Source organism: Capra hircus, chromosome 5 (genome assembly GCF_001704415.2).
Source record: "Capra hircus breed San Clemente chromosome 5, ASM170441v1, whole genome shotgun sequence".
Taxonomy (NCBI): Eukaryota; Metazoa; Chordata; class Mammalia; order Artiodactyla; family Bovidae; genus Capra; species Capra hircus.
In genome coordinates, this window is record NC_030812.1 from 57,042,969 (window position 1) to 57,115,057 (window position 72,089).

Consider the following 72,089-nt stretch of genomic DNA (forward strand, 5'->3'; position numbering starts at 1 on the left):
GACAAACAGCCTAGTTGGAACCATTTGCAGGTCATGAATGTCCTGAAAACTCCCACTTTCTAAGCAACATCAGCCTGGTTGTAATTGGCCTAGTTATAGACACTACTGGGTAAAGACAATAAGCAGTAATTTTCATTTTTTGGAGTGTATGCATAAACCAAATGTAAAACAGATAAAAATGGAGTGCTCAGACTGAGGGAGCGCAGAGCCCACATTGACCTGTGGGTTGCTTCTGAGAACACACTTGCAAATGTTCAGTTTAAGGAGAGGAACTTGGGAAAATATGTATATTACCTGGGAGGGATAAACCTTTGCCACTCAAAGACACTTTCATAGCAGTTAATTCATCAGATTAATCACCTATTTAATATCAGTATACAAACAGGGAGGCCTGGCGTGCTGCGATTCATGGGGTTGCAAAGAGTCGGACACGACTGACAGACTGAACTGAACTGAAGTGAACAAACACCAGAAAAAACAAAGCTAGTCTTGGGAACAAAATGCCAGAATTAGGGACAAGTTACCCATTACGCATATGACTTACACATGGCTGCTTGTATTGGGTTGTGTATAATTCTCACAAAAATGTGGGGCCAAGAGAAGGAATGTGGTCTCACCAACTCTAACACAATAATCAACTCGATCTTGATTATTATAATCAACATAAGAAACTTCATTCTCTGATTCTCACTTTCCTCTGCTATAAAATGGGGATCATAAAGCCCATTAAATAGGATGATCATTGTTAAGTATCTGTTACATAGTATTTGTTCAGTCCCTAAGTTGTGTCTGACTCTTTGCAACCCCATGGACTGCAGCCTGCCAAGCTTCCTTGTCCTTCACTATCTCCCAGAGTCTGCTCAAACTCATGTCCATTGAGTCTATGATGCTATCCAACCACATTACATAGTATGTCTCACATATGGCCTTCTCTAGTAGCTCAGATCGGAGAAGGCAATGGCACTCTGCTCTAGTAGTACTCTTGCCTGGAAAGTCCCATGGGCAGAGGAGCCTGGAAGGCTGCAGTCCATGGGGTCGCTGAAGGTTGGACATGACTGAGCGACTTCACTTTCACTTTCATGCATTGGAGAAGGAAATGGCAACCCACTCCAGTGTTCTTGCCTGGGGAATCCCAGGGATGGCAGAGCCTGGTGGACTGCCATCTATGGGGTCACACAGAGTTGGGCATGACTGAAGTGACTTAGCAGCAGCAGCAGCAGCAGCAGCAGTAGCTCAGATAGTAAAGCATCCACCTGCAATGCAAGAGACCTTGGTTCAGTCCCTGGGTGGGGAAGATCCCTTGGAGAATGAAATGGCAACCCACTCCAGTATTCTTGCCTAGAGAATCCCGTGGACAGAGGAGCATGGTGGCTCACAGTTCATGGAGTTGCAAAGAGTCGGAGTGACAAAACACATGCACACAGGTCTCATGAATATTTCTTGTTTTCTTTTCTCTGATGAGGAAATTACTATATAACTCTATTTGGCAACAGTTCAGTTGCTTCTTTCAAATGTGTTTAAAGAGAAGAAATCCAAAGTTATCACTGGAAACTCACTGGACCTGACAGATTTCAACTACTCTTAGATTAGAGGGAATCTCCTAGGGGAGTTTAGGGGAGAATGGATACATGTATATGTATGGCTGAGTCCCTTCTGCTGTTCACCTAAAACTGTTGCCACATTGTTAATTGGCTATACCCCAATACAAAATAAAATGTTAAAAAAAATAAGAAAGGAATCTCTTCCCTAGATACTCATTCTTAGCTAGAAAGCAGAGGGAGAGGAAGTTAAGCTGAGGGCCAGGTTCTAGCTCATTGATGTGTCAGTCTAGGCTGCAGACTGTGCAGGCTTGGGATTTGAGAACAACAATCAGCATAAAGAAAGACAAGGAGAGCAAGAGGTGGAGATCTGCTTGGGAAGTGATCCATGAAGGAAATTATTTGATAAGAATTATTTGGAAAGGCTATACTTCTTTCTTAAGTTTAAGACGTACCTAGATTGTGTGATAAAGAAGTGATTGAGGTAAATGTGACTGATGGAAGACAGTTATTTTGGAAATGATAACTCTTTTTTTCAGGAAGCATTTTAATGTCAGAAGTTTCTGTTTGCATGAGAAGCTGTAAGAAGAATCAAAACATTTGGTCATTTCTAACTTGATGTTGGAATATTTTAATTTTTTAAATATAAATTTATTTATTTTAATTGGAGGTTAATTACTTTACAGATTAGTTCATACTGTAACTAAGCGTTTAAAGCACTTGAACTTAAAGTGATTAGTGTCTTGTATCTTTTTGTTGTTGTTGATTTTTATTTTTTATTTATTTGTTTTTTAAATTTAAATTTATTGATTTTAATTGGAGGCTAATTACTTTAAAATATTGTATTGGTTTTGTCATACATCAACATTAATCAGCCGTGGGTATACACGTGTTCCCAATCCTGAACCCCCCTCCCACCTCTCTCCCCATCCCATCCCTCTGGGTCATCCCAGTGCACCAGCCCCAAGCATCCTGTATCCTGCATCGAACCTAGACTGGCAATTCATTTCTTATATGATATTATACATTTGAATCAGTTCTAATGAGGTGGATGAAACTGGAGCCAATTATACAGAGTGAGGTAAGCCAGAAAGTGCCTTGTATCTTAAAGACAGATCTCAATAGATAATAAGCTAACCCTTTTATTCATTCAACAAATATTTGTTGAGTACTTACCATGTCAGTTAGTTCAGTTGCTCAGTTGTGTCCGACTTTTTGTGATCCCATGGACTGAAGCACGCCACGCTTCCCTGTCCATCACCAACTCCCTGAGCTTGCTCAAACTCATGTCCATCAAGTCAATGATGCCATCCAACCATTTCATCCTCTGTCGTCCCCTTCTCCTTCTACCTTCAATCTTTCCCAGCATCAGGGTCTTTTCCAATGAGTCAGTTCTTCACATCAGGTGGCCAAAGTGTTGGAGCTGCAGCTTCAATACCATGTGAAACTAACATTTTAGGCACTGGATATACAGCTATAATGGAGAAGGAAATCACAACCCACTCCAGTATTCTTGCCTGGGAAATTCCATGGACAGAGGAGCCTAGCAGGTTATAATCCTTGGGATCGCAAAGAGTCAGAATGACTTAGCTACTAAACAACAACATGCAGCTATCAACAAAGCCACTGAAGTCCCTGCCTAGATGTAGCATAGGGACAATAAATGAATCCACAGGTAAATATAAAATAAGTGAAAGTGAAAGTCACCCAGTCATGTATGACTCTTTGCAGTCCCATGGACTGTAGCCCACCAGGCTCCTCTGTCTGTGGAATTCCCCATGCCAGGACACTGGAGTGGGTAGCCTTTCCCTTCTCCAGTGGATCTTCCGAACCCAGGGATCAAACCCAGGTCTTCTGCATTGCAGGCAGATTCTTTACCATCTGAGCCACCGGGAAGCCCATAAAATAAGTGAGATGGTGATAAATGCAATAATAGATAAAGCAAGGTGGATTGGTGGATTGATTCCTGGTGGATTGATGCTTTTATCATTATGTAATTTCCCTTTAATTCCCATTTGTAATTTTATTTGCTTCTACTTTACCTAATATTAATATAGCCATGTCAGTTTTTTCTTGATTTTTTCATGATATATTTTTCTTTATCCTTTACTTTCAATCTATGCATATTGTTGAGTTTCTAATAACATTATGTATTTGGGTAATTTTTAGGAATAAATCCACCTGCCAATTGCTTCTTTTCAAGTGATGTATTTAAACCATTTATATTTAAGATAATTATGTATTCAGATTTATCTGTCTTTTATTTGTTTCTATTTATTTCCTTTGCTTCTTGTCTTTTTTCTGCACTTATGTAGATTGTCTGAACACATTTTAAGATTCTATTTTGACTAATTCAAGGTTTTTGATCATATCATTTTGTATAATTTTCTCAGTGGTTACTTTGGGCATTACAATGCACATATGTTACTTATGACAATCTACTGGTATCAAGAGCTTCCCTGGTGGCTCAAAGGCAAAAGAATCTGCCTGCCAGTATCAGGTCTTACATTTAGGTCTTTAATCCATTTTGAGTTTACTTTTGTGCAGGGTATTAGGGAGTGTTTCAATATCATTCTTCTACATGAACCTGTCCGGTTTTCCCAGCACCATTTATTGAAGAGACTGTCTTTTCTCCATGGAATTCTTATTTTTATTCTTGAACTGAGTTTGTTACTATTATATTATGCTTTTCTCTCTACAGAAATTGTCCTCATTGGTGCTTAGCTTGGGATTTTTTTTGGCAGAGTAAGTTATATTTTAAATTCACTTGAGTGAATTCACTAGTGCCTTGAGTCAGGGCCTCTAAGGACTTTTAATTTAGTTGTTTTATGCACTCCTGTTGCTGATGAAGGAAATAAGAGTCACCTGTTTGTCCAGTGAAAATCAGAGTACCAATTTTTGCAGAACAAGAGAGGCTTCTTAACTCCTCCTTGCTCTTTGAACTTTAGCATCCTTTCAGCTAACTATAATGCACAGAAATATATCCAAGTTTTAAAATAGGATGGTATTTCTTTACAATTTTAGAAAGATGTGTATATACAGTGAGGATAGGTTCTGGGGGTAAGGGACTAGGAATGCATTTAGATGACCCTGCTAGTATGTTTTTGTTAAACCATGAAGTTCACAAATATCATTTGTCATTTGTGGTGTAGTTTTCTGGTGAAACAATAAAGAATATCAAAGTTAAGTACTGGGATGTTTTCAAGCCAGGCATGTTTCCATGGGTAATTTATAGAGAAGATGCTTGTGATTATTTATATATATAAAAAAAGGTAATTACTAGTTTCAGTATTTGTTTCTGATTCATTATTAAGAGAACTAGTTATTTCCGGGATTATCTATAGAATTCATGACCTTTTCCCAGTTGAAAATGTAGGCAGGATTCATTTATGGTTCATTGAGTTGGTGCAATCCCATGTGCAATGATTTGATTGACACATGGGGAAAAGTTCCTACTTTCTTTCTCTCTACCTCTCCTTCTCTTTCTTTGTCTGTCTCTCTCCCATTTATCTATATGTTTAAATGTGTCTGTCTATATGTTTAAATCATTTATCTCAATTACCACTGGTAAACACTCCATTTAAAAAAATATCTTCCCTCTTCCAGTGCCTGTATCATCTATTTTCACTATTTGCTTCATAAATCCAGGTTAATGTTCTTTTTTCCTGTTATGATACCTGGCAATGCCTGCCAGCAAATCTGTATTTGGTGAGAGTTGATACTATTCACCTCACAAAGACTAAAAAGAGCTTCATTTGCTCAGACTCAGGGAGCATACACTTCAAACATAGTTGAGGGTTTTATTGAAAAGAGAGTGAAAGATGTTTAGAAAAGGAATTAATTTGTCTCATGAGTAGTTCCCTTTTTTTTTCTAGAATTCCCCAATGTGAAAAAAATTGAAAACCTAAAACAGTACAGTGCAACAAAAATTTATGTGAGCCACATTTATAATTTAAAAATTTCTGGTTGTCAATTCGTTTCATATATGATATTATACATGTTTCAATGCCATTCTCCCAAATCATCCCACCCTCTCCCTCTCCCACAGAGTCCAAAAGACTTTTCTATACATCTGTGTCTCTTTTGCTGTCTAGCATACAGGGTTATTGTTGCCATCTTTCTAAATTCCATATATATGCGTTAGTATACTGTATTGGTGTTTTGATGTTGATGTATGGCAAAATCAATACAATATTGTAAAGTAATTAACCTCCAATAAAAATAAATAAAATTTTTTTCAACATAAATAAATTTATATTAAAAAATAAAAATGGTTGTACCATTCAGAATATAAAAACAAACAGGTGAGCTTAATTTTTATAATGTATTTTATTTAACTCCATATATCAAAAATATTAACATTTAAACATGCATTCAGTATAAAATAGGAGTAGTATATTTTACCTATTGTTTTCCTAAGTCTTGAAATCTGATGTGCATTTTACAGCTATGGCACAACTCAGTTTGGACTAACCACATCTCAGGTGGTCAATGGCCATACATGGCTGGTAGCTACTCTATTGAGTAGTGGAGGCCTGGAACATTAAATGAAGATAAATAGCTGAATAGACCAATATAATTAATTAGCTTATTTCAAGAACAACTATTTAGTATGGCTATTTCTCAGACCCTGAGTGGTCATGTAATACTTGGGCATTGGTCTTAATATTACATTGAAAGAAAAGCTGAGTAAAAATAGAAATGATATTAATAAAAAGAGGGTAAATTATTTGCTTGGCAGATATGATATTTTATTTTTAAATATGTAGATTTACATGTTTCTTAAAGTCAAAACTATATAAAGTGTATACTGATGGAAGTGGCACTCCTTAATAATACTTTTACTCTTTTTTTAAAAATAGGAGAATACCAGAAAATGTTTTTATGCTCATGAAATAAATCTAGAAAAGTGGAAGAAACTGATGATGCAGAGAGGGTGTGTGTGTGTGAGAGAGCGAGAGATGCTTCTTGTAGAGCAATGTGCCTTCTTGAGATGAGAGAGATTCAGAAATAAAAAAAAGTCAAATATATGTATAATATTAATTATATGAAAATTACAATTATAATTATATTATAAAATTATAATATTAATTATATTAAACTATTAATTATACAAGTATATATATTATGTGAAAAAAGTTAAATTAATAGTCAGTCAGTCATATCTGACTCTTTGTGACCCCGTGGACTGTAGCTTGCCAGACTCCTCTGTCCATGGGATTCCCCAGGTGAGGATACTGGAGTAGGTTTCCACTTCCTTCTCCAGGGAGTCTTCGAACCCAGGGATTGAACTAGGATTCTCCACATTGCAGACAAATTCCTTACCCTCTGAACCACCAGGGAAGCCCAATTATGTGCTAAGTGCGATTGTTGCATAGTTTATTTCATTTAACCTTACAGTAGGGATTCCCTCATAGCTCAGTTGGTAAAGAATCTGCCTGCCATGCAGGAGATCCGAGTTTGATTCCTGGGTTGGGAAGATTACCTGGAGAAGAAAATGGCAATCCACTCCAATATTCTTGCCTGGGAAATCCCATGGACAGAGGAGACTGCCCATGGTGTTGCAAGAGTTGGACACGACTTAGCGACTAAAGGCAACCTTACAGTATTCCTATGATGTAGTCATTTCTGTTGACTTTACTTTAGAAATTAGTTGAGTTAATTAATTAATTTTTGTTGCACCATCTTTGTTTGCATTCGATCTTTCTCTAGTTGCAGTGAGGGCTACTCTTAGTTGTGGTGTGTGGGCTTCTAGTTGTCATGGCTACTTCTGTTGTGGAGCAGAGGCTCTAGAGCACATGGGCTCAGTAATTGTGCTGCAGGAGCTTAGTTGCCTGGTGGCAAGTGGATCTTCCCAGACCATGGATGGAACCCTGTCCCCTGCATTGCCAGGCAGATTCTTAACCACGGGACCACAAGGGAGGTGTTACTTTACACATCAGGAAACAGGGAGTACAGAGATATTAAATGACTTGCCCAAGGTCACTCAAATAGATGAGAGAGCTATGACTTGATCTCAGACAAGCTGTTCCAAGGTCCATACACTTATACCCTGGGCATTACTGAAACATGTATCACATTCTGTTGCCATGAATGGGGGAAAACAAAGTGTGTCTTCATATCCTTCAGTTATTTAAACTTTTACCCCATGTTTTTCCAGTTATATTAAAATAATCATATATTAAAGGCTTCTCTCCTGAGAACAGAAATGGAAAATAAGGGAAGAATAGAGGAAGTCAGGAGAAATGAATGACAATTTTCTGGTAGAAATCTAACTTGATCTCTAAAGTGTAAATGCTTAGTTCACTGGAGGAGGGATGTGGAGAGATTATGCACCTATGGCATTATCACCATCCTTCATGTATTTGCATTTTATCATGGACCGCAACTTTAAGCACAGGAATTTAAGAATTTAACTTTTCAGTACAGGTGTTTTGGAATAACAATCTATGATACACCAATAAATTCTCCTTATTCCAAAACACCTGTACTGAAAAATTAAATTCTAAAATTCCTGTGCTTAAAGTTGTAGACCATGACGCATCAAGGAGAAAGCAATGGCAACCCACTCCAGTCCTCTTGCCTGGAAAACCCCATGGATGGAGGAGCCTGGTAGGCTGTAGTCCATGGGGTCACTAAGAGTTGGACATGACTGAGCAACTTCACTTTCACTTTTCACTTTCACTTTCCATTTTCATGCATTGGAGAAGGAAATGGCAACCCACTCCAGTGTTCTTGCCTGGAGAATCCCAGGGAAAAGGGAGCTTGGTGGGCTGCTGTCTCTGGGATCGCACAGAGTCGGACATGACTGAAGCGACTTAGCGGCAGCAGCAGCAGCATGATGCATCAAAGTATAGCTCAAAAGTGGCCAACTCCCGATCCAATAGGAGTAATCCCAACTAAAGAATAGACTTGAAAAAAAGTGAATTTAAAACAGTTACAAGACCTTCTAGAACTAACACTAAAAAAGTTGTCCTTTTCATCATAGGGGACTGGAATGCAAAAGTAGGAAGCCAAGAGAAACCTGGAGTAACAGGCAAGTTTGGCTTTAGACTACAAAATGAAGCAGGACAGAAATGGTATGGATCCAACAGAAGCAGAAGATATTAAGAAGAGGGGGCAAGAATACATAGAAGATCTTAATACAAAAAAGATATTCATGACCCAGATAACCATGATGGTGTGATCACTCACCTAGAGCCAGACATCTTGGAGTGTAAAGTCAAGTGGGCCTTAGGAAGCATCACCACGAACAAAGCTAGTGGAGGTGATAGAATTTCAGTTGAGCTATTTCAAATCCTAAAAGACGATGCTGTTAAAGTGCTGCACTCAATATGCTAGCAAAATTGGAAGACTCAGCAGTGGCCACAGGACTGGAAAATGTCAGTTTTCATTCCAATCCCAAAGAAAGGCAATGCCAAAGAATGTTCAAACTACTGCACAATGTACTCATCTGACATGCTAGCAAAATAATGCTCAAAATTCTCCAAGCAAGGTTCAACAGTACATGAACTGAGAATTTCCAAATGTTCAAGGTGGATCCAGAGATCAAATTGCCAACATGTGTTAGATTACAGAAAAAGCAATAGAATTCCAGAAAAACATCTACAGCTTTATTGACTACGTTAAAGCCTTTGTGTGGATCACAACAAACTGTGGAAAGTTCTTCAAGAGATGGGAATACCAGGCTGCATTATCTGCCTCCTGAGAAATCTGTATGCAGGTCAAGAAGCAACAGTTAGATCTGGACTGGAACAGCAGACTGGTTCAAAATTGGGAAAGAATATGTCAAGGCTGTATATTGTTACTTTGCTTAGTTAACTTATATCAGTATCCAAAAAACTAATATCATGGTATCTGATCCCATCACTTTATGGCACATAGATGGGGAAAAAGTGGAAATGGTGACAGACTTAATCTTCTTGGGCTCTAAAATCACTGTAGACAGTGACTGCAGACATGAAATTTAAGGACACTTGCTCCTTGGAATTATGACAAACCTAAACAGTGTATTAAAAGGCAGAGACATCACTTTTCTGACAAAGGTCTGTCTATTCAAATTAAGGTTTTTCCAGTAGTAATGTGTGGATGTGAGAGTTGGACCAAAAAGAAAACTGAGCACAGAAGAATTGATGCTTTTGAACTGTGGTGCTGAAGAAGACTCTTGAGAGTCCCTTGGACTGCAAGGAGACCAAACTAGTCATTCCTGAAGGAAATCAACCCTGAATATTCATTGAAAGGACTGATGCTGAAGCTGAAACTCCAATACTTTGGTCACCTGATGCAAAGAGCTGACTCATTTGAAAAGACCCTGATGCTGGGAGAAATTGAAGGCAGGAGGAGAAGGGGACGACAGAGGATGAGATGGTTGGATGGCATTACTGACTCAATGGACATGAGTTTGAGCAAACTCCAGGAGAGATGAAGGATAGGAAAGCCTGGTGTGCTGCAGTTCATGGGGTTGCAAAGAGTTGGACACGACCGAGCAACTAAAAAAAGCAGCAACAAAACCGTCTTGGTTCCTCTTCTGGTGATATACATGACAATGTGACATACATCTTTGAGTTGTTCTGCAGCAACTAAGCCACTCCCCTCATCCCTCTCAGGGGGGATCATGTCTACTTGCTGAGCACAAGTGTGAGGACCCCAGACTGGCTGGAACTAGGAGTTTGAGGATCAAGATTCTGAAACATCAGCATGTTACCTCACCAAAAATAGTCAGAAGAAAGTCCATGAACTTCAGCCCTCACCCCTATGAGGCCTTTAAAAGCCTTTCACTGAAGTCGTTCTTGCCTTGAGAACCCCATGAACAGTATGAAAAGGCAAAATGATAGGATACTGAAAGAGAAACTCCCCAGGTCGGTAGGTGCCCAAATTGCTACTGGAGATCAGTGGAGAAATAACTCCAGAAAGAATGAAGGGATGGAGCCAAAGCAAAAACAATACCCAGTTGTGGATGTGACTGGTGACAGAAGCAAGGTCCAATGCTGTAAAGAGCAATATTGCATAGGAACCTGGAATGTTAGGTCCATGAATCAAGGCAAATTGGAAGTAGTCAAACAGGAGATGGCAAGAGTGAACGCCGACATTCTAGGAATCAGCGAACTAAAATGGACTGGAATGGGTGAGTTTAACTCAGATGACAATTATATCTACTACTGTGGGCAGGAATCCCTTAGAGGAAATGGAGTAGCCATCATGGTCAACAAAAGAGTCCGAACTACAGTACTTGGATGCAATCTCAAAAATGACAGAATGATCTCTGTTCATTTCCAAGGCAACCATTCAATATCACAGTAATCCAAGCCTATGCCCCAACCAGTAACGCTGAAGAAGCTGAAGTTGAACAGCTCTATGAAGACCTACAAGACCTTTTAGAACTAACACCCAAAGAAGATGTCCTTTTCATTATAGGAGACTGGAATGCAAAAGTATGAAGCCAAGAAACACCTGGGGTAACAGGCAAATTTGGCCTTGGAATACGGAATGAAGCAGGACAAAGGCTAATAGAGTTTTGCCAAGAGAACGCATTGGTCATAGCAAACACCCTCTTCCAACAACACAAGAGAAGGCTCTACACATGGCCATCACCAGATGGTCAACACTGAAATCAGATTGATTATATTCTTTGCAGCCAAAGATGGAGAAGCTCTATACAGTCAGCAAAATCAAGACTGGGAGCTGACTGTGGCTCAGATAATGAACTCCTTATTGCCAAATTCAGACTTAAATTGAAGAAAGTAGGGAAAACCACTAGACCATTCAGGTATGACCTAAATCAAATCCCTTATGATTATACAGTGCAAGTGAGAAATAGATTTAAGGGCCTAGATCTGATAGATAGAGTGCCTGATGAACTATGGACGGAGGTTAGTGACATTGTACAGGAGACGGGGATCAAGACCATCCCCATGGAAAAGAAATGCAAAAAAGCCAAATGGCTGTCTGGGGAGGCCTTACAAATAGCTATGAAAAGAAGAGAAGTGAAAAGCAAAGGAGAAAAAGAAAGACATATGTATCTGAATGTAGAATTCCAAAGAATAGCAAGGAGAGATAAGAAAGCCTTCCTCAGGTATCAATGCAAAGAAATAGAGGAAAACAAAAGAATGGGAAAGACTACAGATCTCTTCAAGAAAATTAGAGATACCAAGGGAACATTTCATGCAAAGATGAGCTCGATAAAGGACAGAAATGGTATGGACCTAACAGAAGCAGAAGATATTAAGATGAAGTGGCAAGATTTAAGATTTCTTTAAATCAGAACCTACAGCAAATATTGACTAAGGTCCATGTGGTCAAGGCTATGGTTTTTTCTGTGGTCATGTATGGATGTGAGAGTTGGACTGTGAAGAAGGCTGAGTGCCGAAGAATTGCTGCTTTTGAACTGTGGTGTTGGAGAAGACTCTTGAGAGTCCCTTGGACTGCAAGGAGATCCAACCAGTCCATTTTGAAGGAGATCAGCCCTGGGATTTCTTTGGAAGGAAGGATGCTAAAGCTGAAACTCCAGTACTTTGGCCACCTCATGCGAAGAGTTGACTCATTGGAAAAGACTCTGATGCTGGGAGGGATTGGGGGCACAAGGAGAAGGGGATGACCGAGGATGAGATGGCTGGATGGTGTCATTGACTCGATGGACGTGAGTCTGAGTGAACTCTGGGAGTTGGTGATGGACAGGGAGGCCTGGCGTGCTGCAATTCATGGGGTCACAAAGAGTCAGACACGACTGAGCAACTGAACTGAACTGAACTGAACAGCAAATATCATAGTGAAATATAAAATTGTAGCTTACATCTCTTTTTAACTAAATAGGAAGAAATATGTTTATCATTACTATTAACAAATAATAAAGAATAGATTCTGATTTATAAATAGTATCTTAGTTTCTATGTTTGGACTGAATTTGTTATTATTGCATCTTATTCTCTCGAAGGACATTAATCCCATTGGTGCTGGATTGAGAGTCTTTTGACAAAATGAATTGTATTAGATATATTAGAGACTTTTGAATCAGGTCCTTCAAGGACCTTCACCTCCACCCCTTTTTTCCCCTGGGAATCTGTTGCAGATGGAGGTTATAAAGGAGGTCTTTAATGTAAAAATCTGTTTGCTTGAAAGCATCTCAATTTCTCTTTGTTTTGAATTTTTAATCTTTCCTTCAGTTCCTCAGTGTGCAGAGAAATGTTTCTTAATTTAAAAATAAGACAGTCTATGTTGTATTTTAGAAGCCAATATATATTAGCAATGAGTGTGTATGTGTTTGTAACAACAAGGGGCTAGTAATGCATTTAGATGCTCCTACTGGAATGTATTTTTTCAAATGGAGGTTCACTTCTGTCATTAGAGGTACAGCTTCCAGACAAAACAATGAAGAATGTCAAAGGTAAGAACTAAGTATTTTATTAGTTGAGTAACTTTCCATTTGTAACTAACAGATAAGATATTTATGTTTTACTTATATAAACATTTTACTCTGTATGTTTTACTGTAGAAAAGGAAATAAAATTTATACTAGTTTCAAAATTTGACTTTGATATTTCACTAGGAAAACCACTAATTTCTCAGATTATTTCTAGAGTGATGAACTTTCATTTGCTTGAAAATATGGGTAGTTTTCACTTATGCATCATTAACTTGGCAGAGTCCCAGGTACAGGGACTAATATCTTATTTAGGGCTTCTTCTCATTTTTTGATTGGGTAATATTTTTTGGATATTGACCTCCCATGAACTGGTTATATATTTTGGAGATTAATTTCTTGCCAGTTGCTTCATTTTCAAATATTTTCTCCCATTTTGAGATTGTGTTTTCATCTAGTTTACGGATTCTTTTGCTGTGCAAAAATTTTAAGGTATTATTAGGTCTTATTTGTTCACTTTTGTTTTTATTTTCATTACTCTAGAAGGTGGATCAAAAAAGGTCTTGCTGCATTATGTCACAGAGAGTTCTGCCTATGCCTCCCTCTAACAGTTGTGTAGTATCCAGCCTTGTGACTGATTCCTTTGATAAAAGTCTATTTGATGGTACAGTATGGTGGAGGCAAGACTGATGCAGAAAGACTAATGAAATGGAGAGTCACTATTTGATGGGTATGGTTTCAGACATGCAAAAAGAATATAATCTAGAGATCTGTGTGCAATATAGTGCCTATAATGAGCAAGAAAGTGAAAGTGAAAGTGTTCATCGAACAGTCGTGTCTGATTCTTTGCAACCCCAAGGGCTGTGGCTCGGCAGGCTCCTCTGTCCATGGGATTTCCATGGCAAGAATACTGGAGTGGGTAACCATTCCCTTCTTCAGGAGACTTTCCAATGTAGGGATAGAAGCCAAGTCTCTCACACTGCAGGCAGATTCTTCACTGTATGAGCCATCAGGGAAGCCCTAATACCACACGTTGGGAAAGTGTGTTAGTTGCTCAGTTGTGTCAGACTCTTTGTGACCCCATGGACTATAGCTTACCAGACTCCTCTGTCCATGGAATTCTCCATGCAAGAATACTGGAGTGGGTTGCCATTCTCTTCTCTGGGGATCTTCCCTACCCAAGGATCAAACCCAGATCTCTTGCATTGCAGGTGGATGCTTTACTATCTGAGACACTTAGAGACATGGTACACTCAAAAGTTTAAGAGAGCAACTCTCATGTTAAGTGTACTTTGTTGCTGTTGTTCAGTAGCTCAGTTGTGTCTGACTCTTCGTGACCCCATGGGCTGCAGCACGCCAGGTTTCCCTGTCCTTCACCATCTCCTGAAGCTTGCTCAAACTCATGTCCATTGAGTTCGTAATGCCATCCAACCATCTCATCTTCTGTCGTCCCGTTCTCCTCCTGCCTTCAATCTTTCCCAGCATCAGGGTCTTTTCTAATGAGTCAGCTCTTTACATCAGGTGGCCAAAGTATTGGAGCTTCGGGTTCAGCATCAGTCCTTCTGATGAATTTTTCTGCTGTATCCCTAGACAGAGTAGTCATGTGTGGCTGTGAGAGTTGAACCATAAAGAAAGCAGAGGGCTGAAGAATTGATGCTTTTGAACTGTGGTGTTGGAGAAGACCCTTGAGAGTCCCTTGGACAGCAAGGAGATCAAGCTAGTCAATCCTAAAGGAAATCAGTCCTGAATATTCATTGGAAGGACTGATGTTGAAGCTGAAGCTCCAATACTTCAGCCACCTGATGCAAAGAACTGACTCATTGGAAAAGACCTTGATGCTGGGAAAGATTGAAGGCAGGAGGAGAAGGGGATGACAGAGGATGAGATGGTTTGATGGTATCACCAACTGGACATGAATTTCAGCACGCTCCGAAAGTGGTGATAGAGAGGGATGCCCGGTGTGCTACAGCCCATGGGGTCGAAAGGACTTGGACACATCTGAGCGACTGAACTAAAGGGGTCCTTAGCAATTCATTGTGTATGTCCAAAGAATTGAGATATTTACTTGGAAAACTATAGTATTGTTCAGTAAATTTAACACTGATAAAATAATTTTATCTAATTCGTTATCCACATTTCCATTTGTCACTGACACAGTAATGTAATTTTCTCCTTCCTTTTACCAAGTATCCAAATTTGATAAAATATTGCATTTATTTGTCATGATTCGTTATTCTCTTTTATTTGGAACATCATATGTGTGTGTGTATATATATATATATTTTTTTTTTTTTAAGATAGGCATTTTTTCAGAATTCAGTCTCTCTTCATCTTCTTTTTCCAATAGAATTTCCTCAGTTTGATTTTCTCTGATGGTCCATCACAGTTAAGCTCAGGTTATTTATACTTGGCCAGAGTATGAAACAGATGATATTATATTATTCTCACAGAGACAAGTCTGATCACTAGGTCTGATCATAATTCCATTTATCCATTATGTAATCATTCCAGTTTCCTTGGCTAATAAATGTCTTTGAGAATATACCTTAAGACCATGCAAGTATTCTGCTTCTCAACAAAAAACACCCCTTAATTTTGCATTCTTGGTGTTTTTTGTTTGCCTGTTCCATCTTTCAGTTCAGTTCAGTTCAGCCACTCAGTCATGTCTGACTCTTTGCGACCCCATGAATTGCAGCAGGCCAGGCCTCCCTGTCCATCACCAATACCTGGAGTTGACTCAAACTCATGTCCATTGAGTCTGTGATGCCATCCAGTCATCTCATCCTCGGGCATCCCCTTCTCCTCCTGCCCCCAATCCCTCCCAGCATCAGAGTCTTTTCCAATGAGTCAGCTCTTTGCATGAGGTGGCCAAAGTATTGGAGCTTCAGCTTCAGCATCAGTCCTTCCAATGAACACCCAGGACTGATCTCCTCTAGGATGGACCGATTGGATCTCCTTGTAGTTCAAGGGACTCTCAAGAGTCTTCTCCAACACCACAGTCCAAAAGCATCAATTCTTCAGTGCTCAGCTTTCTTCACAGTCCAACTCTCACATCCATACATGACTACTGGAAAAACCATAGCCTTGACTAGACAGACCTTTGTTGACAAAGTAATGTCTCTGCTTTTGAATACGCAATCTAGCTTGATCATAACTTTCCTTCCAAGGAGTAAACATCTTTTAATTTCATGGCTGCAATCACCATTGGCAGTGATTTTGGAGCCCAGAAAAATAAAGTCTGACACTGTTTCCATTGTTTCCCCATCTATTTCCCATGAAATGATGGGATCGGATGCCATGATCTTAGTTTTCTGAATGTTGAACTTAAGCCAACCTTTTCACTCTCCTCTTTCACTCTCATCAAGAGGCTTCTTAGTTCCTCTTCACTTTCTGCCATAAGGGTGGTGTCATCTGCATATTTGAGGTTACTGATATTTCTCCCAGCAATCTTGATTCCAGTTTGTGCTTCATCCAGCCCAGCATTTCTCATGATGTACTCTGTATATAAGTTAAATAAGCAGGGTGACAATATACAGCCTTGATGTACTCCTTTTCCTATTTGGAACCAGTCTGTTGTTCCATGTCCAGTTCTAACTGTTGCTTCCTGACCTGCATACAGGTTTCTTAAGAGGCAAGTCAGGTGGTCTGGTATTCCCATCTCTTTCAGAATTTTCCACAGTTTATTGTGATCCACACATTCAAAGGCTTTGGCATAGTCAAGAAAGCACAAATAGATGTTTTCCTGGAACTCTCTTGCTTTTTTGATGATCCAGAAGATGTTGGCAATTTGATCCTTGGTTCCTCTGCCTTTTCTAAAACCAGCTTGAACATCTGGAAGTTCACTGTTCACGTATTGCTGAAGTCTGGCTTGGAGAATTTTGAGCATTACTTTACTAGCGTGTGAGATGGGTGCAATCGTGCAGTAGTTTGAGCATTCTTTGGCATTATCTTTCTTTGGGATTGGAATGAAAACTGACCTTTTCCAGTCCTGTGGCCACTGTTGAGTTTTCCAAATGTTCTGGCATTTCGAGTGCAGCACTTTTACAGCATCATCTTTCAGGATTTGAAATAGCTCAACTGGAATTCCATCACCTCTGCTTGCTTTGTTCGTAGTGATGCTTTCATCTTTAGTGATTGAAAAAGACTGATTTCCAATGCCAGCCCTCTTTCTCATCTACCAGCTTGTCTTTGGCATTCTACTATAAGCAAGAGCTTTTCCTTTTCATTGACTTTTACTTGATCCATTGATTGTTTATTTGTATAGACTCATGCATTCCAAGTTTTCAGTGGGTTATAATTCATTGTTGTATTTAATAATCATGATGCTCCAAAGGTCTCCCATTTTGTCAATTAGACATCTTTAAGCTGAGTTCTGTAGGCCTTGAGACAAGTTTCCATTTATTATCTAAGGATTTCCTTATCTTCTGGCATAACAAGATGTTACATGTTCACTTTTTACCTCCTCCACTTAGCCCTAGTTGGCCAGATTTTTAGGGAGTCTTGATTCATTTTAATGAGACACAAATATGGACTGTAGGTGAGCTCAGTGAACTGTGGTATCTTTCTTCTCAGCCATTTTAGTTGCCTGAAGAAATATATGGAAGAATATACACATATACTATACTACAGTATAAAAATATCCCCAGATATAAGCATGCAAGGGCCTCTTGATGAAAATGCAAGAGGAGAGTGAAAAAGCTGGCTTAAAACTTAACATTCAAAAAACTAAGATCATGGCATCCAGTCCCATCACTTCACAGCAAATAGATGGGGAAACAATGGAAACAGTGACAGACTTTATTTTCTTGGGCTCTAAAATCATTTTAGATGGTGACTGCAGCCATGAAATTAAGACATACTTGCTCCTTGGAAGAAAAGTTATGACCAACCTAGATAGCATATTAAAAAGCAGAAACACTACTTTGCTAAGAAAGGTCCATCTAGTCAAAGCTATGGTTTTTCCAGTAGTCGTGTATGGATATGAGTGTTGGACCATGAAGAGAGCTGAGCACCGAAGAACTGATGCTTTTGAACTGTGATGTTGAAGAAGACTCTTGAGAGTCCCTTGGATGGCAAGGAGATCAAATCAGTCAATCCTAAAGGAAATCAGTCCTGAATATTCATTGGAAGGACTGATGCTGAAGCTGAAACTCCGACACTTTGGCCACCTGAAGAGAAGAACTGACTCATTAGAAAAGACCCTGATGCTGGGAAAGAGCGAAGGCAGGAGGAGAAGGGGATTAGGTCTTCTTTTCTCTTGGTCATTGTATGGTTATATGTCTTTTGAGGTAAAAAGGGGTTGTTTTTTTTCAACAATTGCTTTCAGCTTTAAGTCCTCCCACTCATCTTTCTTGATATAAATTGCTTTTATTTTTGGATATTCAGATTAATGTGTTTCTATAAGTCAAAACTATATGAAAGCTATAGGAAACATTAAAATTAAAACATTAAAAGGATAGAAATGTTACTCCCCAATGGGAAACATTTAAAATATGTGGAATACCAGAGAGAGTTTGTATGCTGATGAAATTAATCTAGAGATGAGGAAGAAAATAATGAGAGAGGGAGAGATGCTACCTAAGAAACTAACTGTGTGTTAAAAAAATTTTTTTTGAGATTATGAGAGATTGGCATCAGAAAATAACATTTATACAGAGATTATTATCTCTTAGTTACTATTATAAGGATGTTATATGGTATAGCATATTTAACTCTCAGAATAACACTATGATGTAGTATTATCATTAAAGCCATCTTATTAAGGAAGAAAGGGGGAGCACAGATCAGTTCAATGACCTTCCCAAGGTTTCTCATGCAGTAGAGGACAGAGATATGATTGAACCTACACAAAATGCTGTTGGGAGCCATGTTAGGCATTACTGACAAAATGGAGGCATGGTCCCAGGCCCCCTCCCCTCATTCCGCAGGCACGGACCCAGGATGAAGGATTTAGGCCCTGTAATTCTGACTTGTTTTTCCTCTCCTCAGCTGAGTTGACTGAAAAGGAATATTAAGGTGTTTACTGTTCTTGAGAGGAGCATGAGAAGGCATAAAGTCTTCTGCAGCATTGCTCAGAAAATAATTCATAAAGTTAATCACTGACATTTGTTCGAGGATTTTACAAAAGAGTGTTCCAGGATGAGCATACAGGCCGTAGCTTGAAGCCATGGGAGGGATTGCTATCTGAAGCCTATTTGTGAGGAAAATGTTTACGACAAAGGAGTTTACTGAATTTAGGGCTTAGAAATAATTAAAATAGTTAGAAGTTAAAGATTTAAGGAATGTAGTAAAGTTAGCATATTTTACTATAGCTTATAGAAGTTAGGAGTTTTTAGAGACACTATAGCTAGAAGCCTTGTTAAGAGATAGTGAGCTCAGGATGTTGGGGGCAAACAAGATTTAGGAAGATAAGTAGTAAACTGAGGAATGTAGCATGAGTTACAATGTAATCACAAGTTAACTATAGGACACATTAGAGGAGGTAGATAATAGAGGATAAGGCTGATTCTGAGAGAATCACTGAAACAGGAGCTCTGTTTGAAGAGCAACAATGATTTATGGAGATAATAAATCTGGGAGAGGGGGAACTGAAAATGTCAAACCTCTGACCTAATGTTTTTGTAAAAGTATAAAAGAGAATCTTAAACTTGAAATAAATAGGCAGTCCAAGAAAACTGAGAGGCTGTCTCATTCTCTGACACTGTTCATCTCTTCAAGTTGAATCCCTGGCTGCTGGAGCTGGACTCCGGAAAAATGCTTCTATCTTCCCTGTGGTACATTCACTGGCTTTTGAGGGCATCATTTCACGAAAGATGGATCATCAAGTTATAGAAAGAAATGTATGTGACTGATTTAATTGTCATTTAAAGGCATCATTTGATCCTATCTTATTTTGAAATTGTTCTTCAAATCCAATTTCTGTGACTTTCATGTGAAGATCAGACAATACTACCAAGTCAGTGATGAGAAACCATTCAGCAATAACAGCATTCATCATAATGGGTTTGACAAATGACACACAACTGGAGATTTTGATTTTTGTCTTTTTGTTGGTCACATATATGTTAAGCGTAATTGGGAATCTGACCATAATTTCTCTCATCTTTGTGGATCCTCATTTAAAAATAGCTATGTATTTTTTTCTTCAAAATTTCTCTTTCTTAGAAATCTCATTCACAACGGCCTGTGTGCCCACATACCTCTACATCATATCAAGTGGGGACAAAATTATCACCATCAATGCCTGCTTCAGCCAAATCTTTTTTATTGTCCTTTTTGCCGCTACAGAATTTTTCCTCTTGACTGTGATGTCTTATGACCGCTACGTGGCCATCTGCAAACCCCTTCACTACATGACCATCATGAACAGCAGAGTCTGCAGGAGCCTCATTCTCTCTTGTTGGGTATCTGGCTTCTTGATTATCCTTCCACCCCTTGGCCTGAGTGTCCACCTGGAATTCTGTGACTCTTTTATTGACCATTTTTTCTGTGATGCTTCTCCAATACTGAAGAATGCATGTTCGGATACATGGTTCATAGAGCAGCTGGTTATATTCTGTGCTGTGTTGACCTTTATAGCGACCCTTGTGTGCATAGTTCTGTCCTACATGTACATTATTAGGACAGTTCTAAGATTACCCTCTGCTCAGGAAAGGAAAAAAGCCTTTTCCACATGTTCTTCCCACATGATTGTGGTTTCCATCACCTATGGCAGCTGCATTTTTATGTATGTGAAACCTTCAGCTAAGGATGAAGTGGCCCTTAATAAGGGAGTTTCTCTGCTGACTACATCTATTGCCCCTATGTTGAACCCTTTCATTTATACCCTGAGGAATAAACAAGTGAAGCGATCTTTCCATGACATTCTTGAAAGGTTAATATTTTATTCAAAAAAGTAGCAGAACAGTGCACTGGAAACTCTAAAGTAACATATCTGTCATTGGTATGTGGGTGGCAATTTGTGCCACGAGAGTGACATATTTGGGCAAGCATTAAAGAAAATTGAGAACATCTAAGAAAGAATCCTGAAGGGACTAACGTTATGTAGATGAGCATTTTTCTAATCCTCTGAAACTGCTAACCCTTTTCATATCTGCCCAATCTGCAATTTAACAATTCCACTTAGCATTCTCAAATTCATTAGTTTTGCATGTGGAACCTATTCTGGACATATCACTGCTTTTTCCTCTTTGCAATAAACTCTGCTTTCAAGTGCCTTTATTTTTTAAGAGAAGTATGTCAATTTTCAGGAAATGTTATTTAGTTAGTTAGTTAGTTCAGTCGCTCAGTCGTGTCCGACTCTTTGCGACCCCATGAATCGCAGCATGCCAGGCCTCTCTGTCCATCACCATCTTCTGGAGTTCACTCAGACTCACGTCCATTGAGTCCGTGATGCCATCCAGCCATCTCATCCTCGGGCATCCCCTTCTCCTCCTGCCCACAGTCCCTCCCAGCATCAGAGTCTTTTCCAATGAGTCAACTCTTCGCATGAGGTGGCCAAAGTACTGGAGCTTCAGCTTTAGCATCATTCCTTCCAAAGAAATCCCAGGGTTGATCTCCTTCAGAATGGACTGGTTGGATCTGCTTGCAGTCCAAGGGACTCTCAAGAGTCTTATGTAAGCAGCCTTAATTTTAACTTTAAGCCTGTCTATGTTGCTTCACAATAAATAATATGTTAATTTGTATAACATAATATTTTAATATCTCTTCCTATCTGAATGTACTAAAATGAAGATAGAAACAACTGGCCACCCCCTTGGCAATACATAAAAATTGTAACTACGTAGTCTTTAGAGTTTATGGGTATATTTCCTCCTCCTCTAGTAACTTGTGTAAGAACACTTAAAAAAGGCAGATACCAAGCAAAAATCATTGGGTTAAAGCATCAGATGGTGGTGAAACAGTAAGTATCTGAAAGTCCAGGAATTTGCAAAGGGCAGAACTGTTGAAGGGTGAGCTGAATGTATGCAGCTACTTTTGGCCTTTAGAGGTCTTTTCAGAGTCATGGCTGTGGTGGGTTAATGGTTGTTTCATATTCTTCAATCTCATTTCCTCATCATGAGATGTAATTTACTTCCTCTCCCCTTTAACCTGCCTGGGTCTATGTTTTTGATCATGAGAGTGTGGTAGAAGTGAAGTTGTATGACTTAAGAGATAAGAAGCTTTGCAACTTCTACCTTCTTTTTTGGGAACACCCTCCCTGGGGGGGATCCAGGTGCCAAATGAAAAGTCTGAAAACCTTAATCTTGCCAAGCAGTGAGAAAACCTAAGCTAGCTTAATGGAAAGACCATAAAAAGATGCCCGGGCAGCCCATCTCTTCCAGGCCTCTCAGCTGCTGTGTCAGACACCGGAATGAGGATGCCATTTTAGATAAACAGTCCACTGCAGGCCTCTTGTCATTCCAACCCAACTTATTGTCTGATTACAACTCAATGACAGACTCAAGTGAGATCTGAGACTGTGTCCCCCTAAAACTGAGTTCCCTTGTCAAGTTAATGATTAAACTCTCTATCCAAAACTTTATTTCCTTTCTCTTCTCACCCTTGTTCACTTTGGGATTGAAAAGGAGCAGAGAAGAGGTGACAAGCAGGACCCCAAGGGGGCACTCCAGGGTCAAAGCCTTTCTGTGTTCCATGTTTCTTGTTTGTAGAAAAAGGCATTGATCTAGAGCTTCACTGAGCTCCAAAGAGCAGACTTGAGAAGTTACTAATTAGGGAGTGAGGGAATGGGCAAAGAGAAGTGTTGCAGGAAGGGGGATCATTTCCAGGGCCTAAATACGGGCTCTTGTCTAACACTCGGAAATAAATTGTCTGAGGAGACACAGGCACTAGCAAAGCAAGGGACTTTATTGGGAAGGGATGCTCAGGTGGAGAGCAAGAGGGGAAAGGAACCCAGGAGAACTGCTCTTCCATGTGGCTTGTGGTCTCAAGTTTTATGGAGGTGGGATTAGTTTTTGGGTTGTCTTTGGCCAATCATTCTGGCTCAGAGTGCTTCCTGGTGGCACATGCATTGTTTAGCCAAGATGTATTCCAGCAAGGAGGATTCTGGGAGGTGGCAGGACACATGGTATCTCCTTTTGACCTTTCCTGAACTCTTCTGGTGTGCGGTGGCTTGTTAGTTCTGTTTTCCTTATTAGGACTCCTATCATAAAATAACTCATGCAAATGATTACTCAGTCATCCCCTCAGTGCACAAATGCCTCCCGTAGAAGTCCTAAAGGTAGCTCTGGAGAATCCCCCTGCTCCCCATATCCCTGCCTGCTATTTTGTTTGCTTTCCTGCCACACAACTCTCCACCCGCTGCCATCAGGCAGCCCATTCTCAGTCCCTGCTGGCCTCAGATTGCCACCAGCCCACACCTTCAGAGAAGATGATGAGAGAATATACAGCCATATCATAGGTTCAGGAACTGCTAAGGATCTTCTATTTCTGTTTTGTATATAAGCTCATTTGTATTATTATTATTATTTTTTAGATTCCACATGTAAGTGATATTACTTGAAATTTGTCTTTCTCTGTCTGGCTTACTTCACTTAGTATAATAATCTCTAGGTCCACCCATGTTGCTGCAAATAGCAGTATTTCATTCTTTTTTTAATGGCTGAGTTATATTCCATTTTCTATATATATATATGTCTTCTTAGACCAATTGTCTGTAGATGGACACTTGGGATGCTTCCTTTGTCTTGCTGCTAAGTCACTTCAGTCGTGTCCAACTCTGTGTGACCCCATAGACGGCAGCCCACCAGGCTCCCCCGTCCCTGGGATTCTCCAGGCAAGAACACTGGATCGGGTTGCCATTTCCTTTTCCAATGCATGAAAGTAAAAAGTGAAAGTGAAGTCACTCAGTCGTGTCTGACTCTTAGCGACCCCATGGACTGCAGCCTACCAGGATTTTCCAGGCAAGAGTACTGGAGTGGGATGCCTTGTCTTAGCTGTTGTAAATAGTCATGCTCTGAACATCAGGGAACGTGTGTTTTTTCAAATTATGGTCTTCTCTGGGTATATGTTGAGGAGTGGAATTGCAGGATCATATGATAATTTTTTAAATGTTTTCTGAAGAAATAATTCTTATGGTTATTTCAGATGTATATATACATATATATATATATATATATATATATATGTATATACGGGTTTCCAGTAAAGAACCTGCCTGCCAATGCAGGAGATGTCAGAGACATGGGTTGGATCCCTGTGTTGGGAAGATCCCCTGGAGGAGGGCATGGCAACCCACTGCAGTATTCTTGCCTGAGGAATCCCCTGGACAGAGGAGCCTGGCAGGCTACAGTTGATGGGGTCGCAAAGAGTCAGACACACCTTAGTGACCGAACGGCAGCAACAACACCACCTCTTTGCATGTCATCTGTCTCAGAAACCCAGGTTAATGTCTCCTTGTTTTATTTTTCATGATTTGGCAAACTTGGTGCTATGCTGGGGGACTCCACCTGGTGGGATCTAAACACTTCACAAGGAGAAAGGATAGCTTCATATCCTTGGTGCAAGGAACTTACCCTTCAGGGATGTTCGTGGGAATGATTAAAAGTGGAAAAGCTAATTAGGAAACAATGTAATCAGTTCCTGTGAGGTTTTAAAAAATCATCTAATAGAAAGGATTTGGAATTTCTCACAACTCTAGTCAATAGGAGTAAAATGGAGCCAAGTTTGGAATTTAAAGCTTTCTAGTAGTACTTACAAAAACTGGAATAAAATAAGAAAAGTGAATTTAAATTGCATATTTTCTTTATATCAATATATTTAGCATAATATATTCATAATAATGATGTTAATAAATGATAATAAAGAGTATAGAAAAGAAATGTATATATATTCATAACTGAATCACTTTGCTGTGTACCTGAAACTAATATGATGTTGTAAATCAACTGTACCCCAATTAGAAAATAAAGAAAAGAAACATCAATTATCTGCTTGGAAGTTATGGCAGGGAGGAGAAATCCAGAACACTTGATTATTTTTTCTCTTCATTAGCATGAATATGAAAACATTACTTAATGTTCATCATTATTATTATTATAAAATATTATTTAATAGATACTGGCAAAAAGCATCTCATGAAATGCTTTCCTTTTCCAAGTAGCTCCTAAAAATGTTCTCAGAGTTTCTGTTGTAATTTCTTTGCTTACATTATAATGTCTGTTTAAATGATTCTCTTTGTAAAAGTATAAAAGTCGGTATTTCAGCAAAAGTTGTCATGCAAATCTCTATGCCTGACACTGTCCTCAGAGATGGGTATACGGGAGAGTGCCAGGTATTTGAGTTCCTTTCCCAAGTGGAACTTATAGTTGGTGTCAAGTGAGGGGAAGACAGATAACTTCAGAATTTGTTGATTATTAGGAAGAAGATGAAAAACAGCTGGGGCAAATTTTAGTAACTAAATGATGAAGGGCCTCACTAAATCTGATAATCAGGGGAGGACCTAGAAATAGGTGACCTCTGAGCCAAGTCCACAGTGACAAGAGGCATCCAGGAGCATGCAGACAGAAGAATAATCTAGAAAGATGGCTCAGTGTGTGCAATGGCTCAGAGCAGGGCTTCCTTGAGGATCAGAGAGAAAACCAGATGATTAGGGAGTAGTCAGAGAGACAATGATTGGAGATGGTTAGGAAGCGATGGCTCAGGAGTAATAAGAAGGTACTGCTGCATTTTAATAGGGAGAGACATAGACTAATCTACCTTTTAAAAATGTCTCTCCAGCTTCCACAAAGGAAAATGTTTAGAGAGGGGATGAAAGGGTACACTGAAGATCAGTTGACAGAGAGGATGGGGATTTTGCTCCGTGTGTTGGTGCTGGTAAGCTGTTGTTGGATTATAGATTTAATTTAATGTAGAAAATACAGTATTTGCTGATGTACTGGTGTCAGGAAGACGGAAAATAGGGAGCCAAATATATTTCTTAAACTGAGTATCTGGTTGACAGTGTTGCTAAAACTGAGATCAAGGGGAGGAAAATGGGTGGGAAACTGAAGAATTTCATTTTGTGAATGTTAAAGGAGGCATTTGACATACAAAAGGAATTCATATATATATTCTATCTATTGCATCACCATCATCATTATCATCACCTGAGCATCAATAAGAATTAGATGTCACTGAAATAATGTGATTAGTAAGGTCACCTTGGGACAGTATGTAATATAAATGCAAGAGGGCAGTATGGTCCTTTATTTTTTGATAATTTGTATAAGGGAAGTGGTGGCTCCTCTGGTGGCTCAGAGGTTAAAGTGTCTGCCTGCAATGCAGGAGACCCAGGTTCAATCCCTGGGTTGGGAAGATCCCCTGAAGGAAATGGCAATCCACTCCACGGAGAAGGAGGGAGCACTGAGCTAAGGATTTCAAGGGTGTGGTAATAAAGAAGCTAGGAGTAAAAAGAGTTTTTGAGAACCTGTTTAAGAGTAATTGAGTTTGAAATAAGTGAAGATTAATGAGTGGTTATTGCATTTGATATCAAGAAAGTGACTTTCTTTTGATAAAAGAATATTTGATGATATAGGACTGTGAAGGCGAGATTGATGTAGAAAGAATAGTGAAAGGAAGGGTCACTATTTAACAGATATAGTTTCAGTTATGCAACATGAATATGATCTAGAGCTGTGCTGTTAAATATAGTGTCTGTAGTCAGCAATACTTAAAAATTTAAGAGAGCAGATCTCATCTTGTGTTCTTACCAGAATATAAAATCTAAATAGAGGAGTAGGAGACATTAATTTATAAAAACAATCCAAGTACTTTCTGTGAGAAAAAAAGAGCAAGTAATCAGCAAAGAGATGAAAACAGACTGAAAATTCTTTGGAGGAAATTTGCTGTTAAATGGAGGAAAGAAAAGTACGGAGCGATAGATAGGCAGTAAGGTGGTATGAGGGCTTTTCTTTAAATTCTTATATGGAAATAATTTTAAATTTACAGAAAACTTGCAAAATTAGCAATTATGTCAAGAATATGTGAATATCCAAGTGTACTCATTGTTAATATTTTCCCCATTTACTTTGCTATTTGCTGTCTAATTTTCTTCATAATTCTCTTCCCTGATGGCTCAGATGGTAAAGAATCTGCCTGCAATGCGGGAGACCCAGGTTCAATCCCTGGGTCAGGAAGATCCCCTGGAGAAGGGAATGGCAATCCACTCCAGTATTCTTGCCTGAAGAATCCCATGGACAGAAGAGTCTGGTGGCCTACAGTCCATGGGGTTACAAAGAGTTGGACATGACTGAGTGCCTAATACTTTTGCTTTTTCTCTTCATAACAATTTTTTCATAGTATATTTGAAGGAAAAATATTTTCATCATCGCTGTTTACTTCTGTATCCCTAGACAATTTACTGTGTAAGTCCAAAGAATTGAGATATTTACTTGCAAAGTCATAGTACTGTTCAGTAAATTTAACACTGATAAAGTAATTTTACCTAATTCGTTACCCACATTTCCATTTTGCACTAACCCAATATTATAATTTTTTGTTCTCTTTTACCTAGTATCCACATTGGATAAAATATTGGATTTAGTTGTCATAATTGGCTGCTTATATTTGGCGCATCATGTGTGTATATATTTTAAAGATGTACATTTTTATAGAAGGCAGTCTCTCGTCACTTCCTTTTTTCAATAGAATTTCCTCAGTTTGCTTTTCTCTGATGATCCTTCCTAGTTATATTCAGGTTATTTACCCTTGGCCAGAGTACTACCAGTTCAGTTCAGTCGCTCAGTTGTGTCTGACTCTTTGTGACCTCGTGGGCTGCAGCATGCCAGGCTTCTCTGTCCGTCGCCATCACTTGTCTATCACCATTAGAGTACTATACCCATGGTATTTTATTGTTCTCAAGGAGACACTTCTGATCACTATGTCTGATTCCTATCTGCCTTTTCCATTGTACAATCGTAACAGTTCCCTCAACTAATAAGCAGTCTATGAGAATATACCTTATGACCATGCAAGTATTCTACTTCTCAACAAAAATTTCCCCTAAATTTTGCATTTATTGATGTTTTTTGCCTGATTCAGTCTTAAGTGATTCTAAAAGACTGATGACCAACTCTGACAATCAACGTGTATTAATTTACTTTTTCCTATAATAGATATAAAGTAATGTCAGCCTAACTTTGCCCAAAAGTTTGATTTTACCACCAAAATCTCAAACTTAGAACTTTTTTTTTAAACTAAAAATAGTTCAGGATTTATTTACAGTTCTTCCTGCTCTCCTTTTAGACTGAGATTGAAGATGTATGGTTAAGTAATTTCTCTCTCTCTCTCATCTCAGTTTTATTGAGATATAATTGACATATAACATTGTATTAGTTTTAGGTATATAATGTAGTGATGATATTTTGAATATTTGATATTATAAATGATTGTCATAAGTTTAGTCAAGTTTACCACTTCACAATTTTTCCATATTTCATTGTGGTTAGAAAAGATATTTGATATGATTTCAATGTGCTGAAGTTTATTAATAATTGTGGCCTAACATATGATCTTTCCTAAGGAATATTCTAGTTTTGCTTGAAAAGAATGTGTATTCTGCCCCTTTGGAATGGAAGCTTCAGTAAGTATTAAGTCCATCTGGTCTAATGTGTAGTTTGAGTTTAATGTTTCAGTATTGACTTTCTGCCATGATGATCTATCCATCCATGATTGATAGTGGGGAATTAAAATCTCCTACTATCATTGTATTGCTGTCTATTTCTCCCTTTAGGTCTATTATTTGTTGGGTCCCAAGTTGGGTGCATAAATATTTACAAATGCTATATTCTTTTATTTGATTGACTTTGTAGTCGATATATAAACATCTATCTCTTATTACAGACTTTTAATTAATGTCTGTTTGATATAAGTGTAGATACCTCTGCTTTCTTTTGATTTCCATTTTAATGAAGTATCATTTTCTAATATTTTCAGGCTGTATATGACTTTAAAACTGAAGTGAAAATTTTGTAGGCCTCATACATACAATTAGGGCTTTTTGTTTTTAAGATGTATTCAGTCACTTTATTTTTTAAATTGAACTGTGTGGATCACAATAAATTGTGGAAAATTCTTCAAGAGATGGAAGTACCAGACCACCTGACCTTCCTCTTGAGAAACCTATATGCAGGTCAGGAAGCAACAGTTAGAACTGGACATGGAACAACAGACTGGTTCCAAATAGGACAAGGAGTACGTCAAGGCTGTGTATTGTCACCCTGCTTATTTAACTTCTATGCAGAGTACATCGTGAGAAATGCTGGGCTGGAAGAAGCACAAGCTGGAATCAAGATTGCCGGGAGAAATATCAATAACCTCAGATATGCAGATGACACCACCCTTATGGCAGAAAGTGAAGAGGAACTCAAAAGCCTCTTGATGAAAGTGAAAGAGGAGAGTGAAAAAGTTGGCTTAAAGCTCAACATTCAGAAAACGAAGATCATGGCATCTGGTCCCATCACTTCATGGGAAATGGATGGGGAAACAGTGTCAGCCTTTATTTTTCTGGGCTCCAAAATCACTGCAGATGGTGACTGCAGCCATGAAATTAAAAAATGTTTACTCCTTGGAAGAAAAGTTATGACCAACCTAGACAGCATATTGAAAAGCAGAGACATTACTTTACCAACAAAGGTCCATCTAGTCAAGGCTATGGTTTTTCCAGTAGTCATGTATGGGTGTGAGAGTTGGACTGTGAAGAAAGCTGAGTGCCAAAGAATTGATGGTTTTGAACTGCGGTGTTGGAGAAGACTCTTGAGAGTCCCTTGGACTGCAAGGAGATCCAACCAGTCCATTCTAAAGGAGATTAGCCCTGGGTGTTCTTTGGAAGGAATGATGTTAAAGCTAAACTCCAGTACTTTGGCCACCTCATGTGAAGAAATGACTCATTGGAAAAGACTCTGATGCTGAGAGGGATTGGGGACAGGAGGAGAAGAGGATGACAGAAGATGAGATGGCTGGATGGCATCACTGACTTGATGGACGTGAGTCTGAGTGAACTCCGGGAGTTGGTGATGGACAGGGAGGCCTGGCGTGCTGCGATTCATGGGGTCGCAAAGAGTCGGACGCGACTAAGTGACTGAACTGAACTGAACTAATAGTTGATATATACCACGTCTATATAGTTGATATACCACTCTACTTTGTTTTTGTTTTGTTTTTTGACTCTGTTTTTTGACTGGAGAAATGTCCACTGACAGTCAAACTAATTGTTGATAAGTATCAACTTAATATTACCATTTTGTTATATGTTTCCTTCTGTTTTGTAATTTTTTTTTTCTTTTGTCTTTTGTTCGCTCACTTTGTGACTGGATGATTTTCTGTAGTGATATACTTGGATTTCTTTCTTTTTCTCTTTTGTGTATCTATTACAGGTTTTTGCTTTCTGTTTACTCTAAGACTTATAAAAAAACTTACATTTGTAATAGTCTATTTTAAGTGAATAACAACATAAATTTGAAGGCATAATCTCAGTTTTATTCTTCCTCCAAAACAATATGTTGATAAGTTTGGATTAGTTCTTTTTCTTCTCTGTCATTGTAACAGTTAAGGTATTTATTTGAGATAGAAATGGGTTAATTTTTTTCAAATTGCTTTCAGTTTTATGTACTTCCTTCCATCTTTCTTGACTGAAATTGTTTTTGTTTCTGAATGTCTAAATTAACATGTTTCTAAGTAGCAAATCTCTGTGAAAATTGTATGAAACATTATGATAGAAATGTATGATAAATGTATGATAAAAATTGTATGTGGAAAACCATAAAAAATTTTATGTTGATGAAATTAATCCTGAGGTGTGGAAGAAAATACTGATGGAACAAATCTACCTGAAAAGCTAAAGGCATTTTTTATTTCTTGTGAAGTCTGAGTTTGCATGTATATTCACCAATGAACATAATTAATAAACAATGTTAAGATTCTAGTACCAATGTTATGCAATGAATCTAGCAATGCAAGGAGTAAAGGCTAACTTTTTAAAAAAAGAATTACAATGTATGTGTGAGAGAATCTGATCCATGAGTTTCTCATGCAGGAAAATTTTGCTGCTTGTTTTTAGATTTATTTTAATTAACAGTATTTAAAATTTCTATTTCTAAAGACATTTAGATATCTACTTTTTTACAGGCCATAGACCATTTCTAATCATCAAATTTATTAACCAAGAATTATAATGTATAAAAAAGCTAAATACATTTTTGAGATTATCAAATTGGCTTTAGAAAATAAAAAATTCCACTTATACAGTGCCCTTAAGGATGAAGTGGCCCTTAATAAGGGAGTTTCTCTGCTCACTATATTGTTGCCCCTGAGAAATGATATATCTCCTATGTATCATTGTAAGATTGTTATGCCTTATCTCGTTTAACTCTCACAATAATGCTACAATGTAGTATTATCGTTAAACTCATCTTATTAAGGAGGAAATTGGGAGCACTGATTGGTTAAGTGACTTTCCCAATGTTGCTCATATAGTAGATGACAGAGATATGATTTGAAACCACAAAAAATGCTGCTAGCTTCCATGTGGTGTATTAGCTCTTCTGTGGTCCATTCAGTGGAGTTTGAGGTCATCATATGATGAAAGATGAATTATCAGGTTATAGAAGGAAATGCATGTGATTGGTTAATTGTTATTTGTAGTTATTTTGATCCTATGATATTTTGAAATTGTTCCTCATATCCAATTTCTGTGTTTTTTATCTGAAGATTGGGCAATATACAGAGTCAGTGATGAGAAACCATTTAGCAATAACAATATTCATCATATTGGGTTTGACAAATGACCTACAACTAGAGATTTTGGTTTCTATCTTCCTGTTGGTAACATATATGTTTAGTGTCTTTGGGAATCTGACCGTAATTTCTCTCATCTTTGTGGATTCTTGTTTTAAAACAGCTATGTATTTTTTTCTTCAAAATTTCTTTTTCTTAGAAATCTCATTCACAATGGCCTGTGTGCCCAAATACCTCTGCATCATATCAAGTGGGAACAAAACCATCACCACCAACACCTGCTCCAGCCAGATTTAATTTTTTCTCTTGGCTGTGATGTCCTATGACCACTATGTAGCCATCTGCAAACCTCTGCATTATATGACCATCATGAGAGTAGAGTCTTGAGAATCTTATCCTCTGTTGTTGGGTATCTGGCTTCTTGATTATCCTTCTACCCCTTGGCCTGAGCCCCTACCTGGAATTCTGTGACTCTGTTATTGACCATTTTTTCTGTGATGCTTCTCCAATACTGAAGAATTTATATTCTGATACATGGTCCTTAGAGCAGCTAGTTATATTCTGTGCTGTGTTGACTTTTATAGTGACCCTTGTGTGTATAGTTCTGTCTTACATATGTATCATTGGATGATTCTAAGTTTATCTTCTGCCCAGGAAAGGAAAAAAAGCCTTTTTCCACACATTCTTCCCACATGATTGTGGTTTCCATTATCAATGGCAGTTGCATTTTTATGTATGTGAAACCTTCAGATAAGGATGAAGTGGCCCTTAATAAGGGAGATTCTCTGCTCACTATATTGTTGCCCCTGAGAAATAAATTTCTCATTTATCCTCTGAGAAATAAACAAGTAAAGTGCTCTTTCTATGGCATTCTTAAAATATTTACATTTCATTCAAAGAAGTAGTAGAACAGCATACTGGGAATTCAGTCATGTACACCCCTGCTGCAGCAGGGTCCCTAATAGAGCCTTGCCTGAAAAAAAAAAGAAAATTAAACATTTGTCATGAGAATATAGATGGAAATTGAAGTCATGAGAATGACACATTTTGATAGGCATGAAACAGAGTTGAGAAGAAAGAATGCTGAAGGACCCAGCATAAAGGCATGAGCATTTCTCCTCTTCTCTGAAACTGCTAAAACCTCTCTCTTCTTAATTTGGAATTCAGCCAGTTCTTCTTAGTCATTTCAAATATGCATCTGTCATGAGACTTGTGTGTCACTTTTGGTATTTATCACTTCTTTCTCAGTTTTTGCTGCACATTCTGTTTCAAGGAGTCTTCCCTTTTCAAGAGGAAAATACATGAATTTTCAGGAAATGTAAAGCTCTCTTCCTCAGACCAGCCTTGTCAATATGTTGCAATATAGCCTTTGAACGTTATTGATAGATGCCCTCCTTGAGTAACTGCTCAAAGAACAACTAGAAAAGCCAAAATAAAACACAAAAACCATTGGCTTAAAGTAATCAGGTTGCTGCTGAAACAAGATTTTGCAAATGGTGGAACTGTTGAAGAGGCAGTTGATTGTATGCAGCTGCTTCTGCCCTTAGAGGCATTTTCAGGTTCATGGCTGTGATGGATTAAAGATTGCTTCACATTATTTAATGTCAGCTTCTCCATCAGGGCACAAAAGCTTTCTTTTCTCTGTTTTGGCTTGGCTGGTTTTATACTCTGCTAGTCTATAATCTGTGATAAGAGTGTAGTGGAGGTGATGCAACAATGGTTGGTCAGCCTACAATAGCCCCAGAACTGGGATCCTTGAGATTAACTGTCATTTTGTCAGGATTTTGGACCACCTCAGATGACATTTGTGCACCTGTTGACACAAAGCCACCCAGTAATCAGCTGGTAATAAAAATATATGATGGACATTTTACATACTCAAGTGTTTATAGCTGATACTCTGAATGTCTTTTGGAACTAAATGTTTTAAGTAGGTGAAATATTTCTACTGTTTATATGGAATGTTCCCAGTAAGCAACTCCCATCATTTGGATAATGGTATATCAATAACCTCAGATATGCAGATGACACCACCCTTATGGCAGAAAGTGAAGAGGAACTAAAAAGCCTCTTGATGAAAGTGAAAGAAGAGAGTGAAAAAGTTGGCTTAAAGCTCAACATTCAGAAAACGAAGATCATGGCATCTGGTCCCATCACTTCATGGGAAATGGATGGGGAAACAGTGTCAGACTTTATTTTTTGGGGCTCCAGAATCACTGCAGATGGTGACTGCAGCCATGAAATTAAAAGATGCTTACTCCTTGGAACAAAAGCTATGACCAACCTAGATAGCATATTGAAAAGCAGAGACATTACTTTGCCAACAAAGGTCCGTCTAGTGAAGGCTATGGTTTTTCCAGTGGTCATGTATGGATGTGAGGGTTGGACTGTGAAGAAAGCTGAGCACCAAAGAATTGATGCTTTTTTTTTTTTAAAAATTTTTATTTTACTTTATTTTACTTTACAATACTGTATTGGTTTTGCCATACATTGACATGAATCCACCACGGGTGTACATGAGTTCCCAATCCTGAGCCCCACTCCCACCTCCCACCCCATATCATCTCTCTGAATCATCTCAGTGCACCAGCCCCAAGCATCCTGTATCCTGTATCGAACATAGACTGAGGATTAGTTTCTTACATGATAGTATACATGTTTCAGTGCCATTCTCCCAAATCATCCCACCCTCTTTTTCTCCCTCAGAGTCCAAAAGTCTGTTCTATAAATCTGTGTCTCTTTTGCTATCTTGCATACAGGGTTATCATTACCATCTTTCTAAATTCCATATACATGTGTTAGTATACTGTATTGGTGTTTTTCTTTTTGGCTTACTTCACTCTGTATAATCGGCTCCAGTTTTATCCATCTCATCAGAACGGATTCAAATGTATTCTTTTTAATGCCTGAGTAATACTCCATTGTGTATATGTACCACAGCTTTCTTATCCATTCATCTGCTGATGGACATCTAGGTTGTTTCCATGTCCTGGCTATTATAAACAGTGCTGTGATGAACATTGGGGTACATGTGTCTCTTTCAATTCTGGTTTCCTCGGTGTGTATGCCCAGCAGTGGGATTGCTGTGTCATAAGGTAGTTCTATTTGCAATTTTTAAAGGAATCTCCAAACTGTTTTCCATAGTGGTTGTACTAGTTTGAATTCCCACCAACAGTGTAAGAGGGTTCCCTTTTCTCCACACCCTCTCTAGCATTTATTGCTGGCAGAGTTTTGGATCACAGCCATTCTGACTGGCCTGAAATGGTACCTCACTGTGGTCTTGATTTGCATTTCTCTGATAATGAGTGATGTTGAGCATCTTTTCATGTGTTTGTTAGCCATCTGTATGTCTTCTTTGGAGAAATGGCTATTTAGTTCATTGGCCCATTTTTTGATTGGGTCGTTTAATTTTCTGGAATTGAGATGCATAAGTTGCTTGTATATTTTTGAGATTAGTTGTTTGTCAGTTGCTTCATTTGCTATTATTTTCTCCCATTCAGAAGGCTGTCTTTTCACCTTGCTTATAGTTTCCTTTGTTGTGCAGAAGCTTTTAATTTTAATTAGATCCCATTTGTTTATTTTTGCTTTTATTCCCAGAATTCTGGGAGGTGGATCATAGAGGATCCTGCTGTGATTTATGTCTGAGAGTGTTTTGCCTATGTTTTCCTCTAGGAGTTTTTTTTTTTTTTTAAGAGTTTCATATGGTAAAGGATTTTATTTTTATTTATCTATTTTTTACCACATTATATATATATATTTAATTTTAATTTTTACTTTATTTTTCTTTACAATACTGTATTGGTTTTGCCATACATTGACATGAATCCACCACAGGTGTACATGTACATCCTCTAGTTTTATAGTTTCTGGTCTTACATTTAGATCTTTAATCCATTTTGAGTTTATTTTTGTGTGTGGTGTTAGAAAGAGATCTAATTTCATTCTGTTACAAGTGGTTGACCAGTTTTCCCAGCACCACTTGTTAAAGAGATTGTCTTTACTCCATTGTATATTCTTGCCTCCTTTGTCGAAGATAAGGTGTCCATAGGTGTGTGGGTTTATCTCTGGGCTTTCTATTTTGTTCCACTGATCTATATTTCTGTCTCTGTGCCAGTACCGTACTGTCTTGATGACTGTGGCTTTGTAGTAGAGCCTGAAGTTAGGCAGGTTGATTCCTCTAGTTCCATTCTTCTTTCTCAAGATTGCTTTGGCTATTTGAGGTTTTTTGTATTTCCATACAAATCTTGAAATTATTAGTTCTAGTTCTGTGAAAAATACCGTTGGTAGCTTGATAGGGATTGCATTGAATCTGTAGATTGCTTTGGGTAGTATACTCATTTTCATGATATTGATTCTTCCGATCCATGAACATGGTATATTTCTCCATTAGTGTCCTCTTTGATTTCTTTCATCAGTGTTTTATAGTTCTCTATATAAAGTCTCTCTCTATATATAGGTCTTTAGTTTCTTTAGGTAGATATATTCCTAAGTATTTTATTCTTTTCATTGCAATGGTGAATGGAATTGTTTCCTTAATTTCTTTTTCTACTTTCTCATTATTAGTGTATAGGAATGCAAGGGATTTCTGCGTGTTGATTTTATATCCTGCAGCTTTACTATATTCATTGATTAGCTCTAGTAATTTTCTGGTGGAGTCTTTAGGGTTTTCTATGTAGAGGAACATGTCATCTGCAAACAGTGAGTTTTACTTCTTCTTTTCCAATTTGGATTCCTTTTATTTCTTTTTCTGCTCTGATTGCTGTGGCCAAAACTTTCAGAACTATGTTGAATAGTAGCGGTGAAAGTGGGCACCCTTGTCTTGTTTCTGACTTTAGAGAAAATGCTTTCAATTTTTCACCATTGAGGATAATGTTTGCTGTGGGTTTGTTATATATAGCTTTTATTATGTTGAGGTATGTTCCTTCTATTCCTGCTTTCTGGAGAGTTTTTATCATAAATGGATATTGAATTTTGTCAAAGGCCTTCTCTGCATCTATTGAGATAATCATATGGCTTTTATTTTTCAATTTGTTAATGTGGTGAATTACATTGATTGATTTGCGGATATTGAGGAATCCTTGCATCCCTGGGATAAAGCCCACTTGGTCATGGTGTATGATCTTTTTAATGCGCTGTTGGATTCTGATTGCTAGAATTTTGTTGAAGATTTTTGCATCTATGTTCATCAGTGATATTGGCCTGTAGTTTTCTTTTTTTGTAGCATCTTTGTCAGATTTTGGTATTAGGGTGACGGTGCCCTCATAGAATGAGTTTGGAAGTTTATCTTCCTCTGCAATTTTCTGGAAGAGTTTGAGTAGGATAGGTGTTAGCTCTTCTCAAAATTTTTGGTAGAATTCAGCTGTGAAGCCGTCTGGGCCTGGGCTTTTGTTTGCTGGAAGATTTCTGATTACCGTTTCAATTTCCGTGCTTGTGATGGGTCTGTTAAGATTTTCTATTTCTTCCTGGTTCAGTTTTGGAAAGTTGTACTTTTCTAAGAATTTGTCCATTTCTTCCACGTTGTCCATTTTATTGGCATATAATTGCTGATAGTAGTTTCTTATGATCCTTGTATTTCTGTGTTGTCCGTTGTGATCTCTCCATTTTCATTTCTAATTTTATTGATTTGATTTTTCTCTCTTTGTTTCTTGATGAGTCTGGCTAATGGTTTGTCAATTTTATTTATCCTTTCAAGGAACCAGCTTTTGGCTTTGTTGATTTTTGCTATGGTCTCTTTTGTTTCTTTTGCATTTATTTCTGCCCTAATTTTTATGATTTCTTTCCTTCTACTAACTCTGGGGTCCTCTATTTCTTCCTTTTCTAGTTGCTTTAGGTGTAGAGTTAGGTTATTTATTTGACTTTTTTCTTGTTTCTTGAGGTATGCCTGTATTGCTATGAACTTTCCTCTTAGCACTGCTTTTACAGTGTCCCACAGGTTTTGGGTTGTTGTGTTTTCATTTTCATTTGTTTCTACACATATTTTGATTTCTTTTTTGATTTCTTCTGTGATTTGTTGGTTATTCAGAAGCGTGTTGTTCAGCCTCCATATGTCGGAATTTTTAATAGTTTTTCTCCTGTAATTGAGATCTAATCTTAATGCATTATGTCAGAAAAGATGCTTGGAATGATTTCGATTTTTTTGAATTTATCAAGTTTAGATTTATGGCCCAGGATGTGATCTATCCTGGAGAAGGTTCCGCGAGCACTTGAGAAAAAGGTGAAATTCATTGTTTTGGTATGAAATGTCCTATAGATATCAATTAGGTCTAACTGGTCTATTGTATCATTTAAAGTTTGCATTTCTTTGTTAATTTTCTGTTTAGTTCATCTGTCCATAGGTGTGAGTGGGGTTTTATTTATTTTTTTTTAAATTTTTTATTTTTTTTAAATTTTAAAATCTTTAATTCTTACATGCGTTCCCAAACATGAACCCCCCTCCCACCTCCCTCCCCACAACATCTCTCTGGGTCATCCCCATGCACCAGCCCCAAGCAAGCTGCACCCTACGTCAGACATGGACTGGCGATTCAATTCTTACATGACAGTATACATGTTAGAATTCCCATTCTCCCAAATCATCCCACCCTCTCCCTCTCCCTCTGAGTCCAAAAGTCCGATATACACATGTGTGTCTTTTTTCCTGTCTTGCATACAGGGTCGTCATTGCCATCTTCCTAAATTCCATATATATGTGTTAGTATACTGTATTGGTGTTTTTCTTTCTGGCTTACTTCACTCTGTATAATTGGCTCCAGTTTCATCCATCTCATCAGAACTGATTCAAATGAATTCTTTTTAATGGCTGAGTAATACTCCATTGTGTATATGTACCACAGCTTTCTTATCCATTCATCTGCTGATGGACATCTAGGTTGTTTCCATGTCCTGGCTATTATAAACAGTGCTGCGATGAACATTGGGGTACATGTGTCTCTTTCAATTCTGGTTTCCTCGGTGTGTATGCCCAGAAGTGGGATTGCTGGGTCATAAGGTAGTTCTATTTGCAATTTTTTAAGGAATCTCCACACTGTTCTCCATAGTGGCTGTACTAGTTTGCATTCCCACCAACAGTGTAGGAGGGTTCCCTTTTCTCCACACCCTCTCCAGCATTTATTGCTTGCAGATTTTTGGATCGCAGCCATTCTGACTGGTGTGAAGTGGTACCTCATTGTGGTTTTGATTTGCATTTCTCTAATAATGAGTGATGTTGAGCATCTTTTCATGTGTTTGTTAGCCATCCGTATGTATTCTTTGGAGAAATGTCTATTTAGTTCTTTGGCCCATTTTTTGATTGGGTCGTTTATTTTTCTGGAATTGAGCTGCAGAAGTTGTTTGTATATTTTTGAGATTAGTTGTTTGTCAGTTGCTTCATTTGCTATTATTTTCTCCCATTCAGAAGGCTGTCTTTTCACCTTGCTTATATTTTCCTTTGTTGTGCAGAAGCTTTTAATTTTAATTAGATCCCATTTGTTTATGTTTGCTTTTATTTCCAGAATTCTGGGAGGTGGATCATAGAGGATCTTGCTGTGATTTATGTCAGAGAGTGTTTTGCCTATGTTCTCCTCTAGGAGTTTTATAGTTTCTGGTCTTACATTTAGATCTTTAATCCATTTTGAGTTTATTTTTGTGTGTGGTGTTAGAAAGTGATCTAGTTTCATTCTTTTACAAGTGGTTGACCAGTTTTCCCAGCACCACTTGTTAAAGAGATTGTCTTTACTCCATTGTATATTCTTGCCTCCTTTGTCAAAGATAAGGTGTCCATATGTGTGTGGATTTATCTCTGGGCTTTCTATTTTGTTCCATTGATCTATATGTCTGTCTTTGTGCCAGTACCATACTGTCTTGATGACTGTGGCTTTGTAGTAGAGCCTGAAGTCAGGCAAGTTGATTCCTCCAGTTCCATTCTTCTTTCTCAAGATTGCTTTGGCTATTCGAGGTTTTTTGTATTTCCATACAATTCTTGAAATTATTTGTTCTAGTTCTGTGAAAAATGTGGCAGGTAGCTTGACAGGGATTGCATTGAATTTGTAAATTGCTTTGGGTAGTATACTCATTTTCGTTATATTGATTCTTCCGATCCATGAACATGGTATATTTCTCCATCTATTAGTGTCCTCTTTGATTTCTTTCATCAGTGTTTTATAGTTTTCTATGTATAGGTCTTTAGTTTCTTTAGGTAGATATATTCCTAAGTATTTTATTCTTTTCATTGCAATGGTGAATGGAATTGTTTCCTTAATTTCTTTTTCTACTTTCTCATTATTCGTGTATAGGAATGCAAGGGATTTCTGTGTGTTGATTTTATATCCTGCAACTTTACTATATTCATTGGTTAGCTCTAGTAATTTTCTGGTGGAGTCTTTAGGGTTTTCCATGTAGAGGATCATGTCATCTGCAAACAGTGAGAGTTTTACTTCTTCTTTTCCAATTTGGATTCCTTTGATTTCTTTTTCTGCTCTGATTGCTTTGGCCAAAACTTCCAGAACTATGTTGAATAGTAGCGGTGAAAGTGGACACCCTTATCTTGTTCCTGACTTTAGGGGAAATGCTTTCAATTTTTCACCATTGAGGATAATGTTTGCTGTGGGTTTGTCATAGATAGCTTTTATTATGTTGAGGTATGTTCCTTCTATTCCTACTTTCTGGAGAGTTTTTATCATAAATGGATGTTGAATTTTGTCAAAGGCCTTCTCTGCATCTATTGAGATAATCATATGGTTTTTATGTTTCAATTTGTTAATGTGGTGAATTACATTGATTGATTTGCAGATATTGAAGAATCCTTGCATCCCTGGGATAAAGCCCACTTGGTCATGGTGTATGATCTTTTTAATGTGTTGTTGGATTCTGATTGCTAGAATTTTGTTAAGGATTTTTGCATCTATGTTCATCAGTGATATTGGCCTGTAGTTTTCCTTTTTTGTGACATCTTTGTCAGGTTTTGGTATTAGGGTGATGGTGGCCTCATAGAATGAGTTTGGAAGTTTCCCTTCCTCTGCAATTTTCTGGAAGAGTTTGAGGAGGATAGGTGTTAGCTCTTCTCGAAAGTTTTGGTAGAATTCAGCTGTGAAGCCGTCTGGACCTGGGCTTTTGTTTGCTGGAAGATTTCTGATTACCGTTTCAATTTCCGTGCTTGTGATGGGTCTGTTAAGATTTTCTATTTCTTCCTGGTTCAGTTTTGGAAAGTTGTACTTTTCTAAGAATTTGTCCATTTCTTCCACGTTGTCCATTTTATTGGCATACAACTGCTGATAGTAGTCTCTTATGATCCTTTGTATTTCTGTGTTGTCTGTTGTGATCTCTCCATTTTCATTTCTAATTTTATTGATTTGATTTTTCTCTCTTTGCTTCTTGATGAGTCTGGCTAATGGTTTGTCAATTTTATTTATCCTTTCAAAGAACCAGCTTTTGGCTTTGTTGATTTTTGCTATGGTCTCTTTTGTTTCTTTTGCATTTATTTCTGCCCTAATTTTTAAGATTTCTTTCCTTCTACTAACTCTGGGGTTCTCCAACTCTTCCTTTTCTAGTTGCTTTAGTTGCAGAGTTAGGTTATTTATTTGACTTTTTTCTTGTTTCTTGAGGTATGCCTGTATTGCTATGAACTTTCCTCTTAGCACTGCTTTTATAGTGTCCCACAGGTTTTGGGTTGTTGTGTCTTCATTTTCATTAGTTTCTATGCATATTTTGATTTCTTTTTTGATTTCTTCTGTGATTTGTTGGTTATTCAGAAGTGTGTTGTTCAACCTCCATATGTTGGAATTTTTAATAGTTTTTCTCCTGTAATTGAGATCTAATCTTAATGCATTATGTCAGAAAAGATGCTTGGAATGATTTCGATTTTTTTGAATTTATCAAGTTTAGATTTATGGCCCAGGATGTGATCTATCCTGGAGAAGGTTCCGCGAGCACTTGAGAAAAAGGTGAAATTCATTGTTTTGGGGTGAAATGTCCTATAGATATCAATTAGGTCTAACTGGTCTATTGTATCATTTAAAGTTTGCGTTTCTTTGTTAATTTTCTGTTTAGTTCATCTGTCCATAGGTGTGAGTGGGGTTTTAAAGTCTCCCACTATTATTGTGTTATTGTTAATTTCCCCTTTCATACTTGTTAGCATTTGTCTTACATATTGTGGTGCTCTTATGTTGGGTGCATATATATTTATAATTGTTATATCTTTTTCTTGGATTGATACTTTGGTCATTATGTAGTGGCCTTCTTTGTCTCTTTTCACAGCCTTTGTTTCAAAGTCTATTTTATTGGATATGAGTATTGTTACTCCTGCTTTCTTTTGGTCTCTATTTGTGTGGAATATCTTTTTCCAGCCCTTCACTTTCAGTCTGTATGTGTCCCTTGTTTTGAGGTGGGTCTCTTGTAGGCAGCATATATAGGGATCTTGTTTTTGCATCCATTCAGCCAGTATTTGCCTTTTGGTTGGGGCACTCAACCCATTTACGTTTAAGGTAATTATTGATAAGTATGATCCCATTACCATTTACTTTATTGTTTTGGGTTCACGTTTATATGCCCTTTTTATGTTTCCTGTCTAGAGAATATCCTTTAGCATTTGTTGGAGAGCTGGTTTGGTGGTGCTGAATTCTCTCAGCTTTTGCTTGTCTGTAAAGCTTTTGATTTCTCCTTCGTATTTGAATGAGATCCTTGCTAGGTACAGTAATCTGGGCCATAGGTTATTTTCGTTCATCACTTTAAGTATGTCTTGCCATTCCCTCCTGGCCTGAAGAGTTTCTATTGAAAGATCAGCTGTTATCCTTATGGCAATCCCCTTGTGTGTTATTTGTTGTTTTTCCCTTGCTGCTTTTAATATTTGTTCTTTGTGTTTAATCTTTGTTAATTTGATTAATATGTGTCTTGGGGTGTTTCGCCTTGGGTTTATCCTATTTGGAACTCTCTGTGTTCCTTGGACTTGGGTGATTATTTCCTTCCCCATTTTAGGGAAGTTTTTAACTATTATCTCCTCAAGTATTTTCTCATGGTCTTTCTTTTTTCTTCTCCTTCTTCTGGGACTCCTATAATTTGAATGTTGGAGCGTTTCATATTGCCCTGGAGGTCTCTGAGATTGTCCTCATTTCTTTTAATTCGTTTTTCTTTTTTCCTCTCTGATTAATTTATTTCTACCATTCTATCTTCTATTTCACTAATCCTATCTTCTGCCTCTGTTATTCTACTATTTGTTGCCTCCAGAGTGTTTCTGATCTCATTTATTGCATTATTCATTATATATTGACTCTTTTTTATTTCTTCTAGGTCCTTGTTACACCTTTCTTGCATCTTCTCAATCCTTGTCTCCAGGCTATTCATCTGTGATTCCATTTTGATTTCAAGATTTTGGATCATTTTCACTATCATTATTCGGAATTCTTTCTCAGGTAGATTCCTTATCTTTTCCTCTTTTGTTTGGTTTGGTGGGCATTTCTCCTGTTCCTTTACCTGCTGGGTATTCCTCTGTCTCTTCCTCTTGGTTATATTGCTGCGTTTGGTGTGGCCTTTCTATATTCTGGGAATTTGTGGAGTTCTCTTCATTATGGAGTTTCCTTACTGTGGGCAGGGTTGTATCAGTGGCTTGTCAAGTTTTCTTGGTTAGGGAGGCTTGTGTTGGAGTTCTGGTGGGTGGAGCTGGATTTCTTCTATCTGGAGTTCAATGAAGTGACCAGTAATGAGTTATGAGATGTCAATGGTTTTGGAGTAACTTTGAGCTGCCTGTATATTGAAGCTCAGGGGTGTGCTCCTGTGTTGCTGGAGAATTTGCGTGGTATCTCTTGCTCTGGAACTTATTGGCCCTTGGGTTGTGCTTGGTTTCAGTGTAGGTATGGAGGCATTTGATGAGCTCCTATTGCTTAATGTTCCCTGGATTCAGGAGTTCTCTGATGTTCTCAGGATTTGGACTTAAGCCCCCTGCTTCTGGTTTTCAGTTTTATTTTTACAGTAGCCTCAAGACTTCTCCATCTATATAGCACTGATGATAAACATCTAGGTTAAAGATGAAAAGTTTCTCCACATTGAGGGACACCCAGAGAGGTTCACTGAGTTACATGGAGAAGAGAAAAGGGAGGGGGTAGTTAGAGGTGACTGGAATGAGATGAGGTGGGATCAAAAGAGGAGAGGGCAAGCTAGTCGGTAGTCACTTCCTTATGTGCACTCCTCAGTCTGGACCACTCAGAGGTGTTCACGGAGTTATACAGGGAAGAGGAGAGGGAGGAAGTAGACAGAGGTGGCCAGGAGGATAAAAGAGGGAAATGAAAAGGAGAGAGACAGATCCAGCCAGTAACCAGTTCCCTGAGTGTTCTCCACCATCTGGAACACACAGAGATTCACACAGTTGGGTAGAGAAGAGAAGGGCGAGGGAAGAGACAGAGGCCACCTGTTGGAGAAAAAGCAGAGTCCAAAGGAGAAGAGAGTGGTCAAGCCAGTAATTTCGCTCTCAGGTAAAATTGGGTACTGAAGATTGGGTTTTTAAAAGTACAAAATTGACAACAAATACCAAAAAGCAAAGATTAAAAATCTAGAGTAGAGGTTGAATTTTCAAAAATGCAATATTAAAGAAAAGAAGAAGAAGAAGGAGAAGTAAGAAAAAAAAACCAAAGCCACAAGAATTATTTAAAGAAAAAAACAACCACAAAAAGAGTATATATGGCGTTTGCTTTAAAAATGGAGTCTTTTTTTTTTGAAAGGTAATAGTAGGTTATAAAAATAAAAATTAAAGGAGAAATAGAGGACTTAAAAATTTAAGAAGGTTAAAAAAAAAGAAGAGGAAAAAGAAAAGAAAAAACAATCACACACACACAAAAGAATGATCATAAAAATAGTAAAGATATATCTGGCCCTTTCTCTGGTGTTGTGGGCAGTGTGGGGTCACTTCCAAGGTGGTTCCCTCTGTTTAACTTCTTCTGTTTGCTGGTCTCCTCAGTGTCTGATTTCCACCCTGTCACGGGGGGGGGGTGGGGTGGTGGTGGTGGTGGTGGTGGACACTTTTTTTTTTTAGGCTCACTTGTTCAGTGGCGCTGTGGGGAGGGAGGGATGCTGCAAACAAGTAACACTGCTGTGTGCATGCAGTGTCTCAGCCCCACTGGGCTTGCCCCTGCTTGCGGCGCACACCACTCAGGCTCTACGTTGCTCCACCGGGAACTGTCTCAGGCCGGCCCTAGGCTGCATGCACCTCCGGTCTAAGCCGCTCAGGCTTGGCACTCAGGTAGCTCTCAGAGGCGCAGATTCGGCTGGGCCTGCGTTTTGTGCCCTTCCCAGGTCTGAGTAGCTCAGGTGTTTGGTGAGCACAGCCGCTGCAACTTATCGCCTTTCCTGTCTCTGCTGCTCAGTTTTCTGGGTGTATCGCTGGGGTCCCTTCTCTGGTGGCTGATGACTGTCCAGAACTCCCAGAAGTCTTATTTAGCAAAGAAGCCTGCTTGCATTTTGGTAGGTAATGTCTCTCTTGGGCTGCGATTGCCCCCTTCCAGCCCTTACGGCTCTGGCTGCCTGTCACCAGAGGGGGATGGTCTGCACCCATCCTATTTCTGTTCCGTCCTTTGTTCTGTGCATGGTCCTGGCAGTGTCTTATGTTTGAGCTTTTCGTGTGGTAGCTATCCCACAGTCTGGTTTGCTAGCCCAAGTTAGTTTGCTCTGGTTATGCACGGGGTGTTCTGGCCTGAATCTTACAAAGCACTGCAGCCCGTGCCTCCCACGCCTCCCTGCCTAGCCCCCACTTGCTAGTGGCAGATGCAGGCATCTGCGCTGTGTCTCCACTGGGGGAGTTACTGTTGGGCTTGTAATCTGTTGGTTTTAATTATCTATTTATTTTTCCTTCCTGTTATGTTGCCCTCTGTGCTTCCAAGGCTCGCCACAGACTCAGCAGTGAGAGTGTTTCCTGGTGTTTGGAAACCTCTCTTCTTAAGATTCCCTTCCTGTGACGGAGCTCCCTCCCTACCTACTTTGTCTCCTTTTTTGTCTTTTATATTTTTTTCTACCTGTTTTTGAAGACAATGATCTGCTTTTCTGGGTGCCTGATGTCCTCTGCCAGCATTCAGAAGTTGTTTTGTGGAATTTACTCAGCATTGAAATGGTCTCTTGATGAACTTGTGAGGGAGAAAGTGGTCTCCCCGTCCTATTCCTCCGCCATCTTATGACCGCCCCCCAACTGATGCTTTTGAACTGTGGTGTTGGAGAAGACTCTTGAGAGTCCCTTGGACTGCAAGGACATCCAACCAGTCCATTCTGAAGGAGATCAGCCCTGGGATTTCTTTGGAGGGAATGATGCTGAAGCTGAAACTCCAGTACTTTGGCCACCTCATGCAAAGAGTTGACTCATTGGAAAAGACGCTGATGCTGGGAGGGATTGGGGGCAGGAGGAGAAGGGGACAACAGAGGATGAGATGGCTGGATGGCATCACTGACTCGATGGGTGTGAGTCTGGGTGAACTCCGGGAGTTGGTGATGGACAGGGAGGCCTGGCTTGCTGCGATTCATGGGGTTGCAAGAGTTGGACACGACTGAGCGACTGAACTGAACTGAATGAGATGAGTGCATAACCTGAGTGTATGACCTATCAAGTGGTTGATGCATATAATAAACAAATATAAATGAAGGCAAAAGTGCTCAAGAAGATCATCCAAATAATTTTACAGACTGCTCTCCAATCAAGTAAGTTAGTCTTTTTTTCCTTTCTTTGGTAGAGGGAGGTATTTATCATTTATTCATTGTGATAAATGAAGTTCAGGCATTTCCTTTGCAATACAAGGTAGGAAATATTCAGTTTCAGCGAAAAGTGAAAGGGAAAGTCCCTCAGATGTGTCCGATTCTTTGTGATCCCATGGACTGTACAGTTCATGAGATTCTCCACGCCAGAATACTGGAGTCGGTAATCTTTTCTTTCTCCAGGGGATCTTCCCAACCCAAGGATGGAACCCAGGTCCCCCTCATTGTAGGTGGATTCTTCACTAGCTGAGCCACAAGGGAAGCCCCCCAGTTCAAAAGAAACATATTACCAAAATAGCACTTTTTCTCCACTCCATTTCATAAATTACATTCAAGCAACAACTGCTTTAGAATACAAATAGATATGAATGACATTTTGCATTTTGATTAAAATGTCTTAGTTTTGAACACATTTCTGAAACTTTGATCAGTTCAGCTCAGTTCAGTCGCTCAGTCATGTCCGACTCTTTGTGACCCCATGAATTGCAGCACGCCAAGCCTCCCTGTCCATCACCAACTCCCGGAGTTAACTCAAACTCATGTCCATCGAGTCGGTGATGTCATCCAGCCATCTCATCCTCTGTCGTCCCCTTCTCCTCCTGCCCCCAAATCCCTCCCAGCATCAGCGTCTTTTCTAATGAGTCAACTCTTTGCATGAGGTGGCCGAAGTACTGGAGTTTCAGCTTCAGCATCATTCCTTCCAAAGAACACCCAGGGCTGATCTCCTTCAGAATGGACTGGTTGGATGTCCTTGCAGTCCAAGGGACTCTCAAGAGTCTTCTCCAACACCACAGTTCAAAAGCATCAATTCTTCGGCACTCAGCCTTCTTCACAGTCCAACTCTCACACCCATACATGACTACTGGAAAAACCATAGCCTTGACTAGACAGACCTTTGTTGGCAAAGTAATGTCTCTGCTTTTCAATATGCTGTCTAGGTTGGTCATAACTTTTCTTCCAAGGAGTAAACATTTTTTAATTTCATGGCTGCAGTCACCATCTGCAGTGATTTTGGAGCCCAGAAAAATAAAGGCTGACACTGTTTCCCCATCTATTTCCCATGAAGTGATGAGACCAGATGCCATGATCTTCGTTTTCTGAATGTTGAGCTTTAAGCCAACTTTTTCACTCTTCTCTTTCACTTTCATCAAGAGGCTTTTTAGCTCCTCTTCACTTTCTGCCATAAGGGTGGTGTCATCTGCATATCTGAGGTTATTGATATTTCTCCTGGCAATCTTGATTCCAGCTTGTGCTTCTTCCAGCCCAGCATTTCTCATGATGTACTCTGTATATAAGTTAAATAAGCAGGGTGACAATATACAGCCTTGACGTACTCCTTGTCCTATTTGGAACCAGTCTGTTGTTCCAATTCCAGTTCTAACCGTTGCTTCCTGACCTGCATATAGGTTTCTCAAGATAGTAGCATCTAAATTTTTTTGTAGGACCAAAGTACTATTTATTTATTTGTCTGTGCTGGATCTTAGTTTATGGCACATGGAATCTTTGATCTTTAGTTGAGGCATGGAGGATCTAGTTCCCTGATCAGGATTTGAACCTGAGACCTCTGCATTGGGAAAACAGAGTCTTAGCCACTGAACCACCAGGAAACTTCCAAAGTGCTATTTTTAAGTCTTACTCATAAGACTCTTTTCTCATTTCTTTCCTTTCATTTCATAATTACCAGAGTACATGAAAGTAAAATTTATATTCTTAATAAAGTAAGAGACTGTTGTATGATTAATATTTTTGTTTACTGTCTTCACCATTTATTTTAGTTTAACTACTACCTTCTCACTTGCTTAATGACACGAGCATTTGACTATGTCTTTTAAAAGGGTCTTCAAATTTGTCTTTTGTGTGGCAAGGCTTCTGTGGTGTTCTTTTATTTTATGATCACATTTAAGTGTCTGATTTCTTAAGATGTATTTGCTTTTCTGTCTTGTTTCAGGGCTTCTCCAATGGCTCAGTGGGTAAAGAATCTGCCTACAATGCAGGAGACGCAGGAGACTTGGGTTCGATCCCTGGCTTGGGAAGATCCCCTGGAGAAGGAAATGGCAACCCAATCCAGTATTCTTGCCTGAAAAATCCCATGGACAGTGGAGCCTGGCAGGCTGCAGTTCATAGGGTCACATAGTTGGATATGAGTGACCCGACTCAGCACATCTTGTTTCAGCATTCTTGGAGATATCCATCTTTCTCTAGTGTAGGAAATATACTATTATTTCCTTCTGTTAATCTTCTCTATACCTGCAACATTTATTATCTAGATTTTGGCATCTGCATTTGCTTTTTGTGCTCATCTATCTACCTATCTATTGTTTTCCATTATCAACTTAATGTCTTGTTTTCTACTGCTTTCAGTTCAGTTAAGTTCAGTCACTCAGTCGTGTCCGACTCTTTGCCAACACATGGACTGCAGCATGCCAGGCTTCTCTGTCTATCACCAATTCCTGGTGCTTTCTCAAACTTATGTCCATCGAGTCGGTGATGCCATCCAAACATCTCATCCTCTGTCAACCCCTTCTCTTTTCACCTTCAATCTTATCAGGGTCTTTTCAGAAGAGTCAGTTCTTTGCATCAGGTGGCCAAAGTTTTGGAGTTTCAGCTTCAGCATCAGTCCTTCCAATGAATATTCAGGACTGATTTCCTTTAGGATTGACTGGTTTGATCTGATTTTCTAGCTCATTATTTTTGTTTTAGTTCTTTCTTTCCTGGTATTAGTCTCATCTTTATTTCATTTATGTTTCTCAGCAGTATTTTTTACCTAGTTATGTTTATAATGTTTTATCCTTCATTTAATCAGTATCATTCCTATCCTTTTGAGGAACTTATACTTATTTTCCAAACAGAAAAAGGAGTACTTCAAGGCTGTATATTGTCACCCTGCTTATTTAACTTCTAAGCAGAGTACATCATGAGAAATGCTGGGCTGGAAGAAGCACAAGCTGGAATCAAGATTGTCGGGAGAAATATCAATATGCTCAGATATGCAGATGACACCACCCTTATGGCAGAAAGTGAAGAGGAACTAAAAAACCTCTTGATGAGAGTGAAAGAGGAGAGTGAAAAAGTTGGCTTAAAGTTCAACATTCAGAAAACGAAGATCATGGCATCTGGTCCCATCACTTCATGGGAAATAGATGGGGAAACAGTGGAAACAGTGTCAGACTTTATTTTTTTGGGCTCCCAAATCACTGCAGTTGGTGACTGCAGCCATGAAATTAAAAGATGCTTACTCCTTGGAAAGAAAGTTATGACCAACCTAGATAGTATATTGAAAAGCAGAGACATTACTTTGCCAACAAAGGTCCATCTAGTCAAGGCTGTGGTTTTTCCAGTGGTCATGTATGGATGTGAGAGTTGAACTGTGAAGAAAGCTGAGTGCTGAAGAATTGATGGTTTTGAACTGTGGTGTTGGAGAAGACTCTTGAGAGTCTCTTGGACTGCAAGGAGATCCAGCCAGTCCATTCTAAAGGAGATCAGCCCTGGGTGTTCTTTGGAAAGAATGATGCTGAAGCTGAAACTCCAGTACTTTGGTCACCTCATGCAAAGAGTTGACTCATTGGAAAAGACTCTGATGCTGGAAGGGATTGGGGGCAGGGGGAGAAGGGGATGACAGAGGATGAGATGGCTGGGTGGCATCACTGACTCGATGGACATGAGTCTGCGTGACTTCTGGGAGATGGTGATGGACAGGGAAGTCTGGCATGCTGCAATTCATGGGGTTGCAAAAAGTTGGACATGACTGAACGACTGAACTGAACTGAACTGATACTAATTTTAATCTCTTGATGCTTTTGTTCTCTGGATCATATATTGTCTTTTGTGTAATCTTGTCCCCAGTCCTTACTGTACCCCACAGTGGATGCATTCTTCAGATGGGTAGTTCTTTTGGCTTCTGAACTCATGCCCTCTGCATAGCTTCTGCTATCCTGTCCAATTATGTGTGTGGGCTGAAGCTTAAGCCCTGGTCTGTGAACTTCTGGATGAATTTAAAGAAATGACAAAGGTGATCCTCAGGTCAGAATGTCCAAGTCATTATAGAACAGTTCTTACCTTACTTGGCTTCTTAAAAAGTTCTTTAAAATTTTTTTAAATTTTATTTTAAACTCTTTGCAAGAAACAGCATTCAGAAAAGACCATCTGTTTAGATTTGTAATTCATATGTCCAAACCTTGGGGATTTTGGGGAGAGGATAGAGGAATGAACGCCCAGTGTTTTTATTATCTCCTTACCCTAGCATTTCTTTGATATTATCTTGAGAATACTAGGTAGGTAAAGCTGTTTCTTTTGATTCCTGTCTACAGTGGTGACAGGAGAGATAAAGCCTACCAACCTACACATTTAGACATTGAACATTTCAAAGATTCTGCTGCAGGATCAGTAAATTCATTCCTTTGTTTTATGACTTGAGTTACATACCCAGTAACTATTGACATAAAGCTAGCAAGATGAACAGTTTCAGGAGAGCATGACTTGTCTTTTTATTTTTCTCTCTTTTTTAAACAAGTACATTTAAAATGTGTCTTTTCCCCCCGGAGCCGAGCTGGTTCTGCAGCTCCGTGGCAAGCTGCGGAGTTGGGTTTCTGTTCCGCAGGATGGGGTTTGTTAAAGTTGTCAAGAACAAGGCCTACTTCAAGAGATACCAAGTGAAATTCAGAAGAAGGCGAGAGGGCAAAACTGACTACTATGCTCGGAAACAATTGGTAATCCAAGATAAAAATAAGTACAACACACCTAAATACAGAATGATAGTTTGTGTAACGAACAGAGATATCATTTGTCAGATTGCTTATGCCCGTATAGAAGGAGATATGATAGTTTGTGCAGCTTATGCTCCCAAAATACGGTGTGAAGGTTGGCCTGACAAATTATGCTGCCGCATATTGTACTGGCCTGCTGCTGGCCCGCAGGCTTCTTAATAGGTTTGGTATGGACAAAATTTATGAAGGCCAAGTCGAGGTGACTCGTGATGAATACAATGTGGAAAGCATTGATGGTCAACCTGGTGCCTTCACCTGTTACTTGGATGCAGGACTTGCCAGAACTACTACTGGGAATAAAGTTTTTGGGGCCCTAAAGGGAGCTGTCGATGGAGGCTTGTCTATCCCTCATAGTACCAAACGGTTCCCTGGTTATGATTCAGAAAGCAAAGAATTCAGTGCTGAGGTACACCAAAAGCACATCATGGGGCAAAACGTGGCAGATTACATGCGTTACCTGATTGAAGAAGATGAAGATGCTTACAAGAAACAGTTCTCTCAGTACATAAAGAACAACGTAACTCCAGACATGATGGAGGAGATGTATAAGAAAGCTCATGCTGCAATACGAGAGAATCCAGTGTATGAGAAGAAGCCTAAGAAAGAAGTTAAAAAGAAGAGGTGGAACCGTCCCAAAATGTCACTTGCCCAGAAGAAAGATCGGGTAGCTCAGAAGAAGGCAAGCTTCCTTAGAGCTCAGGAACGAGCTGCTGAGAGTTAAACCAAACCACAATTTTCTATCAAGATTTTTCAGATAATACAATAATAAACTTATTGAACAAGCAGAAAAAAAATGTGATACATTTCTTCCAAAATTCATTTCTAAGTGTTTAGATTATGAAGACTGGGTGAAGCCCTGGCTAGAGTCCTTGTACTTTGATTTATACAAAGTACTCTTCTTCTTCATCTCATTTATACTCAGAGATATCCAGGTCACATGGGGTTGATGGTAGCCTAGTCCTAACAATCTGCTGCCAAGTGTTCTGCCTTGCTTTATCAAATGTGTGACTAATCTAGCTATCCAAGGATGCAATAATCTAGCTATGCAAGGATGCATATATCTTATGCAAATGGACATAAGAGGAATAGAAATAAACTGGTCTTGTTGCACAGGGATTTCAAATCGAATGACTAGCCTTTTTACAGTCCTGCTTATGTTAAACCAATCAATTTAATGCTTATTCTTACTAGTTAAGCCTGAGTTTCTTGAAAAAAAGACTTCGATTATATTGACATCCATATTGTTATAATGGATGTCATTTCTTAAACATAACAAATAATGACTTAGACATTTTATGCCTATTATTTTATTTAATTCTCAAAACTACCCTATAAGATAGACACTATATTATCCACATTTTAGAGTTGAGAAAAATAAACTTTAGGCAGGTTAAAAACTGTTTCAAGGAGACTTGGGTAGAAGGTTGAAAATCTGGGATTTGAACTAAAGCCTGTATTTTCAACCACAATATGGCATTGTCTTCCATTTCACCACGGGCTTTGGTAGAAATGTGGATATGGGGGAAGTTAATGATTCAGGTGTGATCATTTGAGAACATTTCTCTGTTAATTAATAATTCAGTAAATTTGGAATAAATTAAAAGGCATCATTAATCCCTAGCTTGGACTTCCCTGTAGCTCAAACAATAAAGAATCTGCCTGTGATGCAGGAGTCCAGGGTTCGATCCCTGGGCTGGGAATTTCCTCTGGAGAAGGGAATGGCAATCCACTCCAGTATTTTTGCTTGGAGAGCTTCAAGGACAGAGAAGCCTGGCAGGCTACAGTCAGTGGGGTTGCAATGAGTCAGACATGACTGAGCAACTAACACAATCCTTAGCTTAGCCATCAAGGAAACCCAGATATTCAAAATAGCCATGGCTTACAAAAAAGGTCATTTATTAAAAATATTATACACTCTTCACTCTCTTCTGTGGTTTTGGAAATTTTCTCTCATGATCAGGCTGGTACAGTTTTTTCCTTAAGTGACTAAGAAGCATCATTCCACTCAATATTATTACCACATATAAAACATGTGAATACATCAGATGATGCACAGTTTGCATCTCAATCAGCATTCTGCAATGAATTAGGGTGTTACTAAACTATGTATAAATAATCAGCTTTCCAAAATGTCCTACGTTCCATTGATGTTGAGTTTGTACCATCACCTCTTCAAATTCAGTTTGTTGTTACCTAAAATCCATGTGTGGAATTCTTGGTAGGGTAATCTGTTTCCAGTTGATTGTGAAGATTCATAATTTGGAACATTTTACATATAAAACTGTGTGATACTTTATATTTTTTTCACTTTATAAAACAGGTATCCATGGGTTATGTAAAAAAAGCAAAAATTTGGGGACATGTTGAAAGAATAAAGCCACATCACAAAATTTGTCCTTTATAATACCTAACAAAAGTAAACAAAAAGATGAAAATTAAATTGTGATTGAAAAAATTTTTTCAAAGACTACCAAAGAGAGAAAGAGAGACAGAGTGGGTAACTCAGTCATTAACTTAGAAAGATGCCAGCTATGAACAGCAACAACAGGTAAGAGGATGTAAACCTTGCCTCTAGAACTCTAACTACAACTTTTAGAAAATGAATGTGTAAGTTCACAAAATCTTGAGGGTTTTTCCCTCATTTGGAGAAAAGTGGGCCTAATTTACGGGAGGATGGTAGTTTCAACGGCTACAGTTGTAAGATAAATGAAAAAGAGAAGGAGAATAAAAAATATTTTCACTTTAATAGAAGCATGGCTCCACAGCTCCGTAATGAACAGTAACGCTAGATTTCTTTAGAAACAATGCTCATAGCATCACTTCCTTTCTTAAAACATCTATTGACTCACAATGTCCAGTTTACTCCAGAAAACAGCTAGTTCTTTCCAGTTGTTCTTTTTGGACTTTCTCATTCATCCTTCTCTTACCATATTCTTTTATTTTTTATAAACTTATGACTTAGGGCTTCCCAGATAGAGCTAGTGGTAAGGAACCCGTATTCTAATGCAGGAGACATAAGAGATGCTGGTTCAATTCCTGAGTGGGGAAGACCCCCTGGAGGAGGGCATGGCAACCCACTCCAGTATTCTTGCCTGGAGAATCCCACAGAAAGAGGAGCCTGGCAAGCTACAGTCCATAGTGTCAAAAAGAGTCAGACATGATTGAAGCAACTTGGCACACACGCACGCGCTCAAGCTTATGACTTATAAGCAAACTGCAAACTTGACAATTTACAGTTTATATACATTTCTATCACATTACACCATAGATTCCCTGAAATTAGGACATATGCCGTTCATATTTTATCCTTAAATGCCAGGTCAGCATTTGAATTATAGTAGACACTCAATGCGTATTTACTAAATGAAGTATATCTTTCCTTGAAGTGTATTTTGTTTTGTTAAGGCTTTATAATCTTTTTGATGGTGTCCTTGAAGGCTTGTTTCACTTGCTGATTTCTTAGAGTGTAAATGAAGGGATTTAACAAGGGAGTAATTGAAGTAATGAGCACGGCTATTCCTTTGTTGAAAGCACCTTCTTCTTTTGCAGAAGGATTAATGTACATAAACATGCAGCTGCCATAAGAGAGCGAGATGACAATCATGTGGGAGGAACAAGTGGAAAAAGCCTTTGCCCTTTGCTGAGAAGAAGGAATCCTCAGAATGGTCCTAATAATATATGTATAAGAAAGTGTCACCAGCACCAGAGTAACCACCAAAGTCACAACTGCCAAGGAAATGACCATCAGTTCTAAGAGGCTTGTGTCTGAGCAGGCGAGCTCCAGGAGGGGCCCATAGTCACAGTAATAGTGATTCAGAACATTGGAGGCACAGAAATCCACCTGGCTCATTAAGATGATCGGGGGAAAGATAGCTAGGAATCCCCCTAGCCAGGAGCAGAACACAAGTTGTATGCAGACTCTGCTGTTCATGATGGTCAGGTAGTGCAGGGGTTTGCAGATGGCCACGTAGCGGTCATAGGACATAGAAGCCAGGAGGTAAAACTCTGTTGCCCCAAGAAATATAGCAAAAAAATATTGAATTAAGCATCCAGCAAAGCTGATGGCTTTATTTCCTGTTGTCATGCTGGTCAGAAATCTGGGAATAAAAATGGATGTGAAGGAAACTTCTAAGAAGGAGAAATTCCGGAGGAAAAAATACATGGGGGTCTGGAGGTGAGAATCCACTAGAGTGAGAATGATGATAGTCAGATTTCCTAGGACACTTAGCATGTAGGTGAGAAACAGAAAGATGAATATCACTGCCTGGACCTCAGGTTGATTTGTGAGGCCCAGCAAAATAAACTCAGTAAATGTGGTTCGGTTTTTCATTGTTGACCTTCGGTAGATCTAAAGGGAATAGGTGAAAATGATGAAAACTAAAGTTTCTTGGGGCTGGGGAGATAAAACTCTTTGTAATCAACAGAATCAGGTCATATATAACTCTCCATTCAGTTGACCCAAACCAGTGTCCACTGGACTAGAATTGTTCCATGGAAGCCCTCCTGTTACTCATGTAAATGACCTTATTCCTAAAGTCTTTGTAATTCCTCAGGTGGATCTATACCTGCACACATAAGAGAATTCCTACAGAATAATTACTCAATTTTTTTCAGAAGAATAAATTTTTGTACCCATCTTTTCCTTCCAAAATGTTTATAAAGTCTCCATATTGAAGTCACATTTCTCTGACTCTATTAATCTCCTACTTCTGGGCACTTAGTAGAAATATCTCTATCTGAATCTATTTTCTGTGCTTCCCTCTCCCCTCTGGCGCTTTCCCTATACTATTTCCCCTTCCCTGTAATATTCCCCCTCCTTGTACTATTTAATGTTTAGATGGATACCTGCCACAGATCCTCATCTCCATCACTATATAAATCTCTGACTTCCCTTGTTCTAGCAACCAATAGAAATTTCCCCAAGTAGATAATTCTGAAGATCTTGATACATAACTGATATTTCTAGACCCCCCCCCCTTTCCCAGGTGGCACATTTGGTAAAGAATCTGCCTGCTCATTGCAAGATACACAAGAGATACGGGTTTGACTCCTGGTTTGGGAAGATTCCCCTGGAGTAGAAAATGGCAACCCACTCCAGTATTTTTGCCAGAAAATTCCATGGACAGAGGAGCCTGCTGGGCTACAGTTCATGGGGTCACAAAGAGTTGGTCATGACTAAGCATGCACACATCAGTTCTTGTAGGGTGAACTTGTAACAGTGCTTTAGGACTTAAAGACCTTTAGTTCAATATTCTATCATTTTATTTTGACTACATGAACAAGTTTAAGGCATTAATAAATCATATTCATTAGCATTTACTTTTATTTCTCTGCCATTTTCAAAGTCTCCTATACACTGATTTGGACTATATTTCTGAGAATAGAAATCTCGAGAGATCCACAGACAGCATCTCAGAGTAGATTTTGCTCAAAGCCTCAAAGAGTCCTCAGTGGCAAACTAAGGATGATAAATTTATCAAGCTTCAGATTTTCTTGGCATACAGAACCCAGGAAGAGGAACATTCATGTTTCTGACAATGAGTCCTTGTACATAAATTGGTAATCCCCAAGGAAGGAAATTTTACTGGTGGTATCCTATGTGCCTCTTTAGGTTTTTCTGATTAAGAAGCAGAAACAATGTAAAATGCCACTCTAATTCACACGTGTAAGAGTAAGAAAAATTAGACCTTCACAGTCATTTTTGTCAACCTCCCCATTATTCCATATAGCTTTTGGAGGTATTGACCTGTATCCCGCTACAACCGTGACTTCCTTGTCTGTACTAACCTGTGGTCTTTGGCAAATGCTTCATTTTCATCCAGATTTTCACAGTTGGAGGATTTAATCGATCAATATTTATAGAATAATAACATCATTTACTTTAAAACATTCAGTATTCTCACCCTCATTGATCTGATTGACTGTAGTGGGCTGTTTACCTTGTTGTCCTCAAGAGGTAAATCAAAGGTGAGATGTGCCATGTGAGTCTCTGAGTTGTATAAAATTTAGCATTTTTTAACATTGGCTTCCCATCAGTTATTTTTTAAATGGAAGTACCCAAGTTTTTAGAGCTTAACTGGGAAGGAAGTGTATTGCTTCCATTCTTTGAATCTGGATCAGAATCAAATCACAGTTTCTGAGACATAGAGTCCTTCACATGTATAATAAAAAAAGAGCAAATAAGCACCCCCTTCTCCTGGCAATAATAGAATTAAAAAAGAAGATTTTAATAAGCTGAAAATGTTTCTTTTCTAAGAAAGATTATTGCAGAGTCCTTAGAAGGCAGGATATGGGTGGGCTTCTTTGCAGTTTCTATGTTCATTAGAGTGACATAGACTTTATTTGCTCTTTTTAGAGCAGGCACACGGGGATCAATTTCTTAAAGAAGTTAAAGATGCCCTGTGGACCCAAGTATAAAGGTGCAAATAAACCTCAGTTGAGAGTTTGGAGAACAAATTGTAAACATGTGGCTGAGGAGAGAAGTTCCGGAGAGACCGTAAGGGTGTCATGAAAGAATCCGCCACAGTCATGAGGTTTGTGATGTTGAGAGTGATGGAGTGAGAACCCAGGGGACTGGTGTGCCTGCCAGTCATTATTCCCATTATTTTCCCCTTTAATAAACTAGTTGGCCAGTGCTCAAACTTGATATAAATGAATGTCACTTCACAGTGGATTATCACAACCTTGGGGCTTCCCTGGTGGCTCAGTGGTAAAGAACCCACCTGCCAATGCAGGAGATGTGGGTTCGATCCCTGGGTTGGGAAGATCCCCTGGAGAAAGAAATGGCAAACCAGTCCAGTATTCTTGTCTGGAAAATCCAATAGACAGAGGAGTCTGGCGGGCTATGTCCATGGGGTCTCAAAAGAGTTGGATACCAATTAGCAACTAAATAACAACAACGACCCAGAGAGATGTTGTGGGGAGGGAGGTGGGAGGGGGGTTCAAGTTTGGGAATGCATGTAAGAATTAAAGATTTTAAAATTAAAAAAAAAAAAATTAAAATAAAAAAAATAAAAAATAAAAATAAAAAAAGCACATTCATAGATATGATAAAAGTAATAATCATACCCATATACCCACAAATATTTTGAATTTTTGTGCATGTATAAGAAATAAGCTAGGAAGAGACTTATTTAGACTTCCAGTTGTGTACGTTTAGAGTCATATTATCCTTTAAATAAAGGATACTCTTTGGTGTTTATTCTTAAGTATATCACATTGTGTTAATGTATGTGGCTATCTATCAGGCTGTTAAAAAAAGTGCAGAGTTAAAAAAAAAAAAAACAACAACTTTAACGCCATGGTATCCTCCATTAAGATCTGCATACTTATTATTTCTGAAATTAATACTCCATCCAATCAGCACCTGAAAAATATTTTTCTATGGAAGATTTGATTTTATGTATACATTCTAGAGTTCTACAGGCTCTCAGAGGCTATTTGCCTTCACCTTCTGAAGGAATAGTATGTTTTCACTTGCCTCCCTGTGAGACATTCCAACAACCTTGCCTATTGCACATAACTCTTCAGGCAAGATCTTAACCACATCCAACTTATTCCAGGAATACAGCCGTGACATTATATTGATAACATCCTTCTGCAAGGAAATTCAAACAATGCTTTCACATGGGCTAAACAAAACTTTTCATAGAACTTTCTAATCAGAATTGGTCCACTGCATCCTATAAAATTCAAGGCCCCGCTACTGCACTAAAATTTCTGAACAATACTCCTCAGCCCAGGAATGATTTATACCTGATGTAGTAAGGAACCAATTCTCCAGTTTTATTAGCATTTGTTATTTTAAAGGAGTCTCAATATTTACATGCTTAATTGATTCTCAGAAGCAACATGCTCTTCATTTAGGAATGTGATTTCAGTCCATTATGCTGCTTCTTACAAATGGACTCATTTTGTTTTGCTTTAAAAAATTAATTAATTTTAGAATTAGCATAATTGAATACAACATTGCATTAATACAAGATAGTAAGTATATATATATATATATATAACAAAATGATCACCACAATAAGTCTAATTAATATCTGTCACCATACATAGTTATAGAATTTTTTTTCTTGTGATAAAAGCTTTTTAAGATAGACTCTCCTAGCAACTTTCAAACATACAATACAGTACCAATAACTACAGTCACCATACTATATAGTACATCTCCATAATTAATTTATTTTATAACTGGAAGTTTGTATATTTTGGCTCTCTTTACCCATTTCTCCCAGCTCCATCCCCCACCTTTGGCAATCACCAGTCTGTTCTCTGTATCTATCAGTTTAATTTTATTGATTGATTTATAAAAATTTTTATTAGAGAATAGTTGATTTACAGTGTTGTTAGTTTCAGGTGTATAGCAAATTGACTCAGTTATACATAAACACATATCTGCTCTTATTTAGATTCTTTTCCCATATAGATGATTACAGAGTATTGAGTAGAGTTCCCTGGGCTATACAATAAGTCCTTAATAGTCATCTATTTTACTTTTTATTAAATGTTTTGTTTTGTGTTAGAGTATATCCAATTAATGTGATAGTTTCAGGTAGACCAAGGCAAAGGGACTTAGCTACACATATATACACACACACAAACACACACACACACATATATACCTATATGTATATACATGTACATATATATGCATATACACACACATATCCATGTATCCATTTTCCCCCAAACTCTCGTTCCATCCAGGATGAAACATGACATTAAACAGAGTTCCCTGTGCTATATAGTAAGTCCTAGGTATCTTTATTATATATAGTAGTAGTGTGTACATATTAATCCCAGTCTCCCAATTTATTCCACTCCCCCTTACTCCACCTGGTAACCGTAAGTTTGTTTTCCAAATCTGTGACTCTATTTCTGTTTTTTAAAGTTTGTTCATTTGTACTTTAGTTTTAGATTCCATACATAAGAAGTATCATATGATATTTGTCTTTCTCTGCCTGTCTTAAATTAGTATGATAATCTCCAGATCCATCCATATTGCTGCAAGTGGCATAATTTCATTCTTTTTAATGGCTGAGTGATAGTCCGTTGTTTCTATCTATCTATATACACCACATCTTCTTTATTCATTCTTCTGTCAATGGACATTTAGTTTGCTTCCATATCTTGGCTATTGTAAACAGTGCTGCAGCGAACACATGTAAGAGAGATCAAGCATTATTTGTTTTTCTCTGTCTGATCTATTCCACTTAGCGTAACACCCTTAAGGTCTCCCTACGTTGTTGCAAATGGCAAAGATTTTCTTTCATATTTTCTTAATTCATTCATCTGTTAGAGGATACTTAGGTTGTTTCCATATCTTGGCTATTGTAAATAATGCTGCAATGAATGTGGAGGGACAGGCACCTTTTCAAGTTAGTGTTTTCATTTTCTTCAAATAAATACCCAGAAGTAGAATTGATGGATCATATGATTTTTTTATTTTTAAAATTTTGAGGAAACTATATTGTTTTTCATAGTGGCTGAATGTAAATTGGCTTGCTTTGAATGGCTTGCCACCCCCAAACCAAAAATCTCTGAATTGCAATAAAACAGGCACTTCTATCAGTGTCATTCAACCGTCCCAACCCCCCAAACTTCTTCACTGTAGAGGCTTTGGCTACCTTATCTTGTTCTTTTTGGAGTCCCTGAATCAGTCATTGTTCATGGGTTTCTGCTGCAAAAAAACTGCCTTCTCTGGCTGCACATTTCACAACGTTAGAATGGCAACTGTTGGCTGTATAGTGGATCTTTCTTGGAATAAGTGCTTTTACAAATCCTGAAACTTTGACTCTACACCCAGTTGTTCGTTATGCCTTGGGTCTTTGAGGCACCACCCCACAAACTTTTCATGGCCACAGAGGCCTCATTATTCAAATGAAAATGCTACTTAGAGAGCCAAACCTGGGCCTTCTGGCATATCTCACCTGCAGGAGGAAATGATTTCCATGTCCTCAATTCTTTGCTAGATGCAGTGGTGCCTGAACAGGTCACCCCTCCCCCATATCCATTGGTCATTTGGGGAGCCTCTTGGGATCAACTGAGTGATCAGGAAATGGAATTTGTATACTTTATAGATTCAGCACCAACATCACACAGGATGAAGCCCAGTGAAAATCTTCTGCACTGGGACATCCCTAATCAAAGGTGGGACCCAAGGGTCAGCGCATTTTATTTATTTATTTATTTTAACTGGAGGCTAATTACTTTACAGTATTGTAGTGGTTTTTGCCATACATTGACATGAATCAGCCATGGGTGTACATGTGTTCCCCATCAAGAAAACCCCTCCCACCTTCCTCCCCATCCCATCCCCTCTGGGTCATCTCACTGCACCACAGCACAGTCATTTTAAATGTTGGAGAATGTGATGGACAACAATTTGTCCCTTCACATTTTTACAGACTCTTGGTCTGTTGCTGACGATATGGTCACACGGTCTGGCTAATGGCAGCAACAACAATCCCTTATCTAAGTTGTTTCACACTCTCCTTTGGGGTAAACCCCAGGAATTTCTTGCATCACAGATACCCAAAATGCAAACCAAGGTCGCATACTAAAATTCAGTTTTCAAAGCCTCATTACAATGCACAGGCTGATAAATTAGCTCGGATTTCTGAAACACACACTGGTACAGTCTTAGATCTGATGCCACTAATCTCTTCCTGGTGGGCCCATGAAATGCCAGTCCACAGTATGGCCTCTGCCATCAAGGCCTGAGAAGAATTAAAGGGACTTCCCTTTCTCAGTGGGAACATAAGATAACACAGTGACTAACCCATGAATCTCATGAGGGAAAATGTGCCCCTGCCTATATAATGGAAGAAGATTATCTCCCTGGGGGATGGCCCTTAGAAAGTGAAGTCGCTCAGTCATGTCCGACTCTTTGTGACCCCATGGACTGTAGCCTATCAGGCTCCTCTGTCCATGGGATTTTCCAGGCAAGAGTGCTGCAGTGGATTGCCATTTCCTTCTCCAGGGGATCTTCCCGACCCAGGAATCAAACCCAGGTCTCCTGCATTGCAGGCAGATGCTTTACTGTCTGAGCCGCCAGGGAAGCATGGGGGATGGCCCTTAGCCAGTGGCCATATAGATTTATGAGGCCACTGACTCCCTCTGCTGTCAGTTACTATTCTTGGATCATGGTAGACAATTGAAAATAGTATTCCCCTCTCCTTCCAGACATGCTACCATTGAAGCCACAATACAAGACCTCAATGAGGCTCTTATACTCTTACTAAAATGAACTAAAGCTCTTGTTGGTAGTTTGTCAAGAGACTATGCTAGAAAATGCATGAATTAATGAATGATCTCAAGGGAGCCTGACCCAGAACAATGTTGCCCAACACATTTCTTGGTTCTATTGATGATAAGAATGGTCTCTCTGATATTCAGCACAGATTGGCCATGTGTCCCCATGTTGTTAGCCTAAATGTTGAAGCCATTTAGGTCATCAGAGTCTAAACTGATGGTGACCACAGTCCTTGAGACTTCAGATTTTGCCCCTGCTTCAGCATGGTTGTTATTCTGTGGTCCATTGCATCTTGGGCCAACTTGCTGCTGCTGCCAGCTCTCAAAATCTGTGTACTGCTGTTCACTATTCAGCTCTCAGTTCTCTAAAACCTGATGAGAAGAAAATGGTCCTTGTTCTAATACTCACATGCTGGTGATCATGTACTGGGGACCCTTGCTGATTTGCTACCTCCTGGGGGTGTGCTGCTCCTGTCTTCAATATCCTGCAGTGGGTCTGAAATCCAGCCCCCTCAGACTAGTGCACTCTCTGCTGTGATCCTGGGGAAAAGGGTCCTGGCCTTTGGGGTACCACAATTTCCTGTAGTGGCAGCCCTCTATAACAACTCCAGTGGGAAGGTGTTCTAATGCTGTTAAGAAATAAATTCTTCTCAGTGTGAAGCTCCAGTTGGGGCTTCCCTGGTTGTTCAAGGTCCCAATGCAGTGGGCCTGGGTTCGATTCCTTGTCAGGGAACTAGATTCCACACATTGCAACTTAAAGAGCCCGAAGAACCTGCACGCCGCAACTCAGACTCAGTGCAGGCAAATAAATAAATTAGTAAATAAATATTTACCAAGAAAAAGCAATCCAGTCAATATTCTAGCAGGGTTTTTTGTAGATATAGATAAGTTAATTTTAAAACTTACATATAAAGAAAGGCAAAGAAACTTGGATAGTATAAACAATTTTGAAAAGAATAACAAAACTGTACCATCCACACTATGTAATTCCCAGCCTGTGATGGAAAATCATTTTTTTGGTGTGTGTGTGTGATCAGCTGGTTCTGTATTGCTGTTGAGTGGGCTGTGATCATACACTGTTTTCAACAGTAGTCATTTCAATCTCCTGCTGCATAGATCTTGTTGATTTCTTTATACTAGATAATCCAGTTGCTGAATCATTTGCCATGGCACATACTGCATGAATTTTACAATCCTGAAGACCACATATCAGGTACTTTAAGGCAGACAAACTTAGATAAAGTTTACTATTGCTAAGTCACTTCAATCGTGTCCAACTCTGTGCAGCCCCATAGATGGCAGCCCACCAGGCTTCCCCATCCCTGGGATTCTATTAAACTTTGAAAATTGTCATTGTCCTGGATTTCTAAATCTGGGCTACAAAAGCATATCTTTGTTTTTTTTTATTTGATTCTATCTTAGATAACTATATATTTTAAAATATGGATGTATATTGTTTAATTTTGTAAGAATAATTTGTCATTGTACAGCAGGGTATGTTTACAATGGTACATACATTCTCTTGATGAAAGGAGATTTAAGGTTGTTTTGCCTTGATAGTTGAGATAGTTTGTCCTTATGTCTAAGTAAAACACATTGGAGGAACTCCATGAAGCCCTAGATTCCTTATTAATCAGACATTCCACTGACATTGGCACCATGATTGGAGCCGAGACTATTGAGATTCAGAGCAATCTGTTTAAATCTCTTTCCAAATTTTTATAATACCTTCTAAAACCAGAATCCAAAGAAGTCTTAAGGCCAACCATGGAAGATATAATAGGAAATCACATTATGCACCATCCTTGCAACATTCTTATCCTCCTAGGTAAACATAATACCATTGAGGAAATAGCTCGACAAATTCAAAACACAGAATTAACCAATGAAGAAGAGGCAAATATGGGACCAATTATATGAACACTAGTTTATTTATTTTTATCTCTACCTCTCAAGCTTGTCCTATAAAAATTGTTCAACTACACAAAGCAAACTTCTTCTTCTGTGGATCAAAATGACTGGAGGATTCTTGTAGTAATCACAGAACATTCCAGGAATGATATGTACACATTTTATATGTGTACTCTTGGAGTCTGCTTACTTTGAGGGGACCAGACATTCACTGGTTTGCCACAATCCAATCTTTATAAGCTTATGGGAATGATTATAAAGGATTTCCAAAATTTCACATTACCTACTCTCCCAGTTGATGATATATGCTAGGTAAAGGCTCAATTGTTGGTGGGTACAACTCACTTTCTCTTAAGGCATTTATCTGGACAATATTACCTGCTGTATTTGTAGCATCTGAGATAATCTTTATCTAAGAATAACTCTTATCTGTGGGTCTCAGGAATTGTTCTTACATGTTGAAACATCTTATTGTTTAATTTTATGATACACAAATGTATTTTGAGTCTTGGTTTTTGATTTATTATCTTTTTGTAATGTTCTCCCATTGTTGTAATTCTTGTTGAGTGGTTATAACCCATTTTACTCTTAAAAATTACATCTCATTTCACATTTTAATCCATTAACCAACAGTGAATATAGGACAACTGTTGAACATACACAGAAGGCCACTTGTACAGATGGAGTAGGAGGATGGGAGACTTAGAAGTGAGGTCTTCAGGATGAAAGAGAACTCAATAGAATGTTTAACAGACAAACATTTGAAAATAAGATACGGCAAAAGGCTTCCCTGGTGGCTCAGACAGTAAAGCGTCTGCCCACAATGCGGGAGACCCGGGTTCGATCCTTGGGTCGGGAAGGTTCTCTGGAGAAGGAAATGGCAATCCACTCCAGTACTCTTGCCTGGAAAATCCCATGGACGGAGGAGCTTCGTAGGCTACCGTCTATGGGGTCGCAAAGAGTCAGACATGACTGAGCGACTTCACTTTCAGACAAGTGAAAAAGCTGTTCAAGAAAATAATGTAATTGTATGGTACCACTTGTATTTATTGAAGAAGGAAATGGCAACCCATTCCAGTACTCTTGTCTGGAAAATTCCATAGACAGAGGAGCCTGGCGGGCTACAGTCCATGGGGTTGCAAAAGAGTTGGACACGACGGAGTGATGGAGCTAATTTCTTTAAAATGTTCAAAGTCTCCCACCTGTGCATTTAAAATACAATTGATCTATAACATAGGGATCTGTACCCAGTGCTAGGTGACAACCTAGAAGGGTGGGATGGGGGTGGAGGGGAGGAAGATTCAAGAGGCAGGGGACGTATGTATACTTATGGCTGGTTAATGTTGTTGTATGGCAGAAATCAATTATCCTCCAATTAGAAATAAATTTAGAAAACACAATTGAGGAAGCTTTTCAGAAGAAATCATAAGACACTAATTCTAGGGAAAATATCAAACAGCACAGATGGTGGATTATTATTATTATGAAAAGAGGCACAGTGAAATGCTTCCACTTGCTGGGCAAGTAGATTCAAGATTTTTCTTGTTCTCATTATTTCCTTCAGTGTCTACCTTGCATGTCTAAAACTTCAATTTCTTTTTAAATTAGGTATAACAGTCTTTTCCTTTTCTACATGACCTCTAGTTGTCTGGCATTACTAGATTGAAATAATTTTGAACTTCATTTATAAAACTTTGAAAGTATAGCGAACCTTTTAAACATTGCCAATTCAACTGCTTTGCTTCCACTTCTGATAATTTTTAAGCCTATAATTTCTGACTTCCAGGGGGATGTTTTACTTCCTTTTCTATAATGTCTCTTTATTTCCTTTCTCTCTTTCTTTTCTCCTTCCCTTCTTCTCTTTCCACTGTCTCCTTCCTTCTCCTCCTCTTTCATCTCTGATGGCTACTACTGGCAGACTTTATTTCAGAATATCCTTGATTAGAAACTATTTTTCATACGTTTCCTAAGTCTGTGCTCTTCAATCACTGAGATAAAAACCAGACATTTATGTTCAAACCTCACTTGTTCCTTGGATAGCTTGCTCAAATTTACCTTTAAATTAATCTTACATTTCACATGTCCTAAAGCTGAGTCCATTGGCGCACTGATAAACAAATACTTCTCATACATTTATTTTTTCATCTGTATTTCAAAACAAACTTGATTAAATATAACTTGTGAGTATATGTTTTTCTCTTGAATCCTTCATTTGATTTATGGCTTTATCAACCATGCAGTCTTTCAAGCTGGAAAACTTTCTCATCTCTGTCCACTACATTGCTTGAATTGAGATAGTAATTGTGTCCTTTCTCTCTATCTTATGGACCATAATGTAACCTTTACTATTGTTTGCATGAATGCTATTCTTGATTAATTGCTTGTTACTCATCTTGTATGTAAAAGTTGATTTATTCACTGCTTTATTATATTCCTCATAAAGTAAAATTGATATATCACTTTCTTATAATTTCTCTTGGCTCAGTAATACTTAGTTAACTCTTAAATGTGCAATAAATATCTTCACTACAGGGCTCCTACCATTCACTCTAAATTAATATCCTCCTACTGTTTCCATTATATACCATTTTTGCCTCTCAAATATCTCAAAAGTGAGAAATCATGATATCAAGAGCAAAGTTGTCTCAAATCATTTTTTATGGCATCTCATTTATTTCTTTGTAATAGCATTTAATAAGTTTCATTATAATTTATATGTTTTTATATCTCTCTATGATACTGGCCTAGAGGTTCTTAGAAATTTAGGAGCTATGTTTCTTGTATTTCTATTCTCAATGCCCAGAATATCCCTTGAAACATAGTCAACACTTATTAGATATGTATTAACTCAATTATTTGTTAATTTTATTAATTAAAATAATAAATTCTGATTATTAAAAATTTGTATTTTTTTTTTACTGTGTTCTTAAAAGCTTGCTTCACTTGCTGATTCTTTAAGGTATAAATAAGGGGGTTCAACAAAGTGCTAACTGAAGTCACGGGCAGAGATATTTCCTTGTTGAAATTCCCTCCTTTTTTTGGTGATAGGTTCATGTATAAAAAGATGCAGCTGCCATAAGAGAGCAAGATGACAATCATGTGGGAGGAACAAGTGGCAGAAGCCTTTGTCCTTTGCTGGGCAGAAGTAATCCTCAGAATGGTCCTGATAATATATGTATAAGAAAGTGTCACCAGCACCAGAGTAACCACCAAAGTCACAACTGCTAAGAAGATGACTGTTAATTCTAAAAGGCTTGTGTCTGAGCAGGCAACCTCTAGGAGGGGTCTATAGTCACAGTAATATTGATTCAGAACATTGGAGGCACAGAAATTCATCTGGCTTATCAGGATAATTGGTGGCAAGATAGCCAGGGCTCCCCCTAGCCAGGAGCAGAACACAAGTTGTATGCAGACTCTGCTGCTCATGATGGTCAGGTAATGCAGGGGTTTGCAGATGGCCACATAGTGGTCATAGGACATAGAAGTCAGGAGGTAAAACTCTGTTGCCCCAAGGAATATAGCAAAAAAATACTGAGTCAAGCAGCCAGCAAAGCTGATGAATTTATTTCCTGTTGTCAAGCTGGTCAGAAGCCTTGGAATAAAAATGGATGTGAAGGAAACTTCTAAGAAGGAGAAATTCTGGAGGAAGAAATACATGGGAGTCTTGAGTTGAGCGTCCACCAGAGTGCGTATGATGATAGTCACATTTCCTAAGATGCTTAGCAAGTAGGCAAGGAACAGAAAGATGAATATCACCACCTGGGTTCGGGTTGATTTGTGAGGCCCAACAAAATAAAGTCAGTAAATGTGGTTTGGTTTTCATTGTTGACCTTCAGTAGATCTAAAGGGAAAAGGGAAGGTCAGTGATGAACACTGGAGTTTCTCAGGCTAGGAAAAATGAAGTTAACTGCAACCAACAGAATCAGGTCATATTATCAACTCTTCATCCAAATTGGCCCAAAGTGGCATCCCTCTGGACTAGGGATGGCTCATTGAAAGACCCAGGGTTCCTGTGTAAGTGGCTTCATTCATAAAGCTCTTTTTTTTGCAAGTGAATATTTTAATGGATCAGTATTTTCACATTAAAACATGAATAAAATTGATTAAACACAAAGAATGATCTAAAATACACATAGGAATGATGTGCATAGAGAATTTATATAATGGGGTAAGAACACTAAAACATAAAATGTTGTTTCAATTAATAAAGCTTTTGTCATTTCTCTGATTCCTGGGTTCTTAACACAGACATGTCACACAAGAATGACTCTGTCTTTCCCTTACTTACTTATGAAATATTCATAAATTTCCTACATTTAAATAGTTTTATCCGATTTTAGTTCTCTGTGTCTTTTTTACTTCTATGTTCTTGGTATAAGTTTTTCTCTTTGTTCTTCTTTTCTCTTCTTTTTGTGTTCCCCTTCATACACTACCTGATACTTCATCATATATGTAGCTGACCCTCATCTCCTTCACAGTCTAGTTGCCTGGTTTCCTCTTTAAAGTAACCTGTGGACATTCTCCCAATACAGGCAATGCTATAAACCCCAAATCCAAAGCTGTTTGTTTTTGCTACCTTCCTTAATTTTTTTGGGATGAATGTCTATTTGGCCTTTAAGATTATGAGACTGTTTCAGAATGCTATCATTTTATACCATGAGTTTTTTCCTATGTCCAGGCTTCTGCCATCACTAAATTGTATTGATATGCATTAAGCCTTATGCTTTATAGGCTTCCCTGGTGGCTCAGATGGTAAAGAATTTGCCTGCAATACCAGGGACCTGGGTTTGATCCCTGGGTCAGAAAGATCCTCTGGAGAAGGGAATGGCAACCCACTCTAATATTCTTGCCTGGAGAATTGCATGGACAGAGGAAACTGGCAGGCTACAGTCCATGGCGTTTGCAAAAGTTGGACATGATTGAGTGACTAACACTTTCACTTTTCACTTACATTTCATTGCCAGAGTCTTCTGGGCACTGATCTGGCATACAACTGGGGAGAGAGATATTGTGGCAGTCATAGGACATAGCCCCCAGAATGGATTTTGCTCAAAGTTTTGAAGACTGCTGAATGATATCTAGGAATAGAGGCTGGTTATAAATCACAAAAATATGTGTTTCCACTGTTCTTAGAGCACAGAAATGAGGAAATTGATGCCAGTATTAATGGTTATAATTGTTCTTTGCAGATATACTGGTAGTCACTAAGGAAGGCAAACTTGACAGTTACATATTTTTGCACTTGATAGAATATTAAAAATATTCTTGTGGCAAAGGACATTTTAAGGGATCCTTTAATCAACCTGTATGGTTAGTTAGAAAATTCATATACTTTCAGACATCACTAATATCCCATAATGGCCATACATGAATATTGAGAGAACAGGTAAGGTGAAACCTGAATCTGGTTTTCTCAGATCTGGATCTTATTTCCCTGGTTGTACTCACCTGAAATTTTTAACAGTAGCTTTACATTTTCTTTCAGAATTTCACAGTGGTAAAATTTCATGGTCTGTGTCCACTAATGATTACATCAGTGATTTTGGAAACTAGAAACATAAAGGGCTTATACTGTTCATAGTTTGAATGACAGTGGTGGTCTGTTTACCTGGTTGATACTAAAAGATGAATCAAAGGTGAGATCCACGTAGTCTACAAATAGCAAAAAATTAGCATAATTTATTTGTATTGTCTTGCCTTATCCCGCCATGCTCTTTCATGGAAGTATTCAACTTTATAAGGCTTAACTAAATAGTAAGAGAATTATTTATTTTCTCTATTATGTTAAATAATTCAAATTAGATTAAACTTCAGTTCTTGAGAGACAGGGTTCTACTTAACAGGGGCAAAATAGCATACCAAAAAACTGTAAAAAGTAGCAGTGATAGGATTAAAAAGGAGGACTGATCAGACTGAAAATACCCTAAATTTTCTAATCTGTGAGAAATTATGTTGCTCTCCTTAGAAGCCAAGATATGGACTTCTTTGCAGATCCTGTGTTATCAACAGTGACCCAGGTTTTATCTGTTCCTTTTAGAGAATGCACATGGGGATCAGTTTCCCTAAGAAGCTAAAGGTGCCCTGTGGACTCAAGTTCAGAGGTGTTCAGTTCAGTTCAGTCCAGTTGCTCAGTCGTGTCTGACTCTTTGCGGCCCCATGATTCGCAGCATGCCAGGCCTCCCTGTCCATCACCAACTCCTGGAGTTCAGTCAAACTTACATCCATCGAGTCAGTGATGCCATCCAGCCATCTCATCCTCTGTTGTCCCCTTCTCCTCCTGCCCCCAATCCCTCCCAAAATCAAAGTCTTTTCCAATGAGTCAACTCTTCGCATGAGGTGGCCAAAGTACTGGAGTTTCAGCTTTAGCATCATTCTTTCCAAAGAACACCCAGGGCTAATCTCCTTCAGAATGGACTGGCTGGATCTCCTTGCAGTCCAAGGGACTCGCAAGAGTCTTCTCCAACACCACAGTTCAAAAGCATCAATTCTTTGGCGCTCAGCTTTCTTCACAGTCCAACTCTCACATCCATACACGACTACTGGAAAAACCATAGCCTTGACTAGATGGACCTTAGTTGGCAAAGTAATGTCTCTGCTTTTGAATATGCTATCTAGGTTGGTCATAACTTTTCTTCCAAGGAGTAAGCGTCCTTTAATTTTATGGCTGCAATCACCATCTGCAGTGATTTTGGAGCCCAGAAAAAAAAAGTCTGACACTGTTTCCACTGTTTCCCCATCTATTTCCCATGAAGTCATGGGACCAGATGCCATGATCTTCGTTTTCTGAATGTTGAGCTTTAAGCCAACTTTTTCACTCTCCTCTTTCACTTTCATCAAGAGGCTTTTTAGTTCCTCTTCACTTTCTTCCATAAGGGTGGTGTCATCTGCATATCTGAGGTTATTGATATTTCTCCCGGCAATCTTGAGTCCAGCTTGTGCTTCATCCAGCCCAGTGTTTCTCATGATGTACTCTGCATATAAGTTAAATAAGCAGGGTGACAATATACAGTCTTGATGTACTCCTTTTCCTATTTGGAACCAGTCTGTTGTTCCATGTCCAGTTCTAACTGTTGCTTCTTCACCTGCATATAGGTTTCTCAAGAGGCAGAGGTGTTAATGAGCATCAATTGTTGACAACTTTGTGAGCAAGTTGTGGACACATATTTGAGAGAAGAAGGGCCAAGAAGACTATGTTAAAAGTACAATGAGAGTATTAAATTATCACATTGTACATCTTAAAGTTACTCAATATTACATGTCAATTATATTTCAATATATTCGGGAAAAAAAGATAAAAAAATGGTATAGTGAGAGTCAGCTACAGCCTAAGTATCTGAGAGAGAAGATGAGAGTAATGAGGTGAGACCTTTGAAGATGGCTAGAAAAATTACCACTTGGTTATCATTGAAACATGCTACCACGTTGGTGACACAATTTGAGGGTCATTGAAGAGCCCCACATTCTGAAAATACTTTGTGAATCATTTTTCTAAAATCTGCACAATTAAGGGCTCTTTCATTTGTAGAGGTGTGAGTAGCCCTGTACAGTACTTCTAAATTCATTAGAAATTAAGCCATCTCTCACATTATGATTGTCATTCATCCACCACCTACCCCCAAATATAATCAAATATTATCTTATTTTCTGTTCATTTTTTCTTCTTGTTCATCTTTTTGATATTATATTATAAGAACGAAGTACAAAGATTATACTCAAAAAGGAAAAAAAGGTTGTGAGAAACTTCATTTTGGATAACTGTTTGTGTTCTCAGAGATTTCAAAAGATAAAAAACAATGGCAATACTAACACCACAAACATTAATAGCAAGGCCAAGGAGAAAATTATGAATAACTG

General features: G+C 38.5%; 3 protein-coding genes and 2 pseudogenes across 4 annotated transcripts; 3 read left to right on the forward strand and 2 right to left on the reverse strand.

The window, feature by feature from the left end:
* On the forward strand, window positions 19,857–20,792 carry LOC102170952 (olfactory receptor 6C2-like). Its single transcript, XM_005680436.2, has one exon. It carries the CDS (start codon window positions 19,857–19,859, stop codon window positions 20,790–20,792), a length of 936 nt encoding a protein of 311 aa, XP_005680493.2.
* On the forward strand, window positions 31,603–32,510 carry LOC102171221 (annotated as a pseudogene).
* Window positions 50,877–51,850, forward strand: LOC102171492 (annotated as a pseudogene). The gene has a single exon (XR_001918075.1). The product of XR_001918075.1 is annotated as a 60S ribosomal protein L5 pseudogene (transcript).
* LOC102181004 (olfactory receptor 6C4) lies at window positions 54,377–55,417 on the reverse strand. Its single transcript, XM_005680403.1, has one exon. The coding sequence runs from the start codon at window positions 55,393–55,395 to the stop codon at window positions 54,466–54,468; it is 930 nt and encodes a 309-aa protein (XP_005680460.1). The 5' UTR covers window positions 55,396–55,417; the 3' UTR covers window positions 54,377–54,465.
* LOC102171767 (olfactory receptor 6C4-like) lies at window positions 67,149–69,744 on the reverse strand (the record flags this gene model as incomplete). Its single annotated transcript, XM_018049037.1, is given in 3 exon segments — window positions 67,149–67,999; window positions 68,002–68,076; window positions 69,684–69,744. Coding segments are annotated over 3 exon segments (987 nt in total), but the record flags the coding sequence as incomplete, so codon positions are not given.

What these genes read in the sequence shown, in the direction of transcription:
- LOC102181004 (XM_005680403.1), bottom strand. Translation starts at nt 55,395, where the DNA reads ATGAAAAACCGAACCACATTTACTGAGTTTATTTTGCTGGGCCTCACA.
- LOC102170952 (XM_005680436.2), top strand. Translation starts at nt 19,857, where the DNA reads ATGAGAAACCATTCAGCAATAACAGCATTCATCATAATGGGTTTGACA.